The sequence below is a fragment of the Lampetra planeri genome, chromosome 20 (genome assembly GCF_965212315.1).
Source record: "Lampetra planeri chromosome 20, kcLamPlan1.2.h2, whole genome shotgun sequence".
Lineage (NCBI taxonomy): Eukaryota > Metazoa > Chordata > Hyperoartia > Petromyzontiformes > Petromyzontidae > Lampetra > Lampetra planeri.
This window is the reverse complement of record NC_136126.1, coordinates 6,785,021-6,857,109: the sequence shown is the minus strand read 5'-3', so window position 1 is coordinate 6,857,109 and position 72,089 is coordinate 6,785,021. Positions and strand designations below refer to the sequence as shown.

General features: G+C 42.7%; 1 protein-coding gene across 2 annotated transcripts; it reads left to right on the top strand.

The window, feature by feature from the left end:
- The first annotated feature begins 46,651 nt into the window (after positions 1 to 46,651).
- Positions 46,652 to 62,116, top strand: LMO4 (LIM domain only 4). Of its 2 annotated transcripts, none has more exons than XM_078603437.1 (5): positions 46,652 to 47,272; positions 50,351 to 50,592; positions 56,001 to 56,097; positions 57,130 to 57,318; positions 61,239 to 62,116. In XM_078603437.1, the coding sequence occupies exons 2-5, from the start codon at positions 50,372 to 50,374 to the stop codon at positions 61,245 to 61,247; spliced, it is 516 nt and encodes a 171-aa protein (XP_078459563.1). In that variant the 5' UTR covers positions 46,652 to 47,272; positions 50,351 to 50,371; the 3' UTR covers positions 61,248 to 62,116. The 2 variants fall into 2 exon arrangements, with proteins under 2 accessions (XP_078459563.1, XP_078459564.1); XM_078603438.1 differs by having other exon boundaries at positions 46,668 to 47,272; positions 50,354 to 50,592.
- The last annotated feature ends 9,973 nt before the right edge of the window (positions 62,117 to 72,089 follow it).

The window sequence follows — 72,089 nt, the reverse complement described above, 5'->3', positions numbered from 1 at the left end:
TTCACGACGTGAGCGAAAATGAAGGATATAAATATATGTTCTGAGCTATTGTTGATTGTTCGGCAAATGGTGAGCAAATAGTAATATGTATTCTGGGTTTTTTTATATCGTGCAAGTGATGTGAAAGACTGTACAACTCCTACGTAACAAACAGGTGTTTCGGTTAATTAAGCTGTGTACATTTTCCTGGAATCGATGTGGTTTTTTTAAAGTTCATAAATGTATAAATCCTGTCATAACAAGCACATGCCTCCTTATTAAGCACACATTATCGTTTGTTTTCATTACCTAGCTGTGGAAGGATTTAATTGTTGAAATGCAGGCAGTAAATTGACACATTCTGCCTTCACTTCAAAGGAATTTACAGTGCCTAAATTCCTTCCATTCATGGGCAGCTGCCTGGGGTTACATTAAACATCATTTAGAATACGACTGAGGGTGTGCATTTCAAAGCAGGCCCGCATGGAAAGAAAGCTAATTTCCTCACACTTAATTTATTTACGGCACATGGCGAGGCTTTGGCCAACCTCTCCCTTTGTCGCGGGCCGTATCCTGATTTCCTTTTTGTCGATTTTAAAGACAAAAAAAGCGGCCTCCCTGCTTCTTCAAGAGCTGTCAAGCGAGACACAATAGAGCCACAAACAAGCTACGGAGGAAGAGGAGTCATCCCTGATGTGGATGAGAGGAGAGGGGCAGTGTGCTCTGCCCAGCAGGCGAGCGGCATTGGCGTGCCACGCGAACCGATAAGCCCCTACTGACCTCAGGGTCACACACACCACCACCACCACTACTACCACACATCTGGACAGGCCTGCCTGCCTGCCTGCTGCTGCTGCTGATCAAGCCCACATTCTCCGGTGGTCATTCCTGCAGGCCTTTGTGGTTCACTTTATACGATACTTGCCAATCTGACAAAAATGTTAAGTTTTTCAAATGGTTTTTTTTGGCCTTTTCGCGTTGTCGATTATTTCGATGTATGTATAAATTCTGAATTTCTTTTGCACCGTACATAGCCAATTGTGATGATCGGAGGTTTGGGAGTAGGAAAACAAACAAAAAGCAGTTATTTCTAGATTTGAAAAAAAAGCAAAAAAAAACAGTTCTAAAGAAATTAGTTTTCAATCAAGATTTAAAAGTAAGAGCGTTCCAGACGGTCGCAGAAGGGCATCTGAAAGCACCCGTTGTAGTGACTACCTTTGTTTTATGGCTATCTAGAAGCCGTTGCGGGGATGACCGGATAACATGTTACCACCTTGTCCATCTCTGTCATCCATTGCAGTCATCGCTGTAACAATTTCCATCAATATGACTGTCATCGCTGCCATTCTTAATATCATCACCAGTATCATCGTCATCATCATCATCGTTGGCCATGTTTTATACACTGCTGCATGTAAGCCCCTGATGCAATAATTCATCTCACTCCTGCACCAGCTGATCTCATCCCTTCATCTCCATGGTGGTTACACTCTCACGCGTTTTCCATTTTTTTGGCTGATTATTCCATCCACAAATTGTGCCCATTGGCCCTCATCCCTTCTCACCATGTGTCTTGCCCAAGTCCACGTATCTTCCTGAACAATCAGTGGATTTTTATCCGGGTCCTCCGGGTTTTCCCTCCACATTAAGAAACATTTTTAAATTTAAAGTTTTCGTGACTGCAGGGATTCATCTTCTTGGTTCTTTCGGTAAAGTCACGTAGAAGGGGAATAATAAAATAATAAAATAATAAAACATAATAAAATAATTCTCACGACGTTTCGGCCACAACGCAAGCAGCCGTCCTCAGGTGAAGAACAGGTCTGTCGGAAAGACAGCGTCCTGTTCTTCACCTGAGGATGGCTGCTTGCGTTGTGGCCAAAACGTCGTGAGAATTATTTTACTATGTTTTATTTTTATTATTTTATTATTTCCCTTCTACGTGACTTTACCGATAGAACCAAGAAGATTTAGAAACATGCTTTTAGAGTATTTGTCTACTCTAAATGTACACGCGATAGCCACTTCGTTGAGCTATCATTTGTGGCCTAGTCGCTTCTGAAAAACAGATGTATTGCTCCGGTAAAATGAAAACAAATGACTCTCAGTGCAATTCTCAAATTGCATCTGTCAATGTGTCTCTGCAATACTTGTCAGCATTTTTTTATACAGTATGTCTTCTTTATCAGTGTCAATGTTTCTAATTTATATGCCTAGCAGGTAATATGCACCATTTGTAATACCACATTATGAATTATTTTGATTATGCACACTACTCATACTAAAGTACATTGTATCATGTAAGAACATACCCATATATTTGCTTCTACCTGCACATATTTATCCAACTCACTTCTGTTTAGTTATGCGTGTATGTGTGTGTGCGCAAGAGTGAATGTGTACACACGTTCAAGTAATAAAGAGTTAGTCTCAGCGAAAGGATTTTTAAAAGCATATTTGCCAATTAATTCATGAGGTTCACTCCTTATTCACAAAGGAAACAGATGACACGTTCAATTTGCGTTATGAGCAGTGACCTGCCCCAGCAACAAGGACACTATTCCCAGCTGTATCAAGCGAGTCAAGTAAAAACCCTCTTCCGCATTAAGTCCCCTGGCAAGATGCATTCGTGTACTATTATTTGTTGTTATTTGCAGGCTGATTATATTTAATGGGGCATGCTAATGAGAAACGGTCCCTGCGAGACATTGGGGCACTTCAGCCAATGAACAAATCCATCGCAGACCACATCCTGGTATCGTTTTTGCCAACGAAACACGCAATTTCAAAGTGTCATTTTTTTGGGGGATGTATAAATTACCCGCCCGGGCTGAATTATGACAATGAAGTGCTGTCAAGGGAATTTCCTACTCACGGCTTATTAATAATACGCGAGATACTTGTTGAGATTGCGCTGTGCCACCATCAGTTTGATTCGTGGTCATGACTAGCGTCAGTCACGGGGTGATATTCGAACTCGTCCTGGCCACCTTTCCCTTCACCAAACCTGCACTGACCAGCGTGGTGAAGTATGGTCAAACAGCCCTCATGATTCATGTGGACGCTGTAAATTTCCACTTTGTTAAGCGACTTCGTTGAGCTATCATTTATGGACAGGTCACTTCTGAAAAATAATTTAATATCTCTTTGGGCTTTACCTAATCAAAAAAATTGTTTAGATTTGTACACATTTTTTCGTGTGATTTCCTTACCTTTCTTAGACTTTGCACTCCTCTCGTTTTTGGTTGTATTGTTTGTCGTTGTGACGTTCTGAACTGCCCCTACTGGACATCTGTGGACAAAAACATATCTTTATAGCTCATCGGATCCCTCCAGTATAAGTAAACATTCTGATTCTGGCTTGCCCATCAGTTTGATTGGGAAATGGAGCAAAGATAAATCAATGTTAACAAATAACTCAGTATCAGTATCTATGAAGATAATGGAGAGTCTTCATAATGTTGTTTCAAGTACGATGCGCACTAATCAATTATGTATGTTTGAATACCTTTAGCGATCTGTGGTGTGTGCTAAGGCTCTCTTACTTAAGGGTTTAAACATGTCCTCAAACGATCCCCATACGAGTCAACAATGCCAAACTCGAATAACCAATTTAATCCTGTCCACCGGTGCTTCTTTCATTTGCTTATTTCCTCGAGACAAACATGATTGCTTAATCACAGCCTGCATAAAAGCAGTCTGGTTTAATCCCCTCAAGGGGTAGCACTTTGTAAATAGCACGATGGGAGGTATCTGTTACAGGCAACGACAAAGTCCCAGCGGTCAAAAGTTTATCTCCTAGGTGCCTTGATGGGCTTACCTAAATGTGCTACAGTGGCCTGCTTTTGTTTGTTGTTTCTTTGTAACCTACCTTTCTTTTTTCAAATGTAATTATGACACTAGGCAAAGTAAAATGCAGTCACGGTTTGAATCGAGTGACATTAAAGATTTATTTGGCATTTCGGTCCGGAGAATTACGGTACATACCCTGCGGGGAATTCGTGTCAGAGATGACAGGCAATGTCCTACTCTGCTGCCAAAGAATGCTTCTGAACTTTCGCAAGATAAGCAGATTTACAAAGTTATGAACTTTCAGCATTAACTCCAACTCAACATATGTCTGTAAACCTTAGGGCGTAGGTGGCATTGGTACTTGATAAAATAAAGCTTCATGGTTTTGTTCCTGGTGATCAATTATTGCATCAGTCGCTTATTGCAACTGATTTTTTTTCTCTTTTAAAAGGCGAACTTATAGTTGTATTCATGTGCAGTGTCAGCCATAGCCCACGAATGCTGATGAACCATTATTAATAATCATAGCAAACATGGCTCATCACAGCTATTCTAAAACTAATGTTTAGTTTAAATAACCACCGATGAAAACTAACTAAAGCGGAGGGAATTATTGAAGAACTAAACAAATAAGGCTGCAAAGTCGGGCTCGAAATAGGTATGAGCAAAAAATATATAATCACGTACAACACGTTAGCAAAATATAATAAAGTGATTGTTGAAGGAACACAACTGGTAAACAGTATAGTACTGCACTTAGCGTATTTTATAAAATGATCACGTGATCACAATTAAGAATATAAAGAAGCGAACAAGAGCAGGATTGGGGTGCTTTTCTAGCACTGAGTTCGCTAATGAAAATTAACCAATGACTTTCTCAGTCGCTCCACATTGTTAGGACATATGGATTAGAAACACGAAACACTGGAAAGATGCATGCTAAGGAGGTGCATTCGTGAATTTACATTGAAAGAACGGAAGAGGAATACATGGATCAGAGGCATCCTATTTGCAGGGAGCAAGTGGTGCCTTGGGCAGGACATTGCTCGGAAAGATAATTATGGTAAGATGAACAAAGACTGGTGATGGAATGGTAGCCAACGGAGAGAACGTGAGATGGATTTGTGGTATTTCAGCATGATGGACAGCGCATGATGTGGGGATGTCATCATTTGGCAGTGGATATACCATGGCAGATGATGATCATTATTATCATATGTATTTGTACATGAACAACGTGATCTAATGAGTTCAATCACGTAACTTCATCGAATTTAGTTCACGTGGTAAATCGATATGCAATGAAAGTACACACTCCACATTGAATGAGGATCATTACGTAACCGTCGACTCATTCAGAAGAAGAAGAAAACTGGGTTCCTCAACACCTATATTTTGTATTTTAACTACGAAAATACCTTAGTCATAATTAATCTACACGCTACATCTGCTGGTTCAGTCAGCACCGTTTAGACTGAGATGTACCTTACACAAGCCAGCGTTCTTGAGGGCATGCTGCCCATTAGCTTTTCCATACCATTTGAAATAATTAAAAATGTGTCAGCGAAATAAGCCCCAAACACATCACTCGTGTTTATTAATTTCCCTCAATTCTCTACTGAACATTTTTTGTTTGAATTTTAATACCAATGCATCATTCCCTTGGATCACTTTCAGTTCATAGTACGTTTCAATTATGTTTTTTCCCTCTATTTTTGGAAGGCTTGACAGAGTAATGAGCAATGGCATGTAGGAGTAATGACATGTGCTTTATGGATTAAAATAACAGAAATTTATTTTTTAAAAATTTAATGAGGAAAATACCACTCAACGGCTTTAGATTTTGAATAATTAAGGATAAAGGACTCGGTAGTCGTGTTGCGTTTGAAGTGCCGTTGCTGGCGAGTGCTGTGGTGAAAGCTGTGGTGAGCGCGTGAATGGGGAGTGGTTGCGTAGTGGTTAGCACGCTGCGCTACACACCAGGTAATCCGAGTTCGATTCATGCTCACAGCCAACATCGGTGAGGAATATCTGAACCGGTTCTGGGTCTCTCCTAGGTCGACTCATTCTTAAATGAGTACCTGGTGTGGTGTGTAAAATATCAGCACGAGGGAGACAAAGGCGGCTGGGTGTGGTGCTGACCATCCACCCCTTTTTAAATCCTTTATATTAAGATCACTTGCTTGCTTGCGCGCTTACGACCGTGCAAATATTTCGGTCGTTTTTTAACCCACTTCCCGTGATCCAGTCGAGCTGACATTTTGCACACAGACTCGTTGTGCGTGACAATTTATTTTCGTGAAATTTTTTTTCCAAAATTTTACACTTTTTAGGAAAAAATGTTTTATATTTAATTACCAATTGCTTAATGGTGGCAGGCAATCATCTGACCGATAGGTGGCAGCCATCTCAAGCCAGAGGACGAGAGGACTCTAGCCACCACGCATATAAATGATTTATAGTGAAAAACTTTGTTTTTACGGGTTAATTTTTTTGTGCCGTGCTGGCCTTAATAGGTGCTCGCTAACAACACTTGCCCTAACAGCCTGTTAAAAGGCTATACAGGGGATATTTGTCTTTGAGTGCTTGTGTCATGGTTGGATACCCAAGGGAAATGGGTATTGAGCACCACACCCAAGTGGGTGGCTTTGTGACCGGCCGAATTGCTGCCAATCAGCCGTTCATGTCAGATGTGGCGCGTCAATCTCACGTGGTACAGCATTTGCCCACCTCTCCGGGGGCGTAAGTAGGCGAGCAGTGAACTTTTGTTTTCACCGTGAGATGGGACAACAACCGAATAAGACGACAGGAAAACACAAGTCGGATTCACAATGGTGTCCTAGAAATTATAATGAATAAAGACAATTAAAATTAGGAGCAACCTGGGACTCAAAGACTGGACTAAATTTGAAATATGGCCATTTGGTCAATTGTCACCACTCACTCATTTTTACTACTTCATAAAAACTATGAAGTAAATAACGTAAAAGAAAGTTGTGAGATCTAAGAAAACCACCAATACTGATAACCAGTCTTACCATCTCAATAACAGTTCTCATTGTTACAAGTTACGTAACTTGTAATCAATGTTTAGAACGAATGCCGAAAATAGAGCTTTGCCTCTTTGCGTTCTTTTCGGTCATGAGTATAATTACCAGAAATCAAAGCGACACACGTCACTTGTTAGACACCCCCATCAATCATTATTATTGGTCAAGCTATTACGTATGATTATATATATTTTTAAACATCAGTTCTCAGAACAGTAAAGGGAAAAGCGTTCCCCTTAACACTGTTATGCACTGATCTATGGCTGTGTTTTGAGTCATTAATTAAAATTGTCAGCATTTAGCACATGGACGTTAGATTTGGTAAATGCTGTATATTGGACCGACTCTTTTGTAAACCCCCAAATACCACTGCAAGTGGGAGAAGACACGGAATGATACTTAGTCTGGAAAACAAAAACACTGAAGTGGAATTAAGTGAAATAAATTATTCTTTGGCCAGACTCAAACCAAGATAGCCAGAAGTGCTACGCAATGTTGTCTGATATGGTGGTTTAGTCCCCTAAGCTTTCACAGCCATTCCTCTTCAGAGCATGATATAATTTGATATATTCATCAATTAAAGAGAGCTATATGCAGTAGTAATCTGGCAATAACTCTGCGTAAGGCAATGTATACGTGAGTGAAATAGGTCTAATATTCCTCCTGGTTTATACAACCCTTCATTTATTTTCACAAAGAATTTGTGACAGGCGGATTAGACAATCATGGCAGTATAAGTCAAAGCCTGATATATATATACGGTCAGTTCCATTAGTTGCCTGATCTATGTTGTATTGGATCATCACAGTTGAATGCAGTCACTTTAATGAAATGGAAGACCTTTACATTTGCATGTGTCCAGCATTACCTATTATGTGGCATTATTGCTCCGAAAAAACTGGTCTGACTGCAGGGCACGTGTAGAGAACCAGATTTTATTTCAAGGCCTGAGCTTTTCTGACTGGATAATGACAGACCCACCTATTGATACAGAGTACATTTAGATAATCCCAGCAGCATTAAAACATGCCAAATGCCAGAATAGATAGTTGTATGTACATGACCTCAGAGGCAACAATGTATCACTACAGTACCTAAGTTGGAAAATATTAAGACTTCTATTGGCTGTTACTAAAAATAAAACTGTGTGCCCCGTGTATTGTTTGACAGATTCACGCAAGGTGCCTAAGCATAAGAAAGGAATGTCATTTGGCCAAGAGCTAAAGACACAGTTGCTGCTCATACATTTTTTTGTAAGTTTAATTTGTTATTCTTGACTGGATGATTAAAGGTAACCTTTAAATTGTACGACTTAGCTCATCGTTCAGGAAATAATAATTTGCTTGGTGCACGTACACCAGAAACATCGCATTCATGCTTTTAATATGTATTGTATTGCCCTTCCACAATTTACTTCATTACCCCTGACCTTACATACCTTAAAAAAACATGTTATTCCTTGAAATATTGTCGATTAGGAACTGTATAATACCTGCAAGCACATTAGCATGCATGTCCTTTGCTTGTTTTTTTTCCGGAAAATCTGAATAGGCAGCTCAATAGGGCAAAATAAATGCAAAAAGAGCCCATTTCCACGAGGGTCATAATTGAGTGGCTTGTTGATGAATAAGTTGTAAGTGGAGTTTTTTTTCCTTCCGTCACAGTTGCCACAGTAACGCCGAGGCCCTGTGTTTTATCAGGAGGACTGTCCCTGAGAGCTAAAGTCACTGTGACATCAGATGGAAGCACTGCCCTTTATTAGTGTATATGCCACTGAATGTCAAGAGCCAGTCGCCTTGGTGTCCAACGTCAAGCAAACAGTGAAGGCCTTGCTCAATAGGCTGTGCCCCTTGCCTTACCGTGACGTTGCTCTCGCAACAATGTGCCCGACGTCAAGTTTAAAGTTTCCAGGGTGAAAAGGTGACATAGACCCGTCGTTCGCTACCTTTCTGGACCTGAGGGCCACCGTCAAACCATCAAAAATATCCACGGACCACCTCGCACCAATAATGTGTTCTCCAGAATTACAACGGCCCTAAATCGTAGTGTCTGCAACCATTCCGCTGGGCCACTTCCCACAGCCTCAAGGACCCCCAGTGGCCCGCTAACCACAGGTTGGGAAGTATTTGGCTCACAAAGCTGGTGGCCATGTGTTGCGCATTGCCTGTTTTTGTGTTAAGAGCACCAAAATCCCACGTTGTCTCTCAGGGTTATCCTTCGGGAGTTCAACAAAAATCCCTTTTACATACAACTGACGTTTTCAACCATTAAGAATGTGCTTGCCAAGACAAAGTGTCGAGATTAAATCACGGAGCAAATTCCTGCGTAGCATATTTGATGGACTCAACGAAGTCAGCAATAATTTATACCCCACACATCCCCCCAAAAATATATATATCCAGACTTGTTTGTAATCTTGTTCGTTGCCCGAATTGTAAGATACAAGTTGAGGAGACGAGTGCTGTATCATGGACAGAGGCAAGAAGCGAATAAATTGCATGTACCAGGACAGAGAATTGAAGGTACTTGGATAGGAGTCACGCAGCATCTTGTTCTTGATTTTGTAGCCGAATGTATAAAGTGTCCCTTACCCCCTAGCTCGCAGTGCTTTAAAATGACAAACTAAGAGAACGTTCCACTTAAATGTGTATTGTACAGCCTCTGCTAACTGGCGTCACACTAATATTGGCATGGAGCTGAGGCACCAGATCATACATTTGGTAAGTAAATTATACAAGTCGTCATCAGCATCGTCATTGCATGCAGAAAGAACATTGAGAGAATGTGGATGATACATTGTCAATCGCCATTCTCTAATCATCCCAATCCACAATATCCCAGCAAATAGCATTAATAATAATAATAATTCAATTCATAACGCGCGCAAATTTGCGGACGTAACGGCCGCAACTCAGAGGCGCGGAGCCAAGCTCAGAGTCGCTCGAAAGCATGATTGTAGAGGTGAGTTTTTAATTCTCTCTCGATTGAGGTGATGCTGCGAATGTGCAGAGGGATATCGTTCCAGACTGTTGGGGCTGCCACCAAGACGCGGCGTAGAGACAAGACCATCCTGGATCTTGGTATCAAGAGGAGGTCGTGAGTCACGCTGCGCAGGCATCTCCCTGTTGTAGGCATGCATGCATGGTGAACTCATTTCGCGATGTACGTAGCCAACCGTGCCACTCTGTGTCCATGGCTAGCATTCGAAACCTCTTTTTTTTACCGAGACAGCAAATTTTAGTCTGCAGAACCAGAACTAACTGGCGGTAGGTCACCATGTAGGACTTCATGAGTCATGTGATCTCTCCACAGCACATTGAGCACCATACAGAGGAGTCAGTTGTAAGCTCCGTCCAGATATTTCTCTGTCATCTTGTCCATGGTGCAGGTCTCCGTTTCATACAGAGGAATGGGCCATATGGTTGATCGAATACAATTCCGAAATGTGTGAAGATGATCTGAAACTTTGACATATTTTCTTGAACTTGAGACACATGGCATTGAGATACATGAAAGGTAATACTTAATCTAAAGTTGTCAAAACAGGATGGTCTTCATTACCGTGCCTTTGATACTTGGTTTCAATCTGCCCTTGTAAAATATGATTTTCTTACCTGCGGTTTCAAGAGCAGTGTAGAAGTCTCCGTACCTGCTCAATGTTGACAAAGGTGGTGCCAAATTGTTGGCCAAATCCAGATTCAGTAACTTTGATGGTACATTTTTTGAAAAGTGCCCATTTTATGGATGGTCAGTTTACCTTCTCGTCTGAGGTGCGCGTGACGTAGTCATCGATTGTAATGATCGAATACGGGGCAAGACCATCACCTTGTAGAATCACAGTGAGTATGTCAAAGAGCTCAGTCGCTCATTCTGTGACGAGGATAGTTGGCCTTCGTGTTCACACAAATGGCTTTAATGGTTCCCACAATGCTAGCCAGGATCCCAAAAGTGTCATATGTTTCTCAAACATATGGTCATATTTTAAGGGTGCAAAATAATTATGTTGGGAACACTAAGATTGCCAGTGTGGCTCATGTGGCTAATGGCCCGTTTTTACGTTTCCCTTCTTGAGAACAAAGACAGTTCACAAGGAAGCTCACAGTATCGAAACACCCCTCGTTCAAGAGGCGTATAAATACTGGATTCAAAACTTCAAGTTTCAGCAATTCGCCCAATAAGTAACGCAATAAAATAACATTTCGATTTAAAGCTTTCGTGACTGCAGGGATTCATCTTCTTGGTTCTTTCGGTAAAGTCACGTAGAAGGGAAGTAATAAAATAATAAAAATAAAACATAATAAAATGAAATAATTCTCACGACGTTTCGGCTACAACGCAAGCAGCCGTCTTCACCTGAAGACGGCTCACGACGTTTCGGCTACAACGCAAGCAGCCGTCTTCACCTGAAGACGGCTGCTTGCGTTGTAGCCGAAACGTCGTGAGAATTATTTCATTTTATTATGTTTTATTTTTATTATTTTATTACTTCCCTTCTACGTGACTTTACCGAAAGAACCAAGAAGAAGAAAAATAACATTTATTATTGTTTTACCACTGGGGAACATGGTGGCGGGAAGCGGGGGGGGGGAGCAGAGTTGGGGGGGGGGGATGATTAAATGTGAAATAAAGTATGCATTAAGATTTAAGTAAACATATTTCAGTATGCTTGATTGTCTAATTCCGCCACCCTTCTGACGTTGGGAAAAACAACGATTATCGCCTGGGGAAATACACTGGGGGGGGGGGGGGATGTGAAGACTACAGCAGTTGGCCTGTCGGGGAGGAAACGAGTGTCGGCTATAGACATGTAAACCTTCTCAACTCTGGCTTTAGAAGGGGGGCAGAGGGAGAAGAGAGCTGCCGCCCGAAGCTTGAAAGAGCGTGACGAGACAATGACTCTCTCTCGACTCGGTTAATTAAGTGGCTGCATCAAGATAATAGGCAAAAAGCTTTCTAAGCTCACCGCGAAGAAGACCAAAGGGGGGCGTGACGTCACCTCCTTTATGTAAAACAAGCCGAAGACCTTTATGCTATTGACGTGAGAATATTGGCGATGTTGACTTTGAAGCTTTCATAATTAAACTATCACGGGGGCAATCATTCATTGGGCATTTGTAAAGGCTATACAGTATTTTAAAAATGACTAACATTTGCTTATGATGAATGCATTTTTTTTAGGAAATTGCCATTCGTCATAACATTTCCCATGCTCTTTGCCAAAGCTTCTTTATCATATCGTCAGAACCATAAACATGTGGAAAATACGTTGGTGGCCTTGGGATGTCAAAATGGCTTTCTCGGTGTAATATGTTTTTAGATGTGTGAGCTTGGTGGGAAGGCGAGCAAGTGGGAGGCTGCAGGAAGCGCGGTTTCCATCCAATTGTGCTGTAATCAAGTCAGAAAGGGGGGGCTCTAAAATGTGATTTAGTTTTCCCGAGCATCTGCTGCCAATCCGAAGAGGTATGTCATGTTTCTGGAATAAACTGCAGTTGGCAAATTGAATTGAGCGTTGCATTGCGTTTCGGCAGTCTTCACAATTGTTTCCATGCAGCCAGTCGTACATTTCTCAATATGTGGTTCTCATCTAAGCACCACCGACTGAAATGTATCGTGTTTCATAGGCAGTCACGTTGTGTTCATACTCTTGCAGGTAAAACGAATCCATTAAATTGCAGCCCTTTGTTAATCCACTGCTAGATGAAGGCCTCCCGTTGCCCTATCAATCATTTCGTTGTTGCGATGATGCTTCACTACGCTAGCCAGTGCGGATGGAGGCCCAGGACCCCTATGGAAATCACTCGCCACTGATGTCACTGTGGGTTCACAGTGCAGTGCGCGAAGCACTGCACGACTATTCCCCAGATTGCCGTGTCGCTCTCGAGGTGTGCTCTTTGCTGGCACGTAACTGAATGAAATAGACACGAACACAGTTGTAAATTCCATACGCTTGATCTTAATTTGTAAATACTTGCGTCAACTTTGAGTTATTTGCTTACGCTCAGACAATCTTACTGATTACTGGACAGTCAAACACAATTTGAATTGCTTATCCATATTACAAGAAGATTCATACGCAATGAGATTCATGTCTGTGTGCTGAGTGAACACATTTTCCCAGATGAATTGCAAATTAAAAATACAATGGCGACATGCGATTTATTGATTGAAGTTTTTAATACTTTCCATTCTATCATGTCTTTCCTCAAGCCATCTGCAACAGACATCCAATAAATCTCGCATAAAACCATACCTCACCTTAGCCTGCGTGATCTCAAATACTTGTTTTTTTTCGATTGAAAGCTTTCGTGACTGCAGGGATTCATCTTCTTGGTTCTTTCGGTAAAGTCACGTAGAAGGGAAGTAATAAAAAAAAAACATAATAGAATAATTATTTTATTTTATTATGTTTTATTTTTATTATTGTATTACTTCCCTTCTACGTGACTTTACCGAAAAAACCAAGAAGATACTTGTTTTTATTCCAGCCATTCTCAATTCAACAATTGACGAAGGCCTCCTCGCGCCATGGCAGTCATTGGGTTTTTCTTTACCATACTTCACCACGCTGGTCACAGATGGTTGGTGAAAGCAGTGCGGAGGGGGCAAGACTTGCTCAGATGATGTTAGCCATGGCTGGGAAGTCGCTTGTTTCTTTTTTCTTTTCTCTCCGCCTGATGACGACCGCTTGTGTTGCGATCGAAACGTCGTGGGTTTTTTGGTTTTTGTATTTTTCTTTTGTTGTTTTCTACGTACGTGACTTTCCCGAAAGGACCAAAGAATACGCGCCACCCCAATTAAATCCTTATATTCCTGTAAATTCCTATTGCGCTCGGGACCCCATTCTCAACAAACGCGACACACGTCGGCTTTATTGCATCTCCCCAGGGGCGATGGCACCGCGTAATGCTGGAATTCTCATAGACTCAGCGGGGCTGCGTGTGGGTCACCCTCCTGGGAACCATGAACGCCTCAGCTCTGCAGCCACAAGAGACCCTTGGGGCCAAGGGCTCCTAAAAGCGAGCACCATTTAATGGGCGTGCGCGCTAAACGACCCCGTCTTTGTAGTGGCCTCATTATTCAGGCTTGCTTGTGACGTCACACTGGGCGTCACGTAACCCCCCCCCACTACACAGCCACCGAAGTCGCCTCTTGCGTGGATATTCGAGTTGAGATTTTGAGTGAGGGCCAGGGGGGCGGGGGTGGGGGGGGGCTTCTGGCTGTGTTCGAAGCAGAGGTCGCAACCGGGTACCCGATACCCGTACCCTACTCGATACCCGGCTACCCGTACCCGGCCAGGTACGGGTAACCGTTTGCGACCCTGGTGCGGCCGGGTACAGGTACGGGTAGGCCGTGAGTCACTGGTGAGTAACCGTTTGTCACTCATTTCGGGTAGGGTACGGGTAGGGAATTCGGCTGTGACGGTCCCACCTGATGACGGAGACTTGTGTTGCCTCCGAAACGTCGTGATTTTTGTTTTTATTTTATTTTATTTTCATTAATTTTGATGTTTTACCTACGTGACTTTACCGAAAAAACCTAAGAAAATGGGTACCCGTATCCGGCCGGGTACGGGTACCCGATTGTGACCCTGGTGCGGCCGGGTACTTAATTAATTTTAATGTTTTACCTACGTGACTTTACCGAAAAAAACCTAAGAATATGAATCCTTGCAGTCACGAATCAAAACCCGTTTGCGACCTCTGGTTCGAAGCAGCAGCGTGTGCCAGGCCTACATCTCCACCCGGTAACCATCAGGGGCACGATTCCCTGTCAGTGTGCACATCGATGTATTGTTGTCCCTGCAGGTGAAGGACATTGCCTCTGCAACTTCGACAGCCCTCAACGCCTGCATTTGGAAGTGGCTGGCCTTATACAATTTACCTGTGTAGCATGAGTGAGTGAGCGATCGGCAGTATACCTAGATGGCTGTAGCCCCCACTCCCCTAGGAAACACAGTACGAGGTGCTAATTTGAAAAGTTTCACCAAAGGTGAAGTGTTGGGGATGGCTTGAAATTAAACTGTCCAGCGGCAATGCTGTACAGTGCCCCCATCTTTCGGACTTTCTCCGGTCTGACCACTAAGGGGATACATGTTATTAAAATATCCGTGAGCTCATCAGGAATTCGTCCTTTCTGTTGCTCTATTTAATTAAACGAAGCTTTAGGCCATCCGAAGTCACCATGAATTCACAATAAACGTCTGTCCGTCACACAACTGAACTCAAATTAGATATCTAAAAAAAAAACATTGCACGTTCAATTTCTTCGAGGCCCATATTGGACGGGTTGTGTTCTGAGACATTAAAAGTTTCGAAAGTATTGCTGTTTTTTATGGCAGAAACATTCTAAATAGAGCTATGTAATTTATGATGATGATGATGATGATTTCATGAAATATGCCACTTATAATCCATACATGACAACTAATTACCATAATCTTAAAATAAACTTTCTTGCAATAATATTTATTTTCTCAAACAATCAATGCTGAAATGAGCACGTGTTTAATTTGTAATTCATCACAACCGAGACAATTCGAGTTGAGTTACTCTACCATCCATCCCTTCAGATTAATTCAGTAAGAGGGGCCCAGTTTTTATTTCATCATTTGTTCATTTGACTATTGCTTGGGCGTGCCTACCCTGGATACAAATTGTTCTATTACTGTCTCATAAAATTGACACTCGCTGTGATGATCCCCCGGGCTCTAAAAGGAGTGCACTTTGTTGAAAATGTTGCTGCTAGTTCAAGCTGCTCACGGATAAAGTCACAAGCTAAGCTCGTGGTTAGGACAGACCCCAAAGAACTCCCCAGTGAAGCCAGCCCCTCCCCTCGTATCCTGTGACTCCACACGCCACTATGAATAGGGGATTGCGTACAAAGGGGACATGCAGTGGGAGTTATTAAATGCGCGTAATGTTATGCCTTTTGATCTTTACACACAGTCTGACAATGGTGCAATTTTGAAGGTGTTCGGCGGTGATTTTTAAAAGGTAATAATGGTGCCACTAGCAGGTGTTCAGGTTTCAGTGCTGTATTCCCGCATTGTCAAGAATGTTGTCGGTGACGGGATGAAGCTGAACTTCCACAGGTACAGCAGCACCACATTGGCGAATGTGCCCACTTGTCAGGGCTGCTATTGTCAGGAAATACCTGAGGCTCTCGTGCTGTTGAACCTGTGCGTCCGCGTTTCTGGCCAGTACCAGGATAACTATCGACCCTCTGGGATCATCTTCTTTGGGTCTTTCGGTAAAGTCACGTAAATAGGTAAAAAAATTAGACCCAAAAGAGCTCCCCAGTGAACCCAGCCCTTTTGGTAAAGTCACGTAGATAGGTAAAAACTCTTTTTTGTAATAATTGTTTTGAACCTATCTACTTGACTTTACCGAAATACCCCAAAAATATGAATTCCTGCAGTCACGAAAGCTTTAAGTCAAGACTCTGCGATTATCTATTCAAGTCGCTCTGACACCCTTAAAGGATCGTGCCTCGCAGTAAACATTCGGATGTAGGTCCCCCAGGGCACAGCTGGTAGACATAGAAGGTTCCTTCCTTGTGGGCTTTTGTCAGATTTATCCATGTACATCTCACCTGAAGGGGTTCCCTCCAGTGTAATTGCCACCTTCTGGGACTCATTCCCTTCGCGCAGCCCTTGTCTGAGATTTGCTCCGCGCCGCCGTGTGATAAGCCTGCCTTGGATATTGCGGCACTGATAGACAGTCGAACACGACTCAACTGGCCTCGTCTGTCGCGGTAAAGTAATGAGATAAATGTATCGCGAGGAAAATGGCAACCGCTCGCCGTGTCGAACAGAAATAAACAAGTGCCGTTTGCAACACAAATAAAGAGTCCCCCAGTAATCATTCTTAAAGGAGAGAGACGTAACTGTAATTGTACTGCAGACACAAAATAGCTGTCATTTCTCAGTCATATTTACAATTCACGGAACTTGCATTCAAGTGATCTAAATTCATCTGCCGGTTACTTTAAGAGGACGAAATGTCGTACGAGTTATTCAGTAACGAGCTTTCACGAGGCTTTTACACTGCAAGTTCACCACCGAGATGAACATTATCGGTGCGGTGAACGCTCCCACGGCCCTTCTGAGGTTGGCACCACGTTGCAAACCGACGGTCATCGTTGCGCCACGAGCCCATCTCGACGAGCCGATGCCTAAGTGCAAGCAACATCCACATCATGGCACAATGTGCCCCAAGGTATTACCCATCGGTTTATCTTCCCGCCATTGACACCTCCGACAGAGAAAATACTCGACACAGTTGCGTGCAACTCTGCAAAGCATTGCGCAGAATTGCAAAGCGTTGTGGGGCCGTCCATAAATGACGTCACGCGATTTGGGACGATTTTTGACCCCCCACCCGCCCTCGTCACACGGCGTCACAAAAAGTCAGACCCCCCCTCAAATATGACGTCATAAAGCTCTGCCACCCCTCCCCCCCAAAAAAAAACATGCTTCAAATCGCTTTAAACTATTGTCATTGTAGTGCGTATTTAATGTGGCGCTGCACTCTGATGTTGTAGGAGAAAACATTTATTAAAAGTATATTTAATTAAGTAGAACGTGTTGTCTATATTTATTTAAAGTTGCGCATTTTGATGTGACGTCACATTTATCACCCCCTCCCCCTCGTCACACATCGTCACAAATGTCTGACCCCCCCCCCCCCTAGGTGCGTGACGTCATTTATGGACGGCCCCTGTGTATACTGCACTGTGCCTGTCTGGTGCTTTGTGCCACGGTGGGAAGGCATTGCAAGTCAATGCACCGCGTTTCACACCGACTTTGGAAACATTGTCAATCACTGGTTAGTGTATATCCAGGTCATCATTTCAGTCTTTGTAAAGTTGTTCAATAATCACACACACGCACACAAAGCTGCCCCGAAGCTATACACGCATATGGTTCTTTTTTAACAGTGACTACAGGATGGTAAGCAAGGAGTGGTGGGTGCCACGGTTCGTGCATTGCATTTTGCACCCAGTCATCGCTAAGTTCAGTGGGGAGTGACGCCTGAACTCCCCACCCCCCTCACCAACCCACACCAACCAAAGAGGTGAAGTATGGCCAAACAAACCCCTATGCCTGGCATAGCATAGGGGAGGCCTTCATCCAGGAGTGGATTGGCAAAGGGCTTCAAATTATTATGGCTACGGACGGTAAGCACGTGTGCGAAGCGATAGCATGTACAGCATGCATTTAGTTTGCGCTTGTGAAATCCTACAATATGTATGGTGAACTTATTTCGCACCGTACATAGCCAGCCGTGCTAAGTGGAGGTGCGGGGGGGGGGGGGACAACAAACTAAACACAAAACGAAGTTCTAAATAAATGCGTGTTCAACCTAAATTTAAATGTGCATAGCTCCCAGTCACTTCCCGATATCGGAAGGGAGAGCGTTCCAGACGGCCCCAGCTCATCTGAAAGCGCGCGATGCAGTGGTCGTCTTTGTTCGATGGTTAGCCAAAAGCCGCTGCTGTGCGGATGACAGGAGTTCGCGTGATGGTGGTTTATGCTCCTTGACGAGATGAGCAAGGCATGGTGGTTTATTTGTAATGAGTGCGACCCCATCATGTATAATAATGGATGAATGCATCTCAGCTGGTTTTTTGTCCATCACACACCTCGTACATTGAATGGATCCAGCAGTAAGATGAATTCCTAAATGACATCTTTTTTTCCAGGACTTATTAGCAGTTCCTGCATTGCCATCAACAGGTTCACGCTGCCTCTGATTATGTCATCAACTATATCCACAAAAAAATAGTTGGAAATAATTACCAGTAAAATTGCTTGGTCCAAGCCATGTTAGGATTAGTGTTGAGAATAACGAGGTGCGACCCATCACTTACACAGGGGGGCGGGGGGTAAATAGCAGGCAACACAAGCGCTTATTGTGATTTTATAACCTTTTTAATTAAATGAACCCATGTGCAAATGCTGAACTGGTTTTTCTACAAAGACAGGAAGAAAAATGCCTGGAGGCCTTTCCTTTATGAGGCATATAATTAAAAGGCGCTTTTTTAATTAGTTCTGTTTGCATTTGCTCCAATTTTATTTACAAATCTGTGCTGAGTAGATTGCCCACAAGCAGGATCAGGTAACTGCAAATATCATTCATTATTTTAAGCTCCATTAACTCTTATCAGCACTGAGGGCAAACATACGTTTTTGTTTCCTTGATCACATTGAACGACAGAAGTTTACAAAGACCCGCGGTATCCAGTAGGTATGAAGGACACTCTTGAGAGCCGAGAATAAACACAGGCCCTACAAAATTGAAAGCTGGTGCGCACGGTACAATAATAATAATACTACTACATAAAATGATTAATGCATCCTTGACCGGTTACAATGTTTGATGCGTACAAAGAGAGTTTTTTAGTAACCCACAAGTGGACAGGCAAGGGTCTGGCTTAATGTCCCCCCCACACACACCGCCCCCTCTTAAAAGCCCTCCTTGTTTTAGTGACGCAGTTACTCATCGCGCAAAGCAAAGCGGTGGCGTTTGGCATTGGGTTAACAAACCGATGAACCTCGGGGCTCTCTGTGACGAGTGCACTGCCGCACATCCTACTACCTACCCCCCTGCCCCACTCAATTAAAGTACGGCCCCGTGGTGTTTGCTCGTCTGTCAGCGGCTCCGATATTACACACCTTTGATTGGTTATTAGAGCAACGGCGGGACTGGGCTTGCTGTGTTTTTTGTTGTGCGTGGGTCATCGACTCCTCGGCGGTTGACGCGCTCCACGATTTAATGCGATTTCTCTTTCATATGTTTTGACATTTCTCAGAATTGTACAGCACATTTCCTATGTTTGCCAAATGTCAAGCAGCGATGTGAATTAGATGTAATCTTTGTTTTCACAGATCACAAACTACACTCAATGCACAAATCAGTGAACAAATATCTGCAAAAAGCTTTTAGGCGTGTGCTCAGTTACACCACTTTATTAAAAATAATAATAAAAACCCAGCCATACAATTTGTATGTGTTGAAAAAAGTTAAGATCTTGAAAGATAAAAGAGGAGCTTAATTCATTCTGAACTGGCTTCCATTATTCTTTGAGAACTGTAAATACCCAAAGCCAATGCATAAATAAATAACTGTGTACGTACCTTGGCTTGTCTAAAAGCTATGTTTTCAAAGACTCAAATGTGAAACGTTTATTTTGAAAGTCTTATTTCATTACTTAAAAACATATTTTTTTAAAATCCTGACGCTATTGAAAATGAAAGCTTATTCTTTACGTGATTTTGTACACATATTATAGGATAGCAGCACCATGTAATAGCACACATTATTTGTTGAAGCTGTGTTGGCAGTGGCGCACAAGCACGAGTTACAAAAACAACTCATCACATCTATCACCACAACACTACCATCATCACCATCAACACCACTATCATCACCATCATCACCACCAACACTACCATCACCATCACCACCACCTCCACAATAACAAGCACAAGTACTGCCATCAAATACGCACCACACTTGTCAACAACACTACCTTAAAAATATATATAATCAACGACGTTTTGGGCATTGACCCTTCATCATGGACTATTAAGAAGGGCCATTGCCCCGAACTGTTGTGTGGTGAGTTTTTCATGAAAGAGTACTGCTGCTATAAATCCCTATATTTGGAAATATGTGAGTGTACACTCTGCAGTGGCCAGCCAGCCACATTGCTCTGATACAAATTAGTTCCAGAAATGTGAAATGAGCGAGCGCTCCTGGGGGGGGGGGGGGTGGGAGATGCTGTAACATCTCTTGTCCACGATGACGACGATGACGACTCCGAGGCACTCGTTGACACAGTGACCACAACTCATTTGCGGTGCAATTGAGACAGTGACTCAAACTGAAAACAAAGAAGCTGACTCAGTCCACTGTGAGTCCATTTCCTTTGGGCCAAAGGGCCTTACAGCCCCCCCCCCGCACACCTAAAGCCCACCATTGCACACAGATACAAACGTAGGCCCCGGGCCACAACTTTGATTAGCACGGTTTGCGATGTACGGTGCTAAAGAAGTTCAACATACATACGTACAGCTCAAACAGAAAAACTGCGTGGCAATGCAAAGGATTGCCGTAAAACACGCACACGACATGAAACGGATGCCCACATATTTCTAAACCCAAAAAGAAAATTTGCTAAATTTGTCAGTGGCTCAGGTGCACATTTGTAAGCCTACATGCAATGGGCTAACCTGTTCCCAAGGTAGCCGTTTAACTGAATAGCGAACAGTTCACGCTGACTTTCTTTCCCAGTAGACTTGCAATAAATCAGTGTTGGTGCCAAAAGATCTGTTTTGGTCATTAGGTCCTAAAGCCACCCACACCACTATTTACTCAGCTGGGAACTCATGCACAGACCTGATTGCTTTACCTTACCTTACCTCCCCCCGACCCCTCCCCTCCCCCCTCCTCCCCAATTCCTAGCAACAGTCAATGCACCCAAATCCCTCCTGAAAACTTACATTTAAAAAACATGATGAAATAAATAATCTCACGCTCGTATGTTGTTGTTATTATTATTGCAGTTCCACGTCAATTATGGAAAATAAATACTCGCTCCATGTGTGGATGACTTGTGAACAGTGCATTATATGTTCTGACATGCAGTAATTTGTATCTTAATATTTATTCTGGTAAAAAAGCAAAGAACGTGATACCCATGGGTTCAAAATAATAACAAAATATTAAACACCAGCATATATTATGAATTCAACTGGTATTAAAGTGTGTAACTTAGGCATGCTATTCCACATTAATAATACAGGTGGTTCTGCAAATTACAGCTCTTTACATGAAAATAAAACGTGTTATTTTTTTGGGCATCCACATGATTTATTTCGCATGTATGAAGCACAGCATTTATAGTTCAATGAAGATAACTAAAAAGCTAAAATTGATTCCTTCTCAACGCAGTTTGAGCTAATTTGTGAAAGCGTATTCATCTGACTGTCGTGGTGAAGTATGGTGAAACACCCCCACGACTGGATATTACTTCATCCAGCAGTCGACCGAGAAAGGGTTGTAAATAATGAATCATATTAATTATTAGAGATATTCAATATCATGTGGATTTTGTGCTTATAAGCATTTTCAATAAACATTGTTACAAATGTGACTTTAAGAAATGTATTGGAGTGTTTTATTTTGGTCTTTCTCTAGATTTAGTTGGTCGTTCATATTTCAATTCCATTTTGTCTCATTTCACCAATTGTTTTACTAATAATTATTATTCATTTCTAGATTTGAAGCTTTCGTGACTGCAAGGATTCATACTCTTAGGTTTTTTCGGTAAAGTCACGTAGGTAAAATAAAAAAAAAAATAGAAATAAATAAAAAAAATCACATTTCTATTATTATTTCTATTTTATTTATTTATTTTTTTATCATTTATTTATTTTTACCTACGTGACTTTACCGAAAAAACCTAAGAGTATAATTATTATTCAGCTTCATTAACAAATGGCTCACAAATATTGCTACTGTCGTAACCCACTTGGTTAGTCTGCAAAACTGCCATGACTTGACGAAACATACTATGTATAATAATAAAGCAATCACAATCATCGGCCATGATCTATCCACTGCTGGATAAAGACCTCCCCATCTTTCATGGGCCTGTGCTGCCAAAGTGTGTCTCGCTTCTGCGCGTGAGCCGATTTCACTCCTTCATGATCGCGGATGAATTCTCTCATTTGGCTGCCATTCTATTGCCATTCTTAATCAGCCATCATCCTTTCAAACAAAGTATTCTGCCCAAGCCCACTTTCATTTCCCGAACAGTCACTGTGATGTCTACACTCTTAGTTCTTTCGGTAAAGTCACGTAGGTAAAAAATGAAATTAAAATTAATAAAAATAAAACAATAAAATCACGTCGTTTCGGAGGCAACACAAGTCTCCATCATCAGGTGGGACCATCACAGCCAGATTTGCTGCATCAAGTGAGGCAAGGATTCAAGATGCAAGCCCTTAAATACAATTTGGGGGGGGAGGAGAGGGGGGGGCTTATCAAAATGTGGTAGCCAATGAATGGAACGTATCGGGAGGGAGGGGGGCGGGGCTAAAAGAAGGCACGAAGTGCTGCGTAGAACGTATCGGTTGCGTTCGTTCCCTCATCCATGTGTACCCCTTCCTGTCTTTCGCTGCGATTCCGAACGTGCATCCGATACTTTTTCTGTACTTTTGAACCTTTGTTCCATCATCGTCTTTTGTAGTTGTTCACGTTCATGATCCGTGTAATAGCAGGTCATATGAACTGATTAAAAAAAAAAGTTCTTCTTTCAGCACATTACAGTAGAATGTTTGCATTTCATAAATTAAATATCACTTTCATTAGTGGCCCATAATATACATCTTCTTTCGTGTTTCCAGTGGCGTTTATCTGATAATTAATTATTTTTATCCAGCAAAAATATGTGCTCATTCATGTTGAGGCCCAACTTTGCAGCCATTTTCGGTAAGTTCTGCCATAACTTGATCACAAAATGTGTTCCTACATTGCAATTTAACTTCCCCTTGAGTCTGCACTCAACTGGTGCAGAGAGAATATGAATTGGTCACTGAATGAGGCAATCGGGGTAGCAGTGAAGAAGCTGCACTGAAGTGCAAGCCTAACGAGTTTAAACCCCACACTCACATCGCCACCTCAGTGACTCATTATAGCGGACACTGACCTTTGAATGAGACTATACTAATGAACATTAATGCAGCGGTCCTGCCTTTTAAACTTGACGGTCGTTGCCTGGTATCCAAAGATGTTAACGAGGCAGCTGGACAGCACGGCGTGGGACGTTTCTCCCACTACTTTAGGGACCTTTGCTTTGTTGATTTAGCAAATCCACAGCCGTTAAATTGCGTAATTATGAAGGTATTCATTTTTGTTGTTTACTTTAATTATCAGCAGTTATTATGCACGCAGTGGTCATTATGCATCATCAATAGTCATTCATTTCTTTAGAACAGTTTTTTTTATGTTTAGCTTGTTGTTCTTCCTCCGATTAGAACGTTTTGATACGTACGGTGCGAAACAAGTTCGACATACATACATGCACTTTTGTTTTAGCATGTGCCCGTGCTGGCTTTCTGCACAATGCATCTCGCGCGAATATTACGAAGTGTCTCTTGGGTGCCACCACTGTCACCACTGTGTCACGTGGCACTCTCCCCCATGTTTTTTTTGCTGTTGCGAATTCAAGAGTTTTAAAATCGCAAGTTTTGTATGTCACAACTAGAGGTCAATAAATTCTGTTCAAATGTAAGCCTTGAAATTTTGTATATATTTACATGTATATTTTATTACCTGTGGATGAAGGAGATCGGAATATAGAGACACGTATATACAAGATCCCTGACCGAATACATTCATATCTCCCTGTGGGACAAGCCGTACATTTATATAAATAAATAAAAAGTTTTCGGGAAGTATTGGTCAACATCGTTGTCTGTAAATGTGGTGTAGGTGGTTCATGCACTGCACTGGGAACCCGGATAATACCTGAGCAGTCGTCCTTCACCAAACCCGCACTGACCAGCGTGGCGAGGTATGGTCAAACAACCCCACGTGACCAACCTAGCGTGGGGAAACATTCATCGAGCAATGGATTGACACAAGGATTGTAAATCACCATTATCATTAATTGCGTGCACACCGCTAAACACCACTTCACTGGCGCGTGCTGACTGCGCACAGTTCTCAGAGCAGCCCGCGGCTATGACACGTTTGCAATGCAGTCTGGGGGCGTCCGCACGTACATGAGCCTCGTGCATCAACGATGGCTCACCTCTGTCTGCAGGCAGGGCCAAAGCTCACTCTACGCACGCTCGGGGTGCATAGCCATGATGATCTCCCGCGTCCTGTAATTGGTGAATTGGTGGAGGCTGCGGGTTATTTTTGGCCCCATACATCATACCTGGCCCCCTGGGTGACCACCTATGTCGCCTGCACCTAACCGCGAGCATGGCCTAGTGGTCGGTTTCTTCAACCGCAAGTCCTTGGGGGACATTACAGAATGGGGTACACTGTGTGTGAGAACGCACACGGGGAAAATATCACAAAGGCATGCGTGCCGTTGTGTGTGACAGATTCAGAGACGAGATCTGGAGATGATATTGCAATGACTACGTTATCGGATGAATCATTATCGTCGTGCTTGTTGAATACCCAAATAATGGCCGAATGAGGAACAGTGCTACTCCCCAATAGCCACGAGGAGGTATTCGGCAAATGACACATTGAGACCTCCTTTGCCAGTACCAGAATATGATAATAGAGTTTTATCCTTTTTTTCTGGCAACAAAACGGGTGTTAAGATGTAAAAAACACCAAACTGAAACATTTTTACAAGGAATCATGTCTGCATTAACCACAATGCTTGCGGTCAGAATGCAAAAAAAAACACTGATAATACATGCATTGTCCTTGAAACTGATTGGTCCACACCAGAAACAGCTTTCTTTAGAGCCTCGTCTCAAACGTTGTGGTTAATGCAGACATAATTTCTTGTAAAAGACTTCAGTTTGGCGTTTTAACATCTTAACACCTGTTTTGTTGCCAGAAAAAATGGGGGAAAACCCTATTATCAAATGACACATTGTAGTACGTGCATAGGTTGGGTAAACTTAAGTATCTCTTCAACGCACTGTAAATAATTATCAGCTAATTGAGAAAAACAAATCTGTCGTGAATATTGAAGGACATCAATTGTTAAACTCGCACATGACACTTTATTTTTAGATTTGTAGATACGAAAAAAAACAGAATGCAGGAAATGCTCCACTGGTAAAATATATTTTAATAGCCAAGTGTAAGACTGGCATGGAAGGTTTTGCGCGCATGTAATAGAGCGGACCACGGTGTGGTCATCGCACAAAGGTGCTCAAGATGCCTTCGCAATGTTTGCGTTGCACAATCAGATAAGTTCATGCGAGGAGAGAGTGGAGGAGATGAGAGCTGTGCAGCAGCCCTGTAATGTGCATGCAGGGCTAGAAGGTTTCCTCTGGGCTGTTTACTCGTGGAAGTGCCTTAAAAGCCCCATTAAAAGCTTTCCCCGATTCTGTCCTGGCTAAGACGCGCGCGATACATGATAGAGTATTTCTGGAGAAATGGACCTTTCCTGGCCTAATGATGCCATTAACAGATACCCACTGTGCTGCTGTTTAGACAGGCACACAACCATCATGGTCGCTGTCATCCTGCTGTTTTTAAAAAGCTATAAAAGCTGAACTTAATCTGGTCAGGAATTTGCTTTATGCTGTGGTTCATGTCACGTCTTAACACTAAAGTTTGTGATTGTTATATAATGTGCACACTGCGGTGACCTGAAGAGGGGACTGCATGCCTTCAGTTTTTATTCCGCGTTTTGGTAAAAGTATATTTTCGGGGCAAATAAGGAAAGTTCCCGACAGCTTCGACAAGCAATTCACTCTTGATTGTTTTTGTTTACGTTTAAATATCCTTGATGATGTTTGAATCCGAACTCTTTATATGCACTCCGCGTTTGAGTGACCACAATCTCTTTCATCACCGCAATGTTTAAATTCCAGTAATTGCTACCTATGTCTACGAGCACACATTCACGCAACAAAACACACAAGTTGAATTATGGGTCAGCGTCGAAGGAGTTGGTCCAAATGCATGTTTCCCTCGCTTTATGCGGGTTCGATTTGTGCAATTTCATGCTGAACATGCAGCTAACCTATTCGTACCCAAAATTCGCTATAATATGCGGTTTAAATTCACTCAAATGTGGCTATGCGGTGGGATGTGGTACAACATTGTGTACTGTCTGTACTGTGTGCGAACTGTGTGTACTGTGTGCGCTACTTGGCACGCAGCATACCTCCTCGAGCGGTTTCGTTTTGTTTAGGAAAGCATCTACTACCGCACAAAGTGAGGGGAAACTGTAGCCCTTGAGAGGAAACCCGACAGGCAGCGATCCCTCGAGCGCACGTCATTCTACCAGCAGCGGAGGTGAGCGAGCAATTGCAGGCCTGCACCTTTGTCTCTTGTTAACTCTGCTACGCCTATCATTTAATCGCTTATCGAGTTAGCAGCACTGCAGTTACCGCTGCATCTCAACCGAACCGGCTGTAAACCAACATGTGCAAACGATGGATTGTATAATTTCTATAGAAAATTAGCCAGGAGTTATTGGCATTAAAACTCTTTAGTTTTTTTTTTTTTAAACCCATATCGGCACAACTCCCGCGTGTAAATGAATCCCTGGCGAGATGGTGGTGACTCCTCTCGGCAGAACTTTTAATTTGTCAGCAAACATCTATTGGTGGCGATTACTTTACACAGCGAATGGCTGAAGGGAGGGAGGCGAGCTGGGGGGGGGGGTCATAATGCATTCCACAATGTGTGCCTTTGTGCGTAAGAAGCAGCAACGGAATGGGGCCCACGTGGATCCAATTTTTTCCACGGCGAGTGTGCAATTTCTTCCATAACAGGAAATATTGCCGTGTCAAGACTCGTGTAAGAAATCTAATTAGCGTGATTACAAATGTTATTGTTTCTCAATGCTTAAATAATTACTCACCAACTATGACACAGTGGATGCACTTTGAAACAAATCTAATGAGCAGTTCACAGTTGCCCGAACATGTGGAAATACATTTGTGTTTTTTTTTCTAATACAACCTCGTTATTCCTGCGGTGCTGTGCCACGCACATTTAATCATCATTAACACGTTTGTTACCGCTAGAATCGAGTGCGATTTTAAATTAGACAAGTTTTTTTTGGGTGACAATGACTAATTATGAATATAAACTTGTATAACCACGCTTGTTTTTAAAATCTGCGGGAGAATATATATATGTTTTCACTCACTCAAAACTATTTTCACGTTAAATTATCTTTCCAGCTATGGATTTGTGTGGTCTCTTCGTGGTATTTATGAAGCTAGTAAAACTTGTTTTTACTTCTCACAAGTAATTGTTTAGCAGAGTGGTTATATATGTAGTACTTACTAGTGTACATATGTACAGGGTAGAGTACATCGAGAATTTAAATACGACTGCGTAGGTTTGCGTGGTGGTACCGTACGGCTCTCCGATTGGGTATTTTCCCGGCTTGTACCACGTGTCATTCGGCACGATGTCCGACGTTTCGCTCCTCAGGAATAGAATTCAATTCGGACATTGAAACGCATCTGAGAAAGTTACAATACGGTTAAAAGCGACATCAAAAAATCCTCCAGTGTACATAAATCTCCATCAAGTCAAACATGACACGTGTCAAAACCTGCGGCCCTCCTAATTATCTCGCAGGGGATTTTATTTTTTCATCAGTGTATATTTGTTTTGACCGAGCCATACACCTTTCGTCAAGCCGCCTGCCAGTCACCAGCTTCACTTCACGCCGCGTGCTTTTTGCCTGCAGGTCGAGGGTAACCGAGCCTGGTGTCCACTTACTGGAACTAGACCCCGCAGAAGTGTCTGTGGAGCAACAAAAGACCCCGGGATTATCCCAAGCATATTGGCAATCCGTGAAGCGTCGCGTGTAAGTCACATAAGTATGTATCCTGTGGTCACGCGTGCTTTTCCTAAGCGCACATTATGTGGAGTAATAATCCTTCTGGGACTAATAGCTCGAGTGAGGTGAGCCTGCCAGGCCGCTGCGAGCTTGGTATAATGTCCAACTTTACCAACTTTACGCTTCCATATGTGGGTCCTGGTTGTCTGGTGAGGGGGAGTGGAGAGAGGGAAGCGGAGGTTGCGTGTTGTAGCAGTAAACTTTCTTCCTTTGCTCTTACTGGAATCATTAAACTAATATCCTGTGCTGAAACAAATACCTTATTAATTTTGGTACTTTTTTATGAAACAAAATAATATGATTTTTTTTCGATTTAAAGCTTTCGTGACTGCATAATAAAAGTGAGAATTATTTTATTATTTTATTTTTATTATTTTATTATTTCCATTCTACGTGACTTTACCGAAAGAACCAAGAAGTAAAATAATATGAATTCGCATTTCTCTTCTCAGTTCGTGTAAGAATGAATGCATCATGATTTATATAAATTTGTATGAATAAAAAGTATCAATACGTCTCAAGACCCTTTTCTAAGTAAGCTCCTGACATTAAAGGAGTGTCGTGTGGGAGCAAAATAGAGTGCCTGGAAGTAACTCATGTGTACGAGGAGAGAACACTCATATATATCCACACAGACAGGTTCACGATCCCATCATCGTCTATCGGCCATCTCACAAATCTGTGTGATCCACCACTCCTTGCCTCCAAAGTGCGGGATTACAGGCGCGTGTGCCACGCGACTTGGCAACAGCATCAGCACTGGGTTGTGGTCATTTTGTGGACGGCACGAACAGTTTTGGATATGAACACAGTTAGCAGTGTTTGTATACGAACACAACCGTGTTAAATGCTTATGTAATGTAAAAAATGTGGTTCTGTTGTGCAATCAATCTTGCGCACAGTGGCAAGCTGCAATGGAAAAATTCCCTTTGTCTGATATTGGATTAAAATATGCCAAAAAATGTGCCAAAAAATGTGCCAAAACTACGTGTTTTTGGTGATTTCGTCAAGTTGTTGAATCTAGCCCAGCGAGTTCTTGGATTTGTTTTTACATTTGGCACGTGACATTGCAGCACACAGGTGAAAGAGTGTGGGGGGGGGGGGGTGTAAAGTTGTGTGTTCCATTTTTATCATTCTCCCTTACGGAAGAGCCAACTCAAATACAGTCAACCTAGAATTTGCCTGCATAGAAAAATAACGTAAAGGTGTGCCCAAAACGTAGAATTAAGATGTACCTCTGAATAGCACGGTTAGCTATGTATGGTACGAAATAAGGTAAACATGCATGCATAGACATTTGACCTCACCGTCAAACAACTCGCCGAAGTTCAAGCAATGAATTAATCGGGTGAACGTTTAGCTCTCCTGATCATATCTGCATTCAAATTCATGACGTCCGTTTCGTTTGGATGACGGTATCGGTTGTATTTAAGGTCACACGAAGACACGTAACAGGTGGGCACGGAACAAGTAAATTAAAGACAAGCCACACTGCGACTGTGGCCATGCAATAAGTACATGAACTCTCTCCTTGAGGCTCTCTGGTTCGTGGCTTGCAGACCTCTGTGACATTGGCATTTAGCTCCCGAACGTAATTTCTGCCATGCGCAAGAACAGAACGGCAGTGGGGTGAAACAGAGGTAACAATTTGCAACGGGGAATCCTGCTCGAGGTTTTAAGCTGCGTTGATTAAGAATCGAAGGCGGCGCTTTCCGGGATGGTGAGTTAAGTGCGCTCGCTTCTACACCCTGGTGGGTTTGTTACCGCGGTGATGGCAACTTCTCAATTAAGTGCTTCCCCCCCCCCCCACTTTGTACTCCCCCCCAGCTGTGTTTACCCCCACGATTCCTAATGCCTGCACGTGTAACCACTGCACCGCGCGGCGTGTCGTGCAATTTTCATTTTTGCTCGGGCAGTGAGATATTCCGCATTGAGTGTCAAATGTTAGCGGAGCAAAGTCTGAGCACGTGCTCGCCCGAGATCGGTCGGTCGGTCGCTCGCTCGCGCGGAGAATAAACTTTCTGCAATACTCGGGAACGAACGAGATCAGAGCGGCAGTGCAGAAAAGAGGCCCATTACGGCAAGTGTTTTAACAGGATCACTTACACACCGCTGATTGTCTTTGTGTTTTAACAGCTAGAAAAACCAAACGCCATCAGCCTGATTAGCATCAGCCTAATGGTGTTTGGGGTTTGCAGTCAAGCATTTCTTGGGAGGGCAGCCGTACATGTTAAAAAACACTGCTGCAGAGCAGCATGAGATGCCCACTTCGACTTAGTAGTAGCAGGGGGACCCGAAGTGTTATTTAGATTGAAGCAACGTGAATATTGTTAGGTTGAACAAATACAGGTTTGAATGCATGCGCACTACTGTACGTTGCGAGATGTTAACTCCATCGCCTGGTATGCAGGAGGTCGTGGGGTTGAACCCGACCCTGACGCCTGTATGTTAGGAGTTTGGAAGTTTCCCTCCACATTTAGAATCGACATCACGCGTTTAGAGTATTTGGCTGCTGTACATTTCCACGTGATAAGCCACTTCGTTTCGCTATCACTTGTGGCCGGTTGCTTCTGAAAAAGAGCTATGGAGTTCCGTGGGCCTTACCTGGTAAAAACAATAGATTAGAAATAGGTGAAATAAGTTTCATGTAATTTACAGTAAACTTAGAAAGAGAAAGCCGCTCAAGTCAAATTTTCAGAATTTGTTTATTTGCTGTGACCACATAACAATGTATGCACTTAAATACGAAATTAGTAAACCAGCCCCCTGAACATTAATTTACCTTTCATTGTAGCAATCCCATACGATGGTTTACGCTTATTGAGATTTTTTTCGTGGGATGCTTTTCTTTTTACATTTTCAGCAGAGCAACAACAACAATTTATAGAGCATCTAAAAACAGTCGTATCTTGAGAAACTTTACAAAATGGAAATACATTTACATTAGGGTAGAAGAGGTAGAAAAGGGGGTTGGGGACTTCCGAGGGTGGTGTGGGGGGTGCTCAGAGCTGGGGACCCACGTGGGAGAGAGGAGAGAGAGAGAGAGAGGAGCAACACTGCGGCGGCACTGCCCGGGGTAGAGGGAGGGCCCTGCCCGGGGTAGAAGGAGGGCCCTGCCCGGGGTAGAGGGAGGGCCCTGCCCGGGGTAGAGGGAGGGCCCTGCCCGGGGTAGAGGGAGGGCCCTGCCCGGGGTAGAGGGAGGGCCCTGCCCGGGGTAGAGGGAGGGCCCTGCCCGGGGTAGAGGGAGGGCCCTGCCCGGGGTAGAGGGAGGGCCCTGCCCGGGGTAGAGGGAGGGCCCTGCACCGACAACGACGAGGCCCATGGGGCAGCGGGGGCAGCCGGGCCTGCACCGTGAGGCTGGGACTGCCCTCCAACAAGTCCCAGGGCAAACAGGACGATGTCAACTCAGGAGGCAGGACTAAGTTAGCCAAACAGCCAGCCGCTATATATATGTTTAATGTTGACACGTTATTTCCAGAGGGCGCAAACGGGTTTTGATTCCTTACCCGTACCCGGCCGCACCAGGGTCGCAAACAGGTACCCGTACCCAGCCGTACCCGTACCCTGCCCGTACCCGGCCGGGTACGGGTAGGGTACGGGTATCGGGTACCTGATTGCGACCTCTGGGATGAAGCCATGTTGCAGGCGCGGGTGGGTTGATTCTAGGAACTTGAATTGTGAGAAGAGACAAGACGTTGGGAAATGAGTGACAAACAGTTACTCACCAGTGACTCACGGTCTACCCGTACCCGTACCCGGCCGCACCAGGGTCGCAAACGGGTACCCGTACCCGGCCGGGTACGGGTATCGGGTACCCGGTTGCGACCTCTGGTTACTTCCCATATTCTAATACATGGTTTTAGTCACCTGCTCACACTGTAATGAATCAATAAATGTCTCTTAAACTCGCAGTCGTGTACGGAGATTTGTTGCTGTAGCTTAGAACAGCACTTCATGCATTTTCTGAACTTTGGATTGATGTCTTTTTTTTTAGTTCGCAATTTGCATTCTGTACGTAATGCAAATTGAAAATGTGTGATGCGTTGTCGGCAGAATGTTTTGAGAATGGGATATTAAAGGTACACGCGCGCACATTTCTAACACTTAATTAGGCAATACAGCATAATGACCCTTAATGCGTTAGTACCTATTGCACTGCATGTTTCCTAAATTAAGATGAAACTTCAAAATAAACTTAATAGGAGGCTGATAAATTATTCATGAGATCTAGTTTTTCAAAGTTATTTTGACTGCACCTCATTAACTCTTTACAGAACATTGGTATTTTTACACTACATTTTGCCACGGATTGTAGAAAAAGCGAGTGCGTTGAAAGAACCCGTTGCGTTGAGTGTACTCGACAGTAGTGGCACACACTCGCCAATAATCTTGGGGTAGGCCGCTGCATTTTTGTGGGCTATGCGGTGATCGAATAATGCCCATATCCACACCATTACCAAACGCCTAGCATCTGGAACACAGGAGTGACACAGCCGCTGTCCATGAACTCACCCTGATCGCTTTTTTTTTGCAACATCTGCCACTTTGCCTGAGAGCCCCAGTCTCAAAGCCCCGAGAGACACTTTCGGGGCGTGTTAATGTTAGGTTACGGCCAGACCTCAACACCCCCAGAAACATCTGGGATCCATGCAGTGGGGAACACGAGTAATGCCTGCCTATTCCGCCAGACATCAACAGGGAAACCGTTGGAAGTGCAAAAGCCGCAGGGTTCAGGCAGTGGTCCAAGTTAGCAATGAGGTCCATTCCATGCTGATGTTGCCACCGCAAGGGGTAAACGATGACAATCTTGCGAGGGCTGCGATATATAGTGTATAGAATGGCTCCTTTGTTACGTGCACATTTATGTCCATATTATTGCATATACAGTACTTTATATCTCGCAATAAAAGTTGGATTCGTGCAACATCTAAATGTATGGGTAACATCGGGGTTATGTGTTGTCGGTTGAGTGATCATTTACTCGCCAGTTTATCAGGTAAGGGATAACCTGGAATTTCCGGCTGTAAAAAAAAAAAACATGTTGTACAGCCTCGCTGTGTACGTACAAAGAGTTATGTAGAAAATATATCCACGGTATAGAAATCATTTATACGTGGAAACCTTTAAGAAAAGCAATATACAGCTACGAAAGGTCCCAGTGGGGGAACCTTACACTACAATTGCTTTGGTTATCTAGATAGATTGTTATTTGTTTCGGGACACTTTGAATCAAATGCGGCTCAGTGGTGTTATCATGCAGCTCGAAATATGGAGGCTGCAAGTAAGAATTCTGGTTGGGGATTGTCGCATCGCATTATCCTTCTGGGGTTGGTAAATTTAGTAGCACTTTGTCCTTTGAAGTTACCTGCACCCATCAGAGGAATGTGAATTTCCACCGCTGGCTTCGGACTATAAACTGAAAGATGAGCACCTAGCCGAGGTTATTTTAGCGAGAGGCAACAGTAACTTTGTTTAATTTTGACTCTAAACTTGGCACGTGGACTCACGCACACCTAAATTATTGACGCCACTATTTTGTTTCGGCACTGTCAAAATGTATCATTTTTTATTCTGTTTATTAAAGGAAATATATCGTTTTAATGACCATTTTCTTTATATTACAAAGGAAGAAGTGGAGGGAAAAGCCCTGTGCACTCTGCCAGTCACTTGATTCGATGGGGGCAGGACACTGGGGGAGTTGTGACCTCTGCCATTAACCTCTCCACCGACATCATTGAGACCCATGACCCTACCCTAGCACCCCCCCACACCCCCGCAATCAGCATTTGTTACCAGAGCTCATTGTTAATCTATTATACTATGTTATTATATTCATTGCCTCTAGATTTGAAGCTTTCGTGACTGCAAGGATTCATACAGCCATCTGGCTGTGACGGTCCCACCTGATGGTTGTGACGGTCCCACCTGATGACGGAGACTTGTGTTGCCTCCGAAACGTCGTGATCTTATTGTTTTATTTTTTATTAATTTTAATTTCATTTTTTACCTACGTGACTTCACCGAAAGAACTAAGAGTATATTCATTGCCCTTTGCCAATCCACTGCCGGATAAAGGACTCGCCACGCTCCGCATCGAGCATAGGGATTGTCTGGCTATACTTCACCTCTCTGGTCAGAGCGTTGGGGTTGGTGAAGTTGGGTCCGGGGGAGGTGGGCGCGTAGGCCTGATTCAGATATAACTTACCACTGATATTAGCTGTGGCAGGAAATGGGACTTGGGCAGTCAGGTAATGCCCCGCGCTAACTGTGTTATAGAAACGCGTATGTGGTGGCGAGTCTGCATTTCTATTTAAGCTTCAATTAATGTTTTAGAACAACACACTACATTTATGAGTATATGGTACGATACAATATGATGTATTGTCCTATACTGTGATATATTGATGATGTACAACATAGACATGCAAACATCTATTGATGCAATAATTAAACAGACACAACATGCATAAGGACATTTAATTATGCATATCTATACATTTCTACGTATTAAAGCCATTCCTCGCATTGATAACTAATATGCGAATTTGTACGTACAATAACCTACCCAGAGTACAGTACACACACAAAGATGTGATATAGACCTGTGTTTCTTGGTAACTGATTGAATTATACGTTTCCCATGTGTTTATATTTTGTGAGCCTGAAATATGCAGTATATTGCTTGTGTGTGTTGTGTAAATTTTTCTCAGGCTAGTCTATTAAAATAGATCTAACGTATAATCAACACCTGTGGCTCTAATATGTGGAAATAATGTAAAATATGTTTTCTATGTATTTTTATTTATTACAAATTTTTTCATGAAATTTAATGAGCATCATTGTGTGTCAAATGTTCATAGGCAGATCGAAAATTTTAAAATGAACCAAAGTGGAAATTATGAATGCAAATATAATGCATGGATATTTGTATGATTCCCAGGGTCATCTTTGCAAATACAACACGCCGTACATCAATGGGGTCCTCGATTTTTTATCATGACAAAACTTTTTAAAAATTTTAAATCGAAAGCAAAAGTTGTCAATGCAGGGGCCTTAAGAGACGTGCTTTAGAATCGTTAACACTTCATTTGCATATGGGAGAGCAGCGTGCGTGCAGTGAGTTTATTCCACTGAACCCGCGTCTTGCACGCTTTGATCCGCGACACTGAAGCTTCTCTCCCTCCCGCCAGTGAGCCCTCGTCTCCGCACATTGTCACCCGACTTTGCCATCTCGTGTGCAGCGGCGAACGGAGGAAACCACATTGAGCAAATGCTTTGGCACGAAAGAAAACTGCGGGTCCCATTCAGCTCGAGATGAAAACTGGCAAATTTACCGTGCAGTAGGCCGACATACGCAAACGTGTGGGAAAGCGAACGCCCTCTTTGTGGCCCTGACAGCATTGTGCTTTAAATGATGTATAACGTGACGCTCGGGCAAATGTGCTTCAGTAGGTCCACCCCGACAAATTCATTTACGTGGCTGACAAAAGCGACTAAATTTGTTTTAATTTGAATAAAAGTGTCAACGACAAAACACTAACTCTCTTAGTATTCTCCTTTTCGCTCTGCACAATTTGTTGTAAACAAGTTACATGTGCATATGCTCAACGTTATAGCGGAGCAAGAGGCTATGCAGCTATAGTGTTTGGCATATTTGAAGTACAATAGTTGGCATAAAAAAAAACTACTACCCGAATGCCGTCGGAATTTTTTTCAAACAATTAACTAAAAACTGAACGGAATTAGTTTTTTTTTTTATTTTGCCAGTTAAGGCTCACTGACCTAATATAGCTCTTTTTGAGAAGTGACCTGGCCAGCAATTATAACCCAATGAAGTGGCATTTCACGTGGATATTTATAGCAGCAAAATATTTTAAACGCATGTTTTTAAATGTGGAGGGGAAAAACTGTAGTACCCCGAGAAAAATCCACGTGACCACGGGGAGAACGTGCAAACTCCAAATATACAAGCGTCAGGGTCAGGATCGAACCCACGACCTCCTGTATACCAGGCAAAGTAGTTAACATCTCACCACCGTGGCAAGATGTTAACTATTCATTTGGAGGTTTTTTTTCTTCTTCTGTCTTTACATTTTTTTTATTAAATCTCACCCGGATACAAAAGAGCCAGTTTTAAAATATTATTCTGCTCAAAATCATGTTTTTATATGAGACTATAATAACCCCCCCCAAAAGTAATAAAAACGTTACAAGCAATCAAGAGAAAAGCAATGCAGGCGTTGTAATAATTTGTGGCTAATTTTTTTAAATGTGTGTTTTCAATCTTGACATGCCATTGTATAACAGTAATAGAGGCATTTCATATGGCTGTTATTCCCTGTGCATATAGCGCCGCAGCAGTGCAATAAAGTGCAAGGTGGTGAGAGGTCATCTCTCCCCATTACAATGTATACATCATTAAACATTTCTGGATCATGCATCACTATAGGTCTCACATTCAAAAACTGTCAATGCACCTTTTTTTTCTTATCCCAAGAGATCAAAATAAAAATATCATCTGCGAACAATTCCTAAACCCGGAATCTGGTTTGAATTTACACCGCCTTTCCTTCCACCCTATGCCTCCCCGACCCCCACCCTGCCCCCCAAGGGCTCCACAAGTGAAATATCCTGCCTGTGACATGCTACAAAAGAAATAATAATAGCTTTCTGATGACTGCACCAAAAAAAGTCTGCCTTTTTATCTCCTGGCGAGTGTGGACCAAGCTGCCAGGCAAAAAATGCTGCTGAAAGGGCATCTGATGGATGGAGTTGGCTTTTCTTGGGCAATTTCTGTATTTTTGCCGTATCCTTGCATCCGTGAAGAGTCATGAAATTGACCAGATGAGAGTCATTGTTCCCGATGGACAAAGCTGGCTCCAATTAAAACGCTATAATACGTTCCTGAATAACAAAATAATTAAAGTAAATAATAAAAAAACGAAACGTTCAATCTAACGGATCAATTTCAACGCAGCAGATTATTTGTAAGTTACCAAGAATGGTTCCATTCAGAGAAAAAAAACTATGCATGAATGTAATTAGTTGCATGTCACCTCCCATTAGCCAAATTTGTTTATACAAGATGTAGTATATTTAATTAGGCACAAGTGAAATGTTATGCTCCTATTGAATAAACAATTTTCCATGGTCTCATACAGGTGTAGGAAATGGGGTGATAACAAGTTCATTTACCACATTTCACTGTGTTTGTGAGACAGTCTCCCTTTGAACCAGATTGTATTACCCCGGTAGCAGTCACTGTGATTTTCTTTGCAAAGACGACTAATAATAAAATAATATTATTGGACACATACCAAGTTTCGACTAATACTTTCTTTACATTTTCGGCCTGGGTTGTGTGTGTGTTTATGTTTCATATAGATAACATACATATTTATGTTTCTACTGTTACTCGTAAATCTACAACTGATTTGTCATATATATTTGTTGTCTTGATAAAATATATTTTAAAAGTGTTACTTACATTTTTTTTTTATGAATTGCAGTTCAGAAGTGTCACTTAATTACAGCAATCTAAGAATCACTCGTAGGTCATCACATATTATGGTTATCGGGTCTATTAAAATTACAATGTGCCATCATGTGTGCACTGTGCTATCACAGATGGGTTGTGTAATGGTCATAGTGTTCCTAAAGAAACATATGGGGAAACATTATCTATACGAGATGCTCCTGATTTTGCTGCTGTTTCGTTCCCAGCAAATGAATCTCACACAGCACTCCTGTTTGCCACTATGCTTTATAAACCCACGGATACACCCACTGCACTGAGTGAGTAGCTATAAATCGTGGGCAGTAAAGGGGAAGCCTTTTGAATTGGGAGAATATGCCCGTGGCAGGGTCCTGGCTTAGGGCAGAAGTAAAATGAGCACTGCCCCTTAAAACAAAGTGGTATGTATTTCATACACAGAATAAAGCCATGCTGTGTGTGTGTGTGATTCTGTTCTCATCAATTGTATTATTGTGCAACGAAATCAACTGATACCAGGGGCCAGATAACAAGTAATTATTATTTTCCAAATTAGATTTCATCTGTGCTGAGGGCAAATGAAAGTGGAAATATAATATGTACATTCAATACGGTATTTGCGTGCAAACTGACCACATGCTATACATACACATACAACATACAATGTGCGTGAGATATTTTTCATAAAACTACTGTGTATAAAAGTCAGCTAGAAAATGTATCATGTTCTTCTTGAATGTTAATGGTCACACTGTTAAAGCTGAACTTTGCCAATCTCTGGTACGAATCTGTTAAACCATCGTGCTTACATATTTTCGTTTGAATTGCCAGGTACTGTAATGTATTTTTTCTTCCATAAAGAGCTCTCCTTCTACCACCATAGAACAGGTGGAAATGAATAAACATTGCAAGGTTCAAGGCATGGCCATGATGTATATACCTGCATAAATCTCACCAGGAAATAGACCATGGAATAAAAATACATTATATATTTTTTTACTTGATTCAAAAATAATAGAGCTGTAAAGTCATATGCGAACAGTGGGCACATAATAAATGGCATGGGACGAGCAGGTTTATCTATATCAAAGATTGAGGTTACAACCCGGCTCCGTGAAATATCAGAGGTAGTAGCCTGGAGCATCGGGAGGTGGCCACTTAATGCAGCCTTGATGTTGCCATCTTTTGTATAACAAACAGGCTGTCTGGTGCTAGTGACAGCAGGCTATCAACACGGCGCATAATGGCCGCATTACAAAAAGGACCAATACTTGTTGGCTCAACAAATAATGTGCAAGTTAAAGTTGAGCAGCAGGGGAAAAAAAGAAGCCATGTACCGAAAACCTTATATGACATTTTTGGCCAAAGAATGATGAGCTTGGTGTTTTCTTGTTCAAACGAGAGAGATATCTTGTTGAGGTTTTTAAAAAAAAGTAAAATGTATGCAGTACACAGACATACCAACGTAGATATGCAATGTGCCGTATTTCTGTACACACCGACATTCGTATGGGTGGAGTAGTAGCGCAGCGATTAGCACACCGCGCCACGAACCCAGCAACCCGAGTTTTGAGTCCCGATCACGACTGACATCAGTGGCGAGCGATATCTGTATCGGTCCCCCCCTGCCCCCCTGCCCCCCCCCCTGTCCCCTTCAACTGCTCCACACCGTCCTGCACTGACCAGTGTTGTGATGTGTGGCCAAACAACCTCCACGGCCGATGCAATGTGGGGAAGCCTTCATGCAGCGGTAGATAGAGAAAGGAATAGCAATTAGTACGTGTTTAATACGTGCACTCTTCATGTTGAGAATTAGAGATCGCGGTGCCAATGTGAGTTCTTCAGCTTGTGAATACAGTACGGTTGTTGATACTCTGCCTAGTCACCGTGAACAGGAACAAAGTATCGCTCTGCCTCGTAGTTCTCGTCGAACATTCTCTTGAATCTTACTTCTATTTAAACACAATTCATTTCCATGAGAGGAAATTGGCATTTTCTTGCATCGGTTTCCCATAAAGCAATTAAACCACGTATTTATGATCAGAGGTAATCAGAAATTGGGCATTATATCACATGACATTCAGGTTTTCCACGTAACAATCTGTTAAGTATCACATACCTTGGCACACCTGCAGAAAACATAACATTCAAGTGGTGCTGAAAGACTGAACATCTGCTTTAAAACTTTGCTTGAATTTATCCATGAATCATGAATATTTGGCCACAAATGCTGTCACGTTTCCTCCAGGAAAGTTCTGCTTTTGATTAAACATTCTGCTTACAGCAGCTCATACATCTTCATTTGGCCCTCTTTCACTTACGCACAAAAAATGATGGAAGGTGGATTATACCCCTCAGTTTATTTAATTAACTGAACCCCATCCTCGTCCCCTACTCAACGTGTAATGATGTTATCAAGGGATTTTCAATTCATTTTCAGCTTGTTGACTGGAGATAGGTCACGCTTGAAAAGTGCAGCCTCTTTATTCTGGATCGACCCACGTTCACCTTTCCCTCCCAACTACTCCCCCCCCCCCTTAGAGACTCATCACAATGGGACTCAATATGGGATTAGCAATCAGGGGATGGTGACGTGCAAAGAGCACGCACTTCGTTTAACACGACGCGCTCCTGAGAAAGATTATGCAGTGCTGGAGATCACGCTCGCCGTTTGTTATACCACTACCATCGATTTTCTTTTTTGTGAGCATTATTTTTTTTCAAGGAAGAGAAGAGAAAGGTAAACTCCAATTGACTGCGAATATAACAAGTTCTATGAATATCTTGAGCAACCAATCAGACAGGCAAGTAAGGTTTCACGCCTGAGCAATCGTAATTGCTTGCAAGAATGATGGGTTTTTTTCCGCAATGGCCTAAAGATGTGTTGCCTTTGGCTGACACCAACCATTCCTCTTGTCAGTTGTCACACGTCGTTTGATCTTTGCATCTTCAGACAACTGCATTGGTACACATATCCCAAGACAAAAGTACTGGTGCAATGCCACGGGTTACATTAGCACTAGTAATAGCCTGACAATGTCAGATTTCCATCAATGTTCTACCTCAGTTTACAGTTTCCTGCTTCTCAGCTTGAATGTGGTCACTGCAATCTTCGTGGTGGGATCATTATTGGACTTGAAGATGACAATGATATCCGCCCGGTGAATAGTAAAGATCTCATGACATGTTTTGCACGAGCAGGTAATTGAATATCTTGTCTTTGCAAAATTTACCTGCTTCTATAAGTAGCAGATCTCCTGCTATCAAAAAGAGACCTTTAAACTGAGTGCTGCAATTGCATTTTACAGCATTTCTCTGAATTATATTGAATCAATAAGTGCATTAAAATCTGATGAAAGGTTTTAAACCAGAAGCCCTCAAGCTGGCAGCCTTCCTAAAGCCCGTGTGCTGTGATAGCTTAAACATGTGCAAATATTTAACAGCACATTCTTTGCGTCCTTCGGCCAATCAAACGCAGCCTATTCACTGCAGCTTTAATGAGCAGGCAGTCTAAATTAGTGCACACTGTATAGGACACATCGGCTCTGCTGAAAACCTAATGAACAGGAAGCATATAACATGCAATCTTATGAAAAGTAATTGCTGACATGAGTTAAACTTCTTAATGGAAGAAACAAATGAAAAGCTTGATGGAAAAGGCACACACGAGTCAGCATCACGAGTTTAATATATGGTTGTTAATGCCCTGGCCTTTTCTCCAGTTACCGCTATCCAGCCAGGCTTCCAGAGACCGTCCCTCTGGGGCCCATTAACTGTCAGTGTCACATTTAACCGCCTTGGGGGTGGTGTTTCTACAGCTGCTCAGCTGCTTTTCCTTGTGTTTTTACAGGGGAAGGCTCACTACGCAATGAGAGCAGGTGGTGGCAATATGCTAAACCCAAACGCAGCATTGCTCTTAGTCTTCAAATGAAGCTTGGTTGTTCAGTTAATGTTGGGTTTGTGTTACTATATGAGCCCTCTGAAGATTAAGAATCAAAGTCGCGTTTGCCATTGATGAACTTTTCAGCTGCCACTAAAATAGAGACGCTAATAATTATTATTATATCGATCTGTCGTGGCGAGCACAGTATTACTGGACTCAGCTGAATACAGAACAGATGATGAATATTAATTATTATAATTATCAATGCGCCAGCTTACACAGACTGTATACAATTAAATACATGAAAGGGAAACTCAGAGTACGTGGCTATATATCTTACACACAGAGAGTTTTGTAGCAAAAGTCTCCAAGCCAACCTCTGGGACCCGTGTAACGTACACCTCACACACCTGGGGGGGTTACAGAACACCCTTGAAATGACCACAAGCACATGGTGAAGCTGTTCCAAGCCATGAGTCACCACCGTGCATTGAGCAACAGGCCCACTCCTGCCAACGGAACTTGATATGTTCTCCCTGAGATGGGCCAGATCTTTTAAACCTGGTTGTGTACACTATGGCTGTTAGCATACATTAGGGATGCTCCGCTTATGCTATTTATAGCGAGCGTATGTGCGCTTGCAGAAATCTGATGAGTTAAGGCACCAGTGAAAGGGGTAAATGGAAGAGTACTATAAGCAGGGGCATGGTTGTAATTTGTGACCAATGATAAGCCGAGCATCCGTGTTGACAATTGAAAAAAACAGTGATTGAGCTTAGATCAACAGATGTCATGCACTCAGTCAATCTATATAAAATGATCACCAGCCCCCCCACTCCTCTACTAGCTCTGTCAACTCTTCACATAACCACATAAAGAAGCGAGCCACTTACACGACTTGCGACAGAGACCATTGTCACGGTGGCTTGTGATGCCAGCCGTCACCCCGGACCAGATGAAGATAACCCGTCTCACAATCCATCCGTTCCATTTCGTTCCATTTACACTCATCATCCGGAATTCCGCTCCCGTCCCACTGAGCAAAAGAAGGAGGGTTGTGTTTTATCTCTACTTTAATCCCCAAAGTGCTTTTGCATGACACCAAAGGAGATGCCTGGCAGACAAGAGACCTATTATCTGTTTGAGTGTGGGGTGGGGGGGGAAATCTCTCGTGCATGCAACGGCTTAAAGCGTACAGTAAGCGAGGTGAAATTTTGCGTAAAAGATAAACACCTGTGTTCAGGTCTGCTTGTGCTGGTGTACTTAAAAAAAAACAAATCTCCATTCTTGTGATTTGTACGAATGATTGTTTTGGAAAAAAATCAGCTTTGTATTGCCAAACTAAAGCAACAGTGAGACACGAATTGGGTTGCAATTACAGTTGTGCGGTTTACGCTACTTAGTTCTGGACAGTTAGTTGATTGGAAGGTTGTTGGAGCAGGGTCAAGTGTGGGTACTCTTACGTCTGACCTTGGTGGAAGAGTAGGCCAAATATCCTCGAGTGGTGCTCTCGACCCACTCGAGGGCTCCCTCTTGTGGAAGCCCTTTTACCAGCAGCGGCGTGAGAATGCATTTGCAGGGCTGTCCCTTTACCATGACCACATTTATGTGCGCTGCTAAACTGAAAATGCTATATCATCATCAGCCTTGGGCAATGCACTGCTGGAAAGAGGTCTCAATAAGAAGCCACCACCTCCCGCGATGTAATAATCCACCCAGCTCCTGCACAGAAACTGATTTCATCACTCCATCTCCCATGGTGGTCATCCATCTCGGAAGCATTCCATTATTTGGCTGCAACTCCATTACAATTCTCGACCAGCGTCCATAATCCTATCTCGATACATGACATGCCAAAGCCTGCTTACTTAATAGTTTGGACGGTACCTTTTTTTTAAGCAATGCATGTTCTCTGATTCACGTGTTCTTTCTGTCTCTCAATATCACTTCAAGCATGCATCTCTCCATGCTCTCTTTGTACATTTGTCAGTTTTGTTCCATATTTTTTCAGTTAATGATCGTGTTTCTGAACAATATGTCATCGTAGATAGAACACACTGATCACAACTGTCTTCTCTCGTCACATTGCCCTCTTACTTTTCATAATAAAGTTCAGCTTTCCAAAGCACTCCAACCTGCTCTCCTCCACTTATCTATTTCATTTGTTTGATTCCAGTGCGGTGTCAGTAGCTGTCCCAGGTACATATACTCTGTCGTGTTTGCTTTTAGTATCCCTCTGACAGACATCTTCAATTTTGTAGCGAACTTGTTTGAACTTTGTTCTGTTCATAGTTATCCTGTACCCAACTTTTCAGCCTTTTTATATAACGTTATTGCAATTTCCTCTGCAGTTCATTCCCAATGGATGGTATAATGATTGTTGTCAGCAAATCTAAGATGATTAGTGTTTTGCCACATTAGCATTCATGCCTTAAAATGATCCAATCCAATTTTCTGAAAACATGCTCAGTCTTTTAATAACTTTGGGTGAAAGCACTTTAAAATCTAAATTGAAAACTAATTTCGTCAAAACGTATTTTTGTGTTGAGTTTGTTGTCCTTCCCCTGCACCTCCGATTTGCACGGTTGGCTACTTACGGTGTGAAAGAAGTTCATCATACATACAAAGCATGTCACCTTATCTGACTCCCCTTTAATACGTATGTTGGTACTTGCCTTAAGCAATCTGCGTGTGGACTTTTTCGTACTTGTAAATGTATTTTATTATTTCTAAATATTTTTTTACTCAGGCCTTGGTTTATGAGAGCTTGGATGACTGTCAGTTTATACTGAGTCGCATGTTTTCGCATAGTTTACCATTGCTAGGCACAATAGTAATTACATCTATACTCTATGGTTCTTTCAGTAAAGTCACGTTGATAGAAAAAAATATAAAAAGTTATTAAAAATCTCACGACGTTTCGATTTAAACGTCGTGATGTTTTTAATCTCTTTATTTTTAAATCCTTTATATTAAGTTCACTTGCTTGCTTGCTTGCGCGCTTATGACCGTGCAAATCTTTCGGTAAATTTTTAATCCACTTCCCGTGATCCAATCGAGCTGACATTTTGCACACAGACTCGTTGTGCGTGACAATTTATTTTCGTGAAATTTTTTTCCATAACGTTACACTTTTTAGGATTTTTTTTTATATTTAATTACCAATTGCTTAATGGTGGCAGGCAATCATCTGACCCATAGGTGGCAGCCATCTCAAGCCAGAGGACGAGAGGGCTCTAGCCGCCACACATATAAAGGATTTATAGTGAAAAACTTTGTTTTTACGGGCTAATTTTTTATTATTCTTTTTTCTATCTACGTGACTTTACTGAAAGAAGCATAGAGTAAGAATCACGAAAGTTTTAAGTCAGTAATTAAAATGCATTGGTATTTTTTCCAGAATATGATAAATAGCATGTATGTGGTCACTGGTAGAGAAAGCGTTCTGAAACTCTGCTCACTTCGGTGATTGCTTTGTCTCTAATTTGATCACTATTCTGTCCCCAATGATCTTCGTATATAATTATGAAGGAGTGGAATGTTACGCGTGACAAATGATTTATAACTAACCATCGACACAAGAATAAAAAGTCAGGTTTAAGCAATAACAGATGTGTTCGGCCTCTCCCCCATTGCATCTTCGGCCAACAATGCAAAATGAATGTCATTACTTGCGATTGTTGCATTGATGCAAGACGAATCACTAATAAAGCGACGTCAAGTTCAATACAAAATTAAATGTGCATCACAAACATGTTACATTGCACTTTGTCCTTTGCAAAGCACTGGGGCGATGACGGTGATAAAATACAATTCCATCATTCATCGTTGTCGTGATGACTATTCTTCGTGTTGAAGCTACAATGAAGATGCAATGGTAGGTTTCATCATTAGAGGGCGATGGTGTCCCAACATCTCCAGCCAGGGCATGCGGTTGTTGTGCGAGCAGCAGCAGCAGTCCATCCACAAAGTGCAGCAACAACTTCCCCCTTTCACGTGGCGAGCGAGATCGCTTTTTTTTAGTTTACGGTCTATGGATCCCACTTACAGCCATAGTGTGGCCATAAAGCCGTGTTATTACTTCGTGTTAACGTATACGTGCATATTAGAATTCAATACACGCCGCTCGCTGCGCGAAGGGGGCAATTAGTATGCCGTGTATTGCCGCAGTCATCAGCACTTTGCAAACGTTGGTAGGTGACACGTGGAGACTGCGTGGCTTATCACACCGCCGCCAACAACTTGACACAAGGTGCAAGCCGACAAAGCTCTTGCCCAGCTGCAATGTGCAATCGCTTCTCGAGCGATGAATCTCATCGCCAAATACAGTCGATTCAATCAAAATAAATATCTCACACACAAAACCCACCGCCGACACGTGCGACGCTCAACATTCGAAAAAAATATGTTTGTTGTTTTAATCGCCTAATATCCGCGTCAACGTCAGGCGAATGAAAAGAGTCATTGACAGTTAATTAACTGTTATCTCGTCTCCTCGCTCCTATGGCCGTTCTTGTTTATTTTGAGAGCTGTCACCTGTAATGAGTGAATGAATGAATGGAGGGTGGGGGGTAGGGAGGAGGGGTTCCACCCCCCCCCACACGCCCCCCCCCCCCAGTCTACTTCCCGCTCCGCCTTCTACAACCAGAGGTGGGCCTTGATGCTCCGCCGCCTCCGCGTCAAACGGACGCAGCCGATTGGCTTTTACCTTGAGACCACGCCCCCTGTCGCCGTTCACGCGATGCGATTGGCCGCCGGCCTCCCTCCCCCTCCCCCTCTGACGGGGGCGGGTGGACGTGTGTGGGGGCGTGGCCAGATTCGCCCCGCCCAACCCGCCGTGGCGATGACGTAACGCCTTAAATAGCGCGGGAAGGGAAAGGTGCGTGCGGCAGTGGCAGCAGCAGCAGTGGTGGCAGTAGCAGCAGCAGCAGTGCGGTGCAAGCCTCCTCCTCCTCAACCCGCGCTTTAGCCGACCACGCGGTCTTACCGAAGCGCTCGCCCTCCCTCATAGTCGCTTAAAGCCTTGCTGCTGCCGTTGCTGTTGTTATTGGAGAAACGTGGAAAGAAAACAACTTGCGATTTAGCACCCAACCCCCCCTTCCCCTTATCAACCACCCCCCCGGATTTGAGAGGGGTTTGTCAGTTTTCAGAGCGCCGCAGAGGGAACTATTGAATCGCCGATAGCAATTACGACGACTGTACCTCACGGGGGGGGTGTGGGGTGGTGTGTGGGGTGGTATAGCGTAGCCGCGAACGGTTGAATCTTGATTTAGGGGAGCGAGCGACGAGATCTATAGATGGTACAATACCCATTTATCACAAAATCTGGATTTCCTTTGGCCGTCTGCTGTAGTCGGCTGGCCAAACACGAAGCGTGTTGTCTGACGAAGCAGCGGCCCCGTGTCTCCTACTGCATAAGCGGCGACTGAAAGGAAACTGCTGCCGATTGCTGCTGCTGCTGATCGTCTAAGAGTTACGGGAGCACAGATCCAACATGTGAGTTGTTTTTACCCCCCCCCCATCCACCTTCGGGATTGTTGCGTGCATGGCTTGTAACTTTATAACCTTCTCTCCATTGCCCCCTCCTCACGTGTGCCGCCTTCGTTTTCCCGCTCCTCGTTGTCGTGTTGTGTTGGCACACCAATCATAGCAGCAGCAGCAGTAACCACGAGATATGTTCACGAGCTCCACACATCAATGGCGAAGAGGGTCTTTGCTGCTAACAATTACGAGAGTGCTTAGGCAGAGAGAGAGAGAGATGGTTCGTGCACTTTTGCTCTGCTTCCTCCTCCTCCGTCGAAGGTGCGCAAGCAACAACTTGCATACAGTTGGCCTGTGCTTTGGGTTTTAATGACCACAATCTCACTACCGTGGCTTTATATACATCAGATGTTTTCCCACAAATATCAGAATCGTAACAGCAGCAGAGTGCGTATGCCTGTAGTGCGCGTGTGTTGCTACTTTTAAAACCATGGTGGGAGATGTGGGTGGTGGTGGTGTATTTGTAGGTTATGGGAACCAACCCCGTGTATATATCTGTTTAGTTCCACGGAAGAATTAAATCTATAAATCACCGGCCCGCCCCCCCCCCTTTTTTTGCGAGCTTATTTGATTGCTTCAATTTGTTAGGAATGTGCATCCAATTACTCGTGGCTGAGCGATTACTCGACGCTCTGTGGCGGTGCGAGAGGGCCGGGCGGGCAGACGCTCATTAAAAGGTGCGCACAACACAACGGCACTAATTGCTGACGTCTTTAAAGGCTCCGTGCTACTTGCTGCTGCTGCTGCTGGCTCGGGGTTGTTAGTCATCTCTTGAGCAAGGAAGGATGGGGTGGGTGGGTGGAGTGGGGTGAGGGGCCCAAACGTGTTTTTGTTGTTGTGCTTGAGACGTGCTGCTGGTTGGGTGCTAGTGTATGTCAGTGGTGTGGTGGTGGTTTGTGTTGTCTCTGTTGTGGTGGTGTGGTGCTGGTTGGGGCTAGTTTGTGTTGTGGTGGGGCGCTGGTTGGGGCTAGTTTGTGTTGTGGTGTGGTGGGTCGCTGGCTGTGTGTCTCTGTTGTGGTGTGGTGCTGGTTGGGGCTAGTTTGTGTTGTGGTGGGGCGCTGGTTGGGGCTAGTTTGTGTTGTGGTGTGGTGGGTCGCTGGCTGTGTGTCTCTGTTGTGGTGTGGTGCTGGTTGGGGCTAGTTTGTGTTGTGGTGTGGTGGGTCGCTGGTTGTGTGTGTCTCTATGCTGTGGTTCTGGTTGGGGCTTGTGTGTTATGGTGGGGTACTCGTTGCGGTGTGTGTGTCTGTTCTGGTGGGGTAGTACTAGTTGGCTAGTGCGTGTGTGTGTGTTGTGGTGGGGCGCTGGTTGGGAGTCGTGTGTGTTGTGGTGGGGTGGTACTAGTTGGCTAGTGTGTGTGTGTGTTGTGGTGGGGTAGTACTAGTTGGCTAGTGTGTGTCTGTTGTGGTGGGGTACTGGTGAGAGCTGTTGTATGTGGTGGCGGACTACTAACAACATTTGCCCCCCAAACGTTCTCTTCAAGGCTATACGGGCCGTCCTTGTGTGTTCCAAGGTGCCTCGCTCTAAACAGCACCTGCCCCCAACAGTCTGTTCAATGCTGTACGGGGGAACTTTTGTTCCAACCAACAAGCAATCATTAATGGATTGCAATTAAATGCTGCTGGTATGCTTGGCTTTTGGGTTTGGGATTTGGTGGAGGCTGTTTGGGTTTGAGTGAGGCTGCTCTTCCGGGGCTGTCTAAAAAGTAGAATTGTATAGTTATTAACAGACCCTCCCCCCACACCCTACGTTCACTAGGGTGGAGATGTGATCTACTTAATGTGTGACTGTACAGTAGTGAAGATTGAATAGTCGTAATGTGTGGTATAACAGTAAACACTCGTTCGTTGGGAACAGTGGTAACGTGGTCTTCGTGTGTAAGTGTACAGGAAAGACTCCTCCTACTTTGTGAATAGAGTAGGAATGTGGCCTTGGTGTATAGTAATTACCAAAGTAATTAAAGGACACCCCCTACATTGAATAGGTGGCAATGCTGTGTGTGTGTGCTGCTGGTATTGTCGTTGGAGCAGCAGCGTGCTTGTGGGCGAGTGCGTGCGCTAGTTTAGCTTAGTGGGGGGGGGAGGGGAGTCTTCTCTGCATATGTTCACCTTTGTAGTTGGAGAGTTTGATGTTGGCGTCATTGAATACCCATTGATTTAGGCGTGAATGACAGCTGTTGTGTTTGGGCTGAATCTCGCGTTCGCGTCGGTGTGCGGAACGTGCGGTGCCTACAGCGCTCTTGCACCAGAATATAATTTTGTTCAAGGTGTCAACTTGCGAAAGAGATTTTTTCCCCCCAATTACATCTCAATGGGTTGACACCTGTTTGCGAATCCATGATGGATTTTGTAGTACGTTCGCGTATATACATATATATTGTGCGTAAATACACGCGGTGTTATGTAAACAGTATTGTGTGTCATGCGCTTGAAATTTAGCAGTGTCATTCACTCAAAACCCACGCGCTCCCTTGAATGTCTCTGTTTAATTTCCCTCGGTGGCGAGACGTTAACTACCTCGCCTGGTACGCAGGAGGTCGTGGGTTCGATCCCGACCCTGACGCCTCTATATTTGTCGTTAGCATGTTCTTCCCGTGGTCGCGTATATTTTTTATGTGGGTCCTCCGGTTTTCCCCTCCACATTTAGAAACATGTTTTTGGAGTATTTGGCTGATGTACATTTCTACATGATAAGCCACAGGTCGCTTCTGAAAAAGCACTATACAGCTCCGTGTGGGCCTTAGCTGGTAAAATAAAAAAATATAAATATACTTGGATCCACCAAATTCCACCATCGCAACTTTGCCTCCACCCATCCCTGACCACACACACACCTCTCCACTCTTCCCCAACTCCCCTATCATCTTCTCCAACCCCCTCTCCTCCTTCCTGCCCATTGAACCACTCAACCGCCCACTCTTCCATCCACCTTCACTCCCACCAACACCGACCCCACATAAACTCCTTTTCCGCGCCCATCATCCTGCTCTGTTGTCGTTCCATGTGTGTGTGTGTGCATGGTGGTGGGCTCCTCCAGAAGTGTCCACTCCTGCTCGGGATGGTGAACAGCCAGTGCCCCGAGCCGCAGGCCACCGGGCCCCCCAAGCGGTGTGCCGGCTGCGGTGGGAAAATTGCTGACCGGTTCCTGCTCTACTCAATGGATTGTTACTGGCACAGCCGCTGCCTCAAGTGCTCTTGCTGCCAGGCGCAGCTTGGAGACCTGGGCACGTCGTGCTACACCCGTCAGGGCATGATCCTGTGTCGCGACGACTACATCAGGTTGGTGGTTTATAACCCGCGCGCAGGAGAGCTGTCGCTCCGTGTTTACAATGGGATGTCATACGTGCCACTTAAATGTGCACCTTTAATAAAACATTCAACTCAACATTGTTTTGCTGCCGCTTAAGTCCATCTCTCGCAAGCACACACACACTCACATTCTTAAGTCTGGAAAATGCCTGCGGCTCAGAGAGCCAAAGTCAGTTTTTTCTGATGAGATAAGACCACACGAAAAGTTTATTGGGCAATATATTTATGAAGTGCACCTTGCACAGCCAATGTGGTTTTGTAGAGGCCAAACATTCTGAACTTGTGGGCCCATAAGCCACATTACTTAAATCCAGTTTGTAATCTTCTAGCAACTTTTCTTTTCAATATTTACTGGATTCTCAATCTGCAAAGCATGGGTAACATGCAGTTGTGTAGGTTAATTGTTGATTGGTTTGAGGTGTGGGTATACCACCCTGAACAACACTGAGTGGACTAAGTGTTTGCAGTCAAGTTGCAGAGGCCGTCTTGCCAGCAGTGACACTAGCACAATGTAAAGAACATACATGATAAGCCTTTTACGTTCTTGCAGTTGCAAACAAATACCGTGATGAAGTATTCTAATGCACAGTATTTTTTTGTAGTCAGGCTTGTCCATAAAATGTTGGCTAAAGGTAGTAATACTTATGACCTGGGGAGAGTCTGCACTCTCCTGGTGTAGTAAAGCAATCAAGGAACAATTTATTGTATCTTTAATTGATCCCTCGTACATTAGAGGCAAACCTAATTCTCGGTGTATGGTAAGGCAGATATTTAAAAAAATGTATTTTCTCACGGTGGAAATGTTACATTTATACTATTGCACTTGTACATATTTCTCCTTTCAAAGTGAGGTTTCGGCAAGAAATCAGATTGTGTACTTTAAGTATAAGCTGCGTATATATAACAAAAACATTATTATCGAGAAGTACGTAGACTTTGACATGGCCCAGCGGTAGCACATTCGCTGCTAGTTGCAGAGGTTCACGGTTCGAATCAAGCAGCCGCCCTTATTATTGCTGGTGGTGTGCATTAACCATACATTTACGTGCCCTCTGCTTCACAGTGAACATTAAGGCTTTCCTGACGTCATTCGCAAGAGTAGGCCATTGTGTGCTGGCATCAGGGTCCAAATTCGCCTCCTTTGAATGTTAGCCGCCAATTATTCAATTGAGATTATACATGGCAATCACCGGCAGACTAATGCCCCAGGTCACTCTTACATACGACTCATCCTGGTCTGTATGTGTGTATTGTATGTTGAGATATATATGTTGAACTTTCGCACGGAATGTAGCCAACCGTGCTAATCGGAGGTGGACAAACAAAATACGCTCAATCTGGAATTGGAATTAAACATATGTTTGCATAATCTGGATGCATTAAGAGTGTTATGTAAATAGTTGTCGACTGATGTATTTAATAATAAACATTAATTTTAATAATTGTATAATACTTCCATTTATTATAGGGATTGATTTGGACCAAGGCAGCTGCAAAAGCTAAACATTGGTACATTTGCTGGCTTATGTGCACAAGATGCACAGTGTACAACAAGAGCTTGTGTAGAAACTTAGCCGTATTTTACCACTTAAGATATTACTGAAACATTCGACACACGACATCTTGGGAAAAGGTGTTTAATAGTCCTGTAAATAATTCCTTATATTGTAACTTTGAATGACACTGGTTATATGCAGCGGAGTTTAATAAAACTGGTGGCAGGAAGTTAACAAAAATAAAAATGTGTGAGTGTGACTGCTGCCAACTACTGTACAGTCATTTGTAAACTTCTTAGCGCGTTGCCAGCACACCTGCATCAGGGTCCAATATATATTAAAGTTTTCAGTCATAAGCCTTCTGGCCATAGCAACCTGGAAAAATATACAAGTTTTGACTGTTGCTGAAGCACATATATAGTGCTCCAATTCACTCGTTTGATAATTGTTGAACTGGTAATGAATTTTTTTTGTAGGCACTGGAATCTCTTGATGCAGGTGGTCAAGCAATTTCAATATTAAATGGAAATGGAGCAGTAGGGTAGCTCAAAGTTTCTCGTTGGGCTTTGTTTAGGGGTAATTCAATCATTGAGATATAAAACCACAAGCAGTAATCCAACTCCGCGGTGCCTTTGGGTTTTAATGGGAAATTTAGAATAGGAGATGACCACACTGATAAACGGACATGGTAAAATTGAGCCAAAGGCTTTACTCTTGGGATTACGTAATGAAAAAATAAAGATCCCATCAGATGAAGTAGGAGCACGGCTCACCTGCTCTGGATATACAGTGGCTGAGGTTGATGGATCGTCCGAGAGAGGGGACTTGTATCCACATATCTATCGTCCATCACCAGTGTTTTGTTAACCATCAGGTCAAGGCATTTCAAGGCATTATGCTGAGCAGGTGTACAGCCATTCAAAATGCAGCCTAATCTCTCGTAAAGTAATCGGTTCGTGTTGTATGTAAAGCCTATAATGATTTTCTAAATTAATTACGAAGCCCTTGCATCTTTTAATCTCATTGTTATCTTGTGCTAGTGGAATTGCATTAAATGTTAGGCTGCGATAGGAGACATTATTTTCATCCACCAGTACAGGGTGCTGAATTTATGGTACAAAATTTAATGCCATTTTATGGAAAACATTCATTTTAATTTTAGAACGTTATTAAGCCGTTCACGTGACTCACAAAATCTGGGTTTCTTTTATTCATTTAATCCACGCATGACTGACTTGAATTGGCATGTTATTAAGTCTGGTATAACCGTGTGCCTGAAAAAAATAGATCACCAAGAAGGCATATTGGACTAATAGGCACGGTTGCTATTTAGTGGTGTTATTTTTCATTTGATTAATAGCAAATAAAAAAATGTTTACGAAAATTAATTGTGTTCGCGTAGGACATGTACAGTATTGGAAGTGGAGGAGGGACACGGTGGTGGGGTGAGCGGGGATTGAGGGCAATGGACCGCCAAAGCAATGAACCGCCACCGTATGTGGTATCCCTTGTGCGGAGTTAATAAATCAGTAGTCACCGCAAAGTCAGCAGTGGTATAATTGAAAAATTAGGCTGGAGGCGACAAGTGGCCTGTTTACAGGTAAGTGATTTATGATGTAATAAGCAGTGAAGCGTCTAGGCAGATAAGATCAGCCCCATGCCTTGAGGGGGTGTGGGGGGTAGGGGAGTGCCCAGCCACACGGGCAGTCTGGAGCCAGAGATAAATAGGAAGGACGGGGCCCACTAGGCCTCGTGCAATATAAAGTACAATAGGCAGCCACTCCGAGTAATAAAGCAACTTTATCATGAGCGCACACAGCTGGCGACTGTAATAATGGCTTTCGGAAGAAAATATTAAAGCGGGTTTGCATTTAGCTCTTAACTAATTAAAAAGTAATGAATATTTAAACAAAATATGCCAATGTGTATAATATTGTATGTCAAGTACATCAATTTACAGCATTATTATTTAATATCCTTTTATAGGTTTTTACTATGGCCTATACTCAGGTAGCCCTTTTGTCATTGAACATTATTATGATTATTATTCTTCTCTGGACGTCTGAAATCTCCTGTAATTTTAAACACCCCGAGGTCAAAAGGCGTCGTCAATTTGGAGATCGTTTGATGCCATTTGCGTCCTGTCCGTGTGTCGCTTTGCGAGCCTTGCTTTGGCATTGCGCGGTTGGTTGTTCGGGTGTTTTGAGTGAAAATCTGTCGCCGATATTCCACACACAGTCGCAGAAATCTATAGCCAACAGAACACTGTGACGGGGCAGGGAGGGAGCGTGAATGCACCGGTGCGTAGCGGCTGCGATAAGCGTGTCCTTCACCCCTGTGCCCGTAATTCTTTTCCGAATCCTGGCTGGATTAAGTCTGATCCCCATCTAGATGGATGCATCTAGTTGTAAAGAGATGATTGAATGAAGTGCATGATAAAAACATTAAAAACAGTTCTGTGGAACGGTCATTTTTCGAAGTGTCTCGTGGCACAGAATAAAATAAACCACCAGCTGAATCTTTGTCCGTCGATAATTAGTATGAAGTGGCTAGAATGGTGGGAGGGGGGGGAAGTGTTCCCACTATTTATTTACATAACAATGTGTGGTCTGTCTGTGTGGCGGTTGATAAATTCTGTTGTCTCGCCACTGCTTATTAAAAGTAATTGCTAAAAATGCGCCTGCAGCCAAACGGGCCTGTTTACCTGCTATACTAAAGTCAATGCAAACGAAAAACGGCGTTATATTTGCTCTTATTATTTTAATTGGTAAAACATATATGCTTGCTAATTTTTTGAAATTAATTATAGTTTCTAAAAACTATGGCATCTTGCGTATTCAACGCCGCAATGTGAAACGTGTAAACAGAGTTAGTATTTTAAACGTAAGATGGTTAAGTTTGCAGCACATGAATTTAAACCTAAAGATAAACGGCTGTAGTGGGATAACGGCATGTATACATGTGCCTTCTTATGGCGAAAGGTAATTAAGTTACATGGTGTTATGCCGATAAGATAATGCCATTAGCTCTGATTGGCGGTTCATGGGAAATGTGGACAAAGAAAGCCCTGGGGATGTTTTTTTTTATAATTCATTCTCAGTTAAATAAAACCCAAGAAGGGACTGATATATATCTTGAATGCAGCTTTCAATTCGAGGTAAATGATCCATGTTCGTTGGTTTACAATTTCAGGCAAAATTAACTAGAATTTTTTTTTGAAAAATGTAATGCACATTAATCACCCCGCAGCTCACCCTTTTAAAATTTAAACTGCATACATTGCTAACTAATGCTCGCAATTGCAGGTCACTTATTAAAGTGCAATTTGGACGTGTGTTTATATTTCGGAGTGGACTCGTTTAACGCGGAAGCGCATCTTGCATTAAAATATATAAAACAACGCGGCAAGGCAAAACGCACACGAGCACGATATTGTTTGAGAAATATTCCTGCTTTACAAATGCCTTAATTCTCTTTCACCAAATACGTGTTTGTGTCTTTGCTTTATTTCTTTTAAAGGTTGACGTTTAGCATTGTCAATACGATCGCTTGATTATTTGTTGGCATCGAAATGAGCAATAAAATTGGTAGAATACAAGTTGGACTCTCTTTGTGGGTTAAACCGTTTGCTCGCAATTACACGCGTGCGCTATTTTAGATTTTGGCACGCATACTTTTAAAAGCATGCCAGGTGCTCGCACACAACACGAGTGTTTGGGTTGCAGCTTGGGGTTCTCGTGACACGTCGTTTTGCTTCGCAAGGCCTCCATCTAGCAGTGGATTACAAGAGGGATGTAAATTATTTATTAATTTGAAACGTGACTTTGCACGTACAAGCAAGTTGTGCCGTTGGTGACCCTGTTCAAAATCGCTGTTTTTCAGGATGTTTGGAAGCAGTGGAGCCTGCAACGCTTGTGGCCAGTCTATCCCAGCCAGCGAGCTGGTCATGAAGACGCAGGGCAACGTCTACCATCTCAAGGTGAGCACTGCCGTCGGATATCAATTTCAGTGATTTCATTCTATTGCCAGTGCGCTCGGGCAGCGGAGGGGAGTAGGAGCGAGTGAGGTAGGGGGACGAGAATCGGCTTGTGTCATTCCTTGTTAGTGTGCCCACGCATTGTGTACTCCAGCCATCTTATACTACTGGCACGTTTGTAGCTGCAAATAGCTTCAACAGTCTGAAATGGTTCATTACATTTCATGTACTTTATTACCGTTATACATTTTCTTTGGACCAGATAGGAAGTGGAGGTAATGAGAATTTAACAATGAAGTCGTAATCACATTTTCCCATATTGGCACTGACCTCCGGATGCTTGGCAGTTGCTCGGCAACACGGGTGGAGGCATACAACACATGTTTAAAGCGCATCTTGTGGCAGAGTAAAACGGTTATAACGAGGCAATAGGGCAATTTAAATTCTATGAAAAGCTTTCCACGTTTTGCGGATAATTTAGTGCCGGATTGCTATTCATCCCCGAGCCGTACGCTTTACAAACAGGACATTTTAAATTGAAAAATTAGATCAATCTCCACGGGGTCTTGGCAAAGTCTGTTGGCTTGGACTGCTAAACTTAACATAGCAAATAAACATTGCAATATAAAATCATTGTTGTAGCGTTTTTTTACTTCCACATAATACTTAAATGTTAAATTCTCTTGTTGGTCATCCTCGTAGCTTTTTTAACGTTAGATGTAACCTCGTGGTTAAAGACAGCGGTTTGGATCATCACTGCGATTTTTCCATCGTGTCAATCGACATGCCTGTGGAGTGAAGTGGTGAGGTTGTGGGGTGTGGGGAGCAGAGGGGATCGGGGTCATGAAAGGTCCACATGGGTGGTAGAGTGCAGTTTTGTGGTGTTTGTTGGGAGTGCAATGTGGTGGAGGAGGGTGTTTTAAAAACCGATGTTGTTGACGGACACATTTCCTGTTGCCTAAATTCCTCCCCTTCTGTGTGTGTGTGTGCGCGCTTGTGCGCGTGCGTGGGTTTTTGTTTTTTTCTCCTGCGCAGTGTTTTGCCTGTGCCACGTGCCGGACCCGGCTGGTTCCGGGCGATCGGTTCCACTATGTTAACGGCAGCTTGTTCTGCGAGCATGACCGACCGGCGGGCCCAGGCCCACTCACCGCCCACAGGGGCACCCTGGGTGACGGCAGCCTGCCCAGCCACCCACTGGCACCACACACGCTTGCGGATCAAAAGGTGAGCCCCCACCACTTCCACTTAAGACACTGATGCCCCCCTTACCCTCATGATTAACCCCATGGGCTTAACCCTGAAAAGGTGAGGTTCTCATCCCCTCATTTACTACCTGTGCTTCCTCACCTTAATTTGGACAGCTGACAATGTCTTCGCCTACATTTAACCGTAACCTATGCCCTTTTTAAATTGGAGAATGCGCCCCCCCCCTCAGTTCTGCAGTTTTATAACAAGAAGGTTATATACACACAGTGCCCTTGTATCATTCTGGGATGTCGTAAAACCCCATGACACGATGATATGATTTTACAGTGGTCGAGAAATTTGAAAAAAACACACTTTTTTTAAAACTAATTTTTTCGTCTGCCAAACAAGAATCTGGCTCTGAACCTGACTGTAGCAGCACGTAAAAAGGACATTGGAGTGTTTTCCAGAGAAAATTGGTTGAAAGTTTTTATCCAAAGAAAATCAATAGCGGTGGATTTAAGAGTTTCTGTGTGTGACTTTAAAGGTCATGGTCTGGAGCTTCATTAGTTTCCCATGGAGATTATACCACTAATGTGTACTTTTTTGGCAAGTAAAGCTTTAATCGGTGGATACACAAGTGGGCTATGGTATTTGTCCATATATATGTGTGCAATGTGAAATCCTAGTCGGCCCCAAACACCAATTCCCTATGTATTACAAACATAATCTGTCTTCGGCGGTCTAGTCAATTTAGCACTTGCTACATAATACATCATTGAGGTTTATACACGTATATCTCACTGCTGTGCGCAAAGATAGGCGAATGGTAAGAGTTAAAATGGAATGGGAAATTTCCAATGACACGAATAGAGCCTGGAGTTTATCCTTGCGTAAATTTGTGGCCTGCAGCAAAGCACTAAATCAAACTCTTAAGCAATTTGCATAGGGCTAATTAAAATGTAATGGGCATATTGAATTTATTTGCCACCCAATAGTATTTGCAGGACTCATTCAACTGTTGCACATACTTTAGCGTGGGAATATTGTGTTGCGAGACCATTTAGAGTAAGAGGAAGACATTATCATAAATCCTTAGGCGTGGGCATTGTGTTTGATCAACTAAAAACGTCTTGGAAAATATTTTAGTCGGATTTTATGAAAACGTCTGCTTGGCGACTCACTGTAAAAAAAAGTAAAATTGTATATTTCTTGACAGCATAAAAGGAGTCTCTTGTTTTACATTTGCACCCTCTCCTTTGCATTTCACAGCACATGTCATTGTCACAGCCATGCATCATGGGGTTTTAATTTCAGCAATTGGGTAAACAATGTCTACATGCTCTGCACGATCTCTTGGTGCCAACTTCGCCCCATTTTAAATGAAGCTGTCCAGCACTAACGTGTAGCTGCATTGTAGCCGCTCTGATTAACATGGTTTCATAAGTCCCACTTTTTTTTACTACCTTTTTATTATCGTCAGGACAAGCAATTTTTTAAGCGTAGTACCCCCCACTTCCGTTATGCCGCAAACACTGACCTCAACATCCATCATCGGTTGACAGTCGGACGTCTGCATTATCATAAGCATTGCTCCTAATCCAACCTTGTAATTTTATGTCCTATTTCACATGGCTTTTGAAAGCTTGGTAACATTCCCTACCTGAAAGCATCTTTGCGAATCCATATTAAGGATAGTGCCTCGCAAAGTCAAGGGCCGCATTACTCACTACTCGATGGCGTCTTGGTTTGCAGTGTGTAGTTATGAAACTCTTGAGTGGGATAATTAGGTCTGTGCGTTGGCGAGTTTTGATTTGTAGCGTGTCATCTATGCCTACCGTGGGTGTGAGTTAAAAAGTGATTTAGTGTTGCGAATTGTTCACGCACATTTATAGTAATTGATACAACCGCTCAGGTAGCGTGTGTGGGTTTTTGCGCAGACAGGCTGATGAGACGATTGTTCACGTGATAATTGATTCAAATATATTAACGTAGTAGATGTAAACGTACGACTTCATCAGCGTGCTTAAGTTATTACGGAACCAATCATTGTGAGCTTTCAAAATAATTTCATGCTTGAAATTTCAGTGTGGTGCGTGCCATACATCCCCTGCGGTTGAACATTATATTTTACTTCTGCGACAACACCTTGAGCTAGGAAAACCCGAGACATTAAAATACGATTCCCAAAGTCTCTGATTATATGTATAGTGTATCAGCCAATTTACATATAACCCAAAATAGGCATCTGAAACTTCACATTGTTAGAACCCAGCGATCCCACACAACAAAACTGAGTGCTAAGATATGTCTGCAGATACTGCGCGCGAGGTAATATTTCTTTAACTTTTGCTGGATTGATCATATCTCCACATGTCAGTTTGGAGGAACCATAAGGTCGCATTTGTCAACAAACTCCAAACGAGTGGGAAAAAAACCCCAGGATATCTTGAAGATACACATGTGACCGAGCCTGTTACGATTTGAGAAGGCTTTTTTGCTCTCTTTGATGTTGTGACCCACATGTGGTTAAGCTTTCTACTGTTTCAGCCCATTGTACATAATTGATGAGTTGACCAGGGGCAGTTTTTAAACTAAACATTGGCTCAGCCGCACAATGCAGATATGGGGGTTTGTGGCGTTTTGCAAATTTAAAACTAAAAAAATCTAAAGAAAATAAATATTAAATGCGCATTGTAGTTATGGTGTATCATTGCTATGATATTTTTTTATAGTGCAATAAATTAGGTTTTATTGGTCAATCAAAGCATAGTCATTTATATCACATCAATCTGCATAAGCAACCCATGGAAGTGTCAGAGGTATATTTATTGATTCATTATACACGATTGAGCAATGCAACACGTGTATACTGGCAGCGTTCTCTACGTTGAGGCAGGTACATGTGTAGTGACAATTTATTTTTAAATTCTCCACAATCTTCTCGTTTTACCCCTCCACGAATAAAAATTTCAAGTGTGGTGTAATATTTCCATGTAACTGAAGCAGGAAAGTTTTTAAAGTTGAGAAACACGTCATAGATACTTATTAAACACGGTCACATTTTGAGAATGTTGTAATGTTTGCATTTAACCTTTGAGACAGATTTGATAGAAAAAAAAATATTTGGCTTCATGTCTGACGTAAATCGATGTTTTAAAGAAACACTTTTAAAAGTAAATGCATAACAATCTGAACCACATGCCGTAGCGACGCTTAGAAGTTGTAGTTTGCACGTGCCTTATTGGAGTTTTCTGCAAATGACAAGAGTTCTGTAAAAAGCGATTGCAGCATGTGTGAGTGGTGGGGTCTTTTTTTTTTAGTAATCTTAAAGTTGAAACAACAAAAAAGTTAACTTCTCGTATGGCTTAAAACGAGTTGGGAGACCGGATAGAAGAATTATTTAAGTGATAGGTGCTTTGCCTCGCAGTGTGCACAGTGTAGGAAGCATTGCTTTTGTGTGGAGCTAAACAGAGGGCAATTCAGCCCCAACATCTGGCAGATGCATGCACACAGACCCCACTGTTCAACCCCCTGTGCTTTAATGAACAAAACATTCAATTGGGGGAAAACAGTAAACCCCTTTCTTTGGATGCATATTGCTCCATTTGGGTTGGGATTGGATAAATCCCGTGGAAAATAAGCGAGTCGCCAAAGGCGAATTTGCTGGTTGCTTAAGTGGTTACAGCTAAACCAATATGATGCAAGCAGGCTTTTGAGATTTAAAAGAGGGTTTAGAACAAAAAAAAAGAAAGGGAAATAAATAAAAGGAACGCTACATTGACTAAAAACCTAAACATCGCAGTGCGTGCCTGCATGCATGTGGCCTGTGCCCCACAAAGCAAATCGTGAAGCAGAATTGTGCTTGTGTTTTTTTTTTTCCTCCTTTGTACAGAATGCCTGGCAAATGGTTTTCTTTGCACTTATTCGTTTCTTTGTATCAAACCATCTTGTTTCAGGTGTGTTGAAGAGATGGGAGCCTGAGACTCGGTGCCTTGATTTTGCCTGCAGATGGCTGAACCTATCACACGCCCCGACGCCGCAGTTGTACAGAGTTGTTGGGGATGGTGGGGGGGGGAAAGGGGGGCAGAGTTGTTTGTCCTGTGTGGGTTTCCCATTACTGCCTGCTAATTACCCATGCCTGAATGTTTCCATTGTCGGGGAGGGACAGGGCTGGGGTAACCGCTTAATGAGGCCCCGCAGCCAATCCACCCAATGTCCTGTATCCAGAGCTAATTAGCCGCTTGAATGTTAATTTGCTAATTAGCAGAGTGAATGTTAATTAACACACCTAATGACTATTCTTCATCCGTGACTCCATGCTAATCAAAAGTTTATCAGAGTAATTATCTATCCTTGCATCTATGGCATAATTAGTTCATTAAGATACAGTAGGCGGAGAATATATCATAATAACCACATAATGCATTTGACATTACTGGGTACAATAAGCCTTATTAATTTTCACACTTCTGCACTATTATCTTCCTAGTCCAGCTGCGCATACTTTGCTTTTTAATGATCAAGTCTTTATTTTCCACGGCATGTGATGGGTCTGTGATTATGCCCGTTTTGGTAATTTTATCTGTAAATATTAAGTAACCTTTTTCCGTTGCTGTGCCATCGTTTAAACCCTAGCCTTAGAAAGCCCCCTGGCATTGGTTTGGGTCCATTGGGTGTATCTATCGCACGTTGACTGGCACAGAGAAAAAAATAAACCCTGTTGTGGTTGCCCTGTCAGTTTCCTTAATTGTACATTGCTTTTTTTGTTATGTACAGAATCTTATTTGGAATTGTTTAGATAACAATGAAATAAAGGGATTTGTATTATATTAAACACGCGTTGCTGTCTTTGTTTTAGAACATTGTCATCGCTCGCATACTTGGAAGCACTTAAAACGTGTCGCAGTATATCTTATGCAGGTGTTGCATAACGCAATTGCCATAATTAAAATTGAGTGCTTTATAGCCTGTCGGCAGGTGATGGTTAATAATTTGGCTACATCGTCACAACACAAAGGCTATATGCTAATATGTTAAAAGTTTGGCATCATGTTGTGCTCTAGATTAAAAAAAATGTTTTTTCAATATATTACAGCCAAAAAATAAGCATGCTTAAGGCTGCACAATATAATTAAATCATTGCAACAGATACAAAAAAAAATACCATACACCCACGCACACAAATTGACATTTCATACTTGCTTTCATACCTAATAATCCATCGTGTTAGTGACAGAAAAGGAAACGCATATCCGCTGTGCTCGCGCTTTGATGTGTTGGTGTGTTTAACAACGTGACTAAGCTTCACATTTCAATTCCAACAGCCATTTGCAGCATCAATTCATTAAATCGGTAATATCATCACGCCGGAGCCCAGCGGACTTGTTGAGGTTTAGATCACCTGCTGTTGCACAACGGCGTGTGGGTTTTTGTGTGGCAATTCTTGCCTCGTGAGATTTAGCAGAATTCCAGATTCCTGATTGCAAGGTTAGACATCATCGGTATCTTGACCTCCTTGTGGGCCTTTAGCCGTGTCTTGTTCCTAGCGGTTTTAAACCTTGTAAAGGGACCGTTAAGGGGCTGATGAGGGCATTTACGGCTTCTCTGCCTTTGGGGAATTGTCCTCTGCTTCCTCGATTCGGATTGAATCTTGGCAGCATTGCTGGTAATAGTTCAAAATACTGTACTGCAATACAATATTCATTTCTGTATTTAGACTGGCGTACTGTGCAAGATTGTATGTGTTTTAATTGCACATCAATGCCAAAAACAACAAATATTGCTAAAAATATTTCTTGCCCTTCAAGAATTGTGCGCAATCTGTGGGCCTTTAAATTATTCCACTGATGCACAACTGAGATGTGATACTTAATTTACTGTGCGGTCCTGGTGTCAACATAAGGTCATGTGTCACTGCAGATAAGATGGACACGTTCGGATAGATATTCAATATGCATTACATAAAATTGACATAACGTAATTAGAAACATGTTAAGATAAATTGCCTATTACAGATGCAGGAAATGTTGGTTTGTTGCAAGCCATGTAATTAAATACAGATACCACCACAGACCTTAAAGGTCAAGCCAAATGAAAAAATATTTATATTTTGCTACATATTACAAAAAGTAAAGCATAATGTGATAAACATTTTATATGGAAGTGACATTTTTCATTTTATGTTCAAATAAAAGGTCGATGCGGTGATGTCTTCAGTGCATTCTTTTGCAGGTGCACCCATAGACCACGCCATCTATTTTGTAGCACTCTTAAGCTTATGATTATATTTCAATTTAGGTAAGTGTTCTCCATTTGTAAATTAGAATTGCAGTTGGGAATCGGCACTTAGAGGAACCTCCCAGTGCCAAGATGTCCATTAAAATGAAGGTGCGACTGCTGGTTGTTTTTCAGTTATGCTGGACTTCTCGAATGTCAGCTACATCTCTCCCAAGTTTTCACAATTTGCCATTTGAATGTCAGTAAATCACCTGACAAGAGAGGCGTTAATATCTACATTCACACAACTGTTTATGCCTTTGGCCTCCTAAGATATTAATATTTCAACAATAGCATACATTTTCAAAGGAACTCCTTCACATCCCAGCAATGTGTAGGTTATCAGTGGCGAGAGATAACTGAACCGCTTCTGAGTAATTTTTAATCGACCTACGCTGAGCAAGAATGGTCAAACAACCCCTATAAGCGATACGGCATGCGGAGGGCCTTGATGCAGTTCAAGGCCAGGTAGAGCTCTCTGTGCTATGAGCTGTCTCTACTCTCGCCCACGCTTAGCGCTGCCGTGCTGGTTGCGTCTCCACCACGCACACTGCTAATTACGCACCTTCACTCGCCCAGATCCCTTGCCTCTTCCCCCCCACCCACCACCAATCCCTACAATGCCCGATATTCATATTCTGGTTCCAAACACTCAACCGGTAAACACAAAATAGACGGGTTTTTTTTTGCGTAAACGAATCACGCGCGAGGTTGATGCTATGGAACGATAATGGCATGGATATTTCCATTCGCTTTTTGTCCACATTACACCTTTAGCATTGGCAATATTAATAAAGGTAATAACAAAGGGATGAATTGTGCTCGACGGAATTGTATTTTGTGTCCTAGTTATCTGGCATGCACTAAAATTATTAAGTGTGCATTATGCTATTGCATTCATCTATTGCATTTGTTTTAATAAATTGCAATTCGATTGCATTCATCTCGAATGTCATACATTGGCAATGATAACGTACTTCATTTTAAAGTGATTATTAAGGACTCGAAAACCTTTAGACCTCTAGCAAGGGCCAATATTATTTTTAATGACGTAAAAAGGCACAACGACCAACCTATACCTGTCGTATGTGAAGACATTCACTGCACAACTGTAATGGTGCTCATTGGAAATTAATTAAAATAAAACTGGGCCGTACGTTTTTATAATGTTTTAACAAATGAAAAATCCTCTTAAGCCAATATTGGTGCAGGTGTAGTCGCCGCTTCTGATTGGCGGTGTGACCGTGGCAATGCCTGGCGTCCTCACTAATAACTTGTGGAGCTTAAAGGGTTTTAAATGAACTGGTGTGATGCCAACTCATTAAATGAGGTTGTGCACACCGCATGTAAGTGTACACAAAACGTATTAGCTTGCGAGAAATTAAAAAAGTGTGTGTGTGTGCAGGTGCTGTGTGCAATGGTAATCTGTTTCCATGCACCGCTTGCGTGTCTGCTTTATTCATAAGACAAACAAAGGCGGAGATGTATATCAAATAACAGCATACATTTGTGAGCAGGGCATGAACATACTTTGCCATCGTGTCATTCACGCGCTTGCTCTGTGATGAAGAAGGGACATTTGCCCGAGACGGCTTATTGTAACCACCTTGTATGTTTCAGTTGTTTGGCAGTCGTTTGCTCGTGACCCTCGATGAATTCTAATCGTATGTGCGCCTTCTACATCGTTGAAAATGCGGATCGACAGTCGTGTATCAATCGGAGACGAATTGCAGGAAAAAAAAAGTCTACGTTAAATGTTTCCACGCTGTATGAAATATGTGATACGTCACAGTGCATTTAAGCATGCCCTAAAATTTAATTATTGTGTTCGCCATATAAACAGTCATTTGTAATAAAGAACAAATACGTGTATTCAAAAATTAAAATTTCGATGAAAAAAGTTGTACGCTTATTTGTAACACAATTTATGTAACTTATGACCAGTTCAAATCCCATTTATGCAAGTTCCGATTATTTGATAAAATCGTAAAAAAAAGCAGAAACACATACTCTGACGGAACACGGCACAGCGTGTGCATATTCCTTGGGCAGTAAGTGACGGTGGAACGGCATCAAATTGATGACATAAAGAGGCAGATAAGAAGCAGTTTGGAGTGGTGGTTTTGGAATTGAAACTTCATAGCGAAAAGCACCAAACCAATGTGCCTGAATATTCTTTTTTTTTACCGGGGGGATTTTTCCTACTATGCTCCATATATATGCATCACTGTTCAGTAGCATAACTCCTGAGGTGCCTCTTGCATTGTTTCCAATAGAGTTATTAGTTTAATTCATGAACTATATTCGATTTAATTCTAGATTTGAAGCTTTCGTGACTGCAAGGATTCATACTCTTAGGTTCTTCGGTAAAGTCACGTAGGTAAAATAAAATAATCGAAAATAAATAAATTAAATGACGACGTTTCGGAAGCAACACAAGCCTCCGTCATCAGGTGTAACTGCTCCAGTCAAATTACCCATTTATCCGATTGATTGTTGTAATAAACTACTTTTTGTGGTTTATTACGTGGGCTCATTTGAAAGGTGGTGGGCCACGTTATCATCCAAATCCTCCTGAAGGTGGGAAACCCCATACAAGCCACGCCCAGCGTGGCACAGATGATGATGCCAATGACGTTTCTAAGCCCTGCCCATCACCTCTCGTACAGCGGCACACGTCAACAAGAGAGGTGAGACCTCTATTTTTCCACGTACGTAATTTTACTGTGACCGATTATATTATCCGAGTAATGGGACGGATAATTGGTATAGTCATCAATGAATCCATCATCGTATGGCCCAACTCGAATTCAAACAATCGAGCTGACATTGGAGCCCCTGCTTTAATGAGGAAAATGTTACCTCTTTCAAAAAACAGGTCCGGGTAGATATTCCAATGTCAAAATCTCAGTGCGAGACTGGAATTGTGACACCTATATTGCCCGCACATGTCCTGTGGTGTGTCCGCTTCAAACAAATGCCGGTTAGAAATGTATAAGTAATGAAATAAAATGACTTAGGCTGCACACCAAAAACAGCAGAGCACGTTATTTTTGTGTGTCTGTCACCAAAGTGTGCCCCACGTTGGATGCACGATCTGAAAGCATGACACAGCGTGGGTTCTTGGCACAATATGCATGCCAAATGTGCCGCAGTAGCTATGTCGAATACTAATAATCATCATTGTCAGCCCTTAGTCCATCCACTGCTGGATGAAGGCGTCCCACACTGCGTTGGCCACGGGGATTAGGGGGACGCTTGTTGGGACGGCGGTGGCTAGAATCGGTTCACAATTCATATTCGTCATGTTTATAGCACAGTGCGCTAACCACTGTGCCACCGCTCTACTGCCATTGTTGCATATGTTAATGAAAAAAACCATAGGTGAAGCTGTCGGGTGCATTCTTAATAGGGTACACTAATAATCTATTGAGAACATTGAATTTTGGCAGGAGTATTAAATGAGGTCATGTATGTTTAGTTATGACAGCTAGTTCTAACTTTTTTATTGCCATCTTTTAACATATTGAACATACAAATAACTTCTACAGATAAACTTATAGCAATATTATCAATTGAGGACCTAATGGGATTTGTTGTTTAATTGTGTTGTTTAGTCCACCCAGACTTCTACTTTATTAATGTGGCACCAATCAATTTACAATTTAGCCTTTATCAAGATGTCTCCAGCACACTGACAAATACGCTTAATTAGTAGGCAATTGTGATGTTGTTACAGAACGAGGCTGCCTTCAAACTCCTAAATCGTGCCGCCCGTGGACGGTGCACGGAGTTTCGTTTGAAGCCTCGTTCGTTGTGCAGGAAGCGATTCATGCAGTAAGACAATTTGTGTTCGCGAGTCTGGACGACTGCATAAATCAGATGCTCCCAAAGCGTTGTTTTTACCATTGTTTTTACAACAGTCCATTGACCTCTGCGTCTGATTTACCGAGCCTCGGGACATTCACTTTAGATGACATTAAAACGGGCCAGTAAACAATGTAGAAGGGAACACGTGTTCACTTCTGAGTCCAAGGTTCCTTGTGTTTAGAGCTCCGGTCTCTGGCTCCGCAAAGTTAGATAGCTACAGAAGGCAGAAATTGCATTGCAATAAAGAGCAGTGCCCTTCAAAAGAGATATCATGCTACTTGCCGGTTGGGGAATGCTAAAGCTCTTACGGTATTCTTAATAGTTAGGCATATTGTGTGCCCAACATGTCACGGCCAAATTATGCACCTGCAATATGCCACGTAACCTTCCAATTACCTGCGAAGATGCACCTCAAATTTGCGCTAAATTGGGCTCATGACAAATACCTCTAATAGAAATCAACCATTAAACCACTCAATAAAACACTTCTTTTGCAAACATGAAATAATTAAGTCATATATAAATTATTTATTTTTACACTTGTTACGAAGTAAAACCCCGATGTCTTGAAATGCACTTGCTTCAGGAATAACCTCACCGAGCCTGAAGACGTTTTTGCAGCAGGATCCTACATTGGGATGTTTGGCCAATTCCATCCCGGTATGATTAGTCAAAAGCATTTATATTCATTAAACTCACACAAATCAATGCTTTATTTTAATAATTAGTAATTAATTCAGCCGTGTTGCCAAGTGGCCATAGGCAACCTCACACAAACAGTGGCGGTATGTCATTCTGGGCTGGTGGGACCTGACCACACTAGAACAAATAAAAACAATACTTCCTTGCACATATCGTTTAATGTTTTACACAAAATAAAGCACACTTTCGCTGAGACCTAAACTAAACAAGTACTAATCCCCGGTATCTAATAAGTACGAGCTGTCGTGCAAGATTGCTGCTATGTGGCCGGCCTAACTTGCAAGTCCTGGTGAAGCGATTTACACTGCCATCAAAACTGATGCTGCAGATATGGAAACTCACGCATGCACTTGATTTCGGTTTATTTCTGCCCCATGAAGGGACTCACCTGCTTCAACGCCTTGACCAATGTGCCCTGCTGCACACACCCGTGCCAGTTAATGTATTTGCGTACTAAAATAATAAAATGAGATACATAGAGCACACACCCTCCACCCTTTACTCTGCCAGTCCCCACCTCCACGGCTCAGCAATGTCTTTACCCACTCACCACCATTGCACCAGAGGTCGCAACCGGGTACCCGATACCCGTACCCTACCCGATACCCGGCTACCCGTACCCGGCCAGGTACGGGTACGGGTTCCCGTTTGCGACCCTGGTGCAGCCGCGTATGGGTACGAGTAGGCCGTGAGTCACTTGTGAGTAACCGTTTGTCACTCATTTTTGGGTAGGGTACGGGTACGGGTAGGGAACGGGTACCCGTACCCGGCCGGGTACGGGTATGGGTACGGGTACCCATTTGCGACCCTAGTGCGGCCTGGTATGGGTAAGGAATCAAAACCCATTTGCGACCTCTGCATTGCACGAAAAGCGTCCACTTAAAAGAACAATCGGCCTCCAATATTGCAATCATTCTTACATTTCGCAGGCAAAAAAAAACAATGTAGAGGGTGGTCCAGATGTCTCGTGGCCCCCAATTAATTCACCCATAACATTTTCTTCCCCTTTGCTTATTCATTTCAGTTCTCACACTCATTGGTATACAAAAATATTACGTTTTACAGAATTGAATGGGGGGGGGGGGGTCACAATACATCTGGGCCATTGTGTAGTGTAACCAAATTTCATTCACAGTAACACATCATCAGCACAGAACTGTTGCCAATTACACTGTGGGTCATAATGCACAGGATCGATACCAAAGGTGAATTTGCCCATGTAACAGAGAGGGTCCTCCTAGCCAATAAACAAATGACAGTTGACCAGCATTGATTTAAACAAGCCTGGCTCTGCTGACAAGACTGATTGTCAAAGCCAGTCGAGAGTTTGCTTGTGTTCCACCAATGCTGCTGAAATGATGCACTCCCAGAAGGCCATGTGGTTGATGGGATGTGTACACAAATATTTGTATTCTACGTGGAGGGACAGCTATGTGAAGGTGTATTGTCTGCCTGTTTAATTAGTCTAATTGATAGCAATGACACAGCCTATTGGGTTACAAAGCTTGGCGTCGCCTTCCTAGCAAGGCATTCTATTTATCCCAACAGTCGCGTTGCCATGTCTCATACAGGTACTGCAGAGCAAACGTTCATTGTGAAATTGTCGGTTGTGCCAGTCGTGAATACTACCGGACATCTGTGAAAACAACGAGCTTCATTGCTCATCGGATTCCTCTGGGATAAATGCCTATTCTGATACAGATTCTGACTTTGTCACCAATGCCTCCAACAATGCGACACGATTCTACCAAATTTCGATTTCAAGCTTTCGGGGCTTGCAGGGATTCATCTTCTTGGTTCTTTCAGTAAAGTCACGTAGAAGGGAAGTAATAAAATAATAAAAATAAAACATAATAAAATAATTCTCACGACGTTTTGGCCACAACGCAAGCAGCCGTCCTCAGGTGTTTTATTTTTATTATTTTATTACTTCCCTTCTACGTGACTTTACCGAAAGAACCAAGAAGATGATTCTACCACCAGCCGAAGACCCTTTCCTGCCACGCTTTTCCATCCACTGTCCATCTCCCCATCCAGCAAAATGTGGCTTATTTGGTGACATGAGACTATAGGGCCCAATGGTCTACACGATTCCATCACGGAGATCAAGCCATTGATAGGAGCAGCTCGTGTGTGGGACCTGGACAGATTGCTGTGGCATCATCTACCTGTGAGGGATGGGAATGGCTTGGAGAGGCCTTCATCCAGCGGTATATAGACCATGGCTGGTGAGGATACCAATGGGCTGAATAAAACCTGACACTTTAAAAATTCTGCCCTTTATCATATTCCCTATGACCACCTGTTCATCATTTATCCCCACAACAGAAACGGTGTTTGTATATACATTATATATCCTTTGGGCTAATAACTCCACTGCTAATTTGTTCTGATCTACTGCGGCTGATTATGATTTATCTCGCGGCAGTATAAGGAGAGGGAACGTTCCAAGTCTAACTTGTTATTTCTGCGTGGAAATTGAAGGGCTCGTGTAATGAAGCAGGTGTGAGATCATTAATTTGGAATATTGTCCAATTCTGTGCAGGCACGGGTGCAACACAGATAGACCAAGGCTAATTGGTGAACTTGAGAACTTGCTAACAATCCATGTTACTGAAAAGGTCACGGAAAAGCTGCAGGAAAAACAAGTTCAGAGCTTTTCTGTCATAATTTAATTTCATTCCTGTATTTAGAGGAAAGTAGGTGGTGAGGTTAATCGCATGGTACGGTGCTGTATTAGGCAGGATTCTTCATTTAATTTACTTACGTTTTCATCCGGTTTATTCATAATGTGCAACCCAGCCAAGCCATAGGATTGTGAAATTCTTGCAAATGGTTTAAATGACATTTCATGGTGCTACTATAACCACTGCACGTTTTGAAATGTTACCTAAATGACTGTGAATATCTTTCACTAGGCAGGCTTTTCCCCCAAATGCCAATGCCACACCAGGTACTCATCTGATTTGAGGCCACGTTGACCTGGAGGAGGCCATCAAGAGGATATAGAAGCCAATTACTGGATAAGCCAATTAGATGCCAATTGAAGTGGTTTTAAACGAGTGTGAGGGAGAATGAATCTGGGTCACTTGTGATTATAGCTCCAGTGTGCAAGCTGCTACAATGCGATCCAAATGAGTGCAGCACACGTACAAAGTACCATCACGACATTTATTGTTACTGTATTTAGAAGTTTTTTTTACGAGTACACTTTTTATAGAATATATAATTTTAAAAAATACCTTCCCAGTTTTCACGAGCCAGAAAATAAATGGCTTACAGTTGGGCGTTGTATTGTGTCTGTTTAGGATTCCTAAAATATTGCAGGTGGTGTTGGGAGGTATGATATTCAACTGTTCATTTAAGTTACATCTTCCGACTTGTTCATTGGAACCATCATCATTGGCATTCTCTGCCATGACTTTGAGCACTACGAGAGAGAAAGAAAAATGATAAATTTAGAGCTTTCGTGACTGCAGGAATTATTCTGTGGTTCTTTCGGTTAAGTCACGTCTAAAGATAAAATAATATATTAAATAATAGCATATTACGACGTTTCGATTGCAACACAAGCAATCATCATCAGTCATCAGGCATAAAAGAAATAGCAACAAAAATCAAACTAGAAAACTATAGACAGTTAGATTTTTGTTGCTATTTCTTTCATGCCCGATGATGATTGCTTGTGTTGCAATCGAAACGTCGTAATATGCTATTATTTAATTTATTATTTTATCTTTAGACGTGACTTAACCGAAAGAACCAAAGAAGAAAAAGGATGTGCCTTTTCCCGTGTTTTAATGAAGCTCCGTAACGACACATATCATGGGCTTGTTAGGCAGGCTTTTAAGGTTTGGACAACTACATTTGAGTTCTGGCGGTAGGACTTGGTAAAAATGGGCCTTCGAGGCATGCAGCCAGGTCTCACAAAAATGACCCTTATCCCCAATCATTTTTGT

Coding starts and splice junctions, on each gene's coding strand:
- LMO4 (XM_078603437.1), top strand. CDS start 50,372: ATGGTGAACAGCCAGTGCCCCGAGCCGCAGGCCACCGGGCCCCCCAAG. Junction 50,593..56,000: donor TGTCGCGACGACTACATCAG/GTTGGTGGTTTA, acceptor GCTGTTTTTCAG/GATGTTTGGAAGCAGTGGAG. Junction 56,098..57,129: donor GCAACGTCTACCATCTCAAG/GTGAGCACTGCC, acceptor TCTCCTGCGCAG/TGTTTTGCCTGTGCCACGTG.